General features: G+C 48.5%; 2 protein-coding genes across 2 annotated transcripts in view; both read left to right on the plus strand.

Annotated features, from left to right (window-relative positions):
* Positions 1–2571, plus strand: part of LOC128948622 (cell division cycle protein 20 homolog) — a 5188-nt gene extending 2617 nt beyond the window's left edge. The window contains 8 exon segments of the mRNA XM_054293391.1: positions 1–30; positions 386–582; positions 894–970; positions 1311–1564; positions 1670–1794; positions 1966–2083; positions 2392–2516; positions 2518–2571. The exon segment at positions 1–30 is cut by the window's left edge and continues 99 nt beyond it. Of these exon segments, the coding sequence (XP_054149366.1) occupies positions 1–30; positions 386–582; positions 894–970; positions 1311–1564; positions 1670–1794; positions 1966–2083; positions 2392–2516; positions 2518–2571 (980 nt within the window).
* A 7720-nt stretch (positions 2572–10291) lies between these two features.
* Positions 10292–54934, plus strand: LOC128948613 (serine/threonine-protein kinase pim-1-like; the record flags this gene model as incomplete). The annotated part of the gene is made up of 5 exons (XM_054293385.1): positions 10292–10357; positions 53358–53438; positions 53565–53615; positions 53813–54179; positions 54822–54934. Coding segments are annotated over exons 1-5 (678 nt in total), but the record flags the coding sequence as incomplete, so codon positions are not given.
* Positions 54935–71384: the final 16450 nt, after the last annotated feature.

Raw genomic sequence — 71384 nt, forward strand, 5'->3', positions numbered from 1 at the left:
TGGATGCACCAGAGATGTTCAATGACTACTGTAAGTAGGCTACAGGGTTGAGTGCTGGGCATCCAGAACATTCTGCATTGGATTGCTGTTCCTAGGACAGTGTGACTGGGCTGTCTGTATTATTTTGTGTACCCAGGCTAGCACAGACCACTTCTGGAGTGTCCCTGTGTGGCCTTACAGGGACAGTGGTCTAGGGCACTGTGTAGGTGCCTTGGAGCAGGGTACCTGGCCCCAGCAGCTGGGCATAGTGACACTCAGAAGGCTGCCCCTCACCTGTACGTGTGTGTGTGCACATGTGCACCCGCGCCTGCTGCATCAGCACGGGTGAAGGGCAGGGCTCTCTAGCCAAGCATGGTGTGACCTGCACTGCTCTTTCAAATTGTAGATCTGAATCTCACAGACTGGAGCTCCCAGAACTTCCTTGCAGTGGCTCTGGACAACGCTGTTTATCTGTGGAATTACGGTACTAGGGAGATTATCCCCCTACTGCAGACGGAGCATCCATATCCTTACATTTCCTCTGTGTCATGGATTAAAGATGGAGACTATCTTGCTGTTGGCACAAGTAGTGCTGAGGTTCAAGTGAATGCAGGACTAAAACTAGAGGTGTTTTCTAGGGATTGACAGAACTGTGGGGCCTTGGCTGGCAGAGGAAGGATGCCATGCACCTGACTTGTCTTCCCTGGTGTGGGGTGGAACTGCCCAGTGTGCAAGGCAGGGCTTGGTTTGGGGGTTTTCTGATAAGCAGCGTTACCTTCTGTGCTATAGTCATGAGATAAACATTTTCTCTGTTCCCTTACTGAGTAAGCTGAGAGAGCCTGTGCAGTGAGGTTCCTAGGGCATAGAAACAGGATTGGGTTTCTTCTGAAGAACTTTTTGCTTTGCCTCTCCAGCTATGGGACGTTGAGCAACAGAAATGTCTCCGAACCATGACCAGCCATTGTGGCCGTGTGGGAACCCTCAGCTGGAAAGCTGCATCCTCTCCAGGTAAAGCAGTGGGTCAAGGGCAGTTTCCAGTTGTTGCAAACTCCTATCCCTCAATCTACGTGTGGCATGGGTTAGGGATGGCAGAGAGAAGTTTGTCCTGGCTTGGGATTCTTATTTAGCCTTATCTGTTGGGGCTGTGAGGAGAAGACCTCTTTCCTGTATTGCAATTTGTGCTGAAGTTGTGAAGAGCTTGTGTGGGTGTTTCACTCACACCAACAGACCTGTGTTGCTGGTAACACTGGTTGAAACCCAGTGGCAGGTATAGCAGTCTTGCAACAACAAAAATGGATTTGGGTGAAAATGTGCAGCCTGACTCTGTAAGCCTTCTCTTCTCTCTGCAGTGGTGCACAGACTGGGCAGATCCATCACCACGATGTCCGAGTGGCTGAGCATCACGTGGCCACCCTTGCTGGCCACACAGAGGAGGTGTGCGGACTCAAATGGTCTCTGGATGGCCACTACCTGGCCAGTGGTGGCAGTGACAGTCTGGCGAACGTCTGGCCATGCACCCAAGGTGGGGGTGGAGACTTTGCTCCTGTACAGACCTTCACTCAGCACCAGGGTGCTGTCAAGGTGAGCACAGAGCTGCCACAGGCGGATATGTGTGTGCAAGGCAGGCATGCAGCACTGGCTGGGCGCAGGTTGCCTCTTGTATGTTTTAAAATGAACTCTCCTTGCTCAGGACTGGCGTGGTGCCCATGCCAGATGAATGTTCTAGCCACTGGAGGTGGCACTAGAGACAGACATATCTGCATCTGGAACGTGTGTTCTGGCGCCTGCCTCAGTGCTGTTGATACCCATTCCCAGGTGAGATATGAACATCAGCTTGGAGACAAACACCTTCTGGCAGCACACCTACACAGAGCTGCTGGCTCCTCAGGCCCAAAGGCACAGGGAAGGAGGGGGACCATGCTCACCTCCGAGTGGTGAGCATCAGCGCAAGGACCCTGTATCACCTGTGTTACTGCCTCTGTGCAGGTCTCTTCTATCCTATGGTCAACAAACTACAAGGAGCTCATTTCAGCCTATGGCTTTGCGCAGAATGAGCTGATTATATGGAACTATCCAACTATGACCAAGGTTGCAGAGCTGCAAGGTAGGTGGACAGGGCCTGGGTGTGGGGGGGGTGTTAGAGGTTGAAGACAGCTGCACTCCTTGGTTTGAGCCTGCAGCATCACTGATACAGGACAGTATCCGGGGCCATGCTGCTAGGAGTAAAGCATGCCCACGGGGCTGTGGAAGAGATACCACTGATCCAAGTGTGTGCTTGGGATCTGAAATCACACTGCCACAGCCACTGGGGGGACAGCTATGCAAGCTGGCAGGGCTCATGGGAGCATACAGGAGTAAATGTGCATGTGCTGATCAGCTCAGCCCGGATTGCACATTCCTTCTCCTCCTCAGGTCATACTGATAGAATCTTGAACCTGACCATGAGTCCTGATGGTACAACAGTGGCCTCAGCAGCTGCTAATGAAACAGTGCAGGTCTGGAGCTGTTTTGAGATGGATCCCATAAAGAAGAAGGAGAAAAGAGAAGGCAAACAGTGCCAAAAGTGGGATTCTTCACCAGAGCATCCGCTGAGAGCACGAGATTGTTGTGGGGAGGGGGATATTTGGTTTTACACACTGTACAGTATTTTAAATGTCAATGAACTGCTTAACTTGACTTTTTCTTAATGGAGTCTTATGGAAAAAGAGCCGTGGCTCCTAAACCCAAGTCCTCCCTGAGGCTAGGGATCTGGGCAAGGAGTGGAGACCTAGGTCTTAAGGGCCAGTTTAGAGGCCCCTGAGCTTAGCACAGCCTAGCAGAAGGATGCTGTGCAAGGGCTGTACTTCTGTTTCTGTCCCAGATAAGACAGATATGTCACCTGCCCCATCTGGATGCTGACTACAAGCATAGCAGCTCCACCACAGGCTCAACTGAAAGCACAGCATGGCTGTGGCCTCAGTTTGTGTTGTCCTGGCCTGTCTCACAAGCCCAGAGACACCTTATCATGGCTCTGCAGGCAGATCTCAGTTTGTCTTGTTAGCTACAGGCAGCCATCACTGCCTGCCTATGGTGCTGGAGTAGAATAGCTGTTGGAAAACAAAGAAGGGAGAGAAATATAGAGCAACAGCTGTAATCACCCCAAAGGCTGGAAAGGGGCTGGCTCTGGCATGAAGCCTGATGCAAAACAAAAGGTTAGCTTACACTGCCACAGCCAGCCTGGATGTCATGCAAGAGCCACGCAAAGCACCACCAACCCTGTGCTCAGCCTTCAGTCACGTATTCTTCCAACAACTCTGATCTCCCTTCCCCTCCTGCTGACAGGAGGCCCTAGTGCCTCACTGAGGCTTCATGCAGGGGAGCAGGCACCAGGGCTCAGCTGACATTTATTGGGGCTTGACTCCCCTACACTTGTAAAAATGCCTTTTTTCCAGGCTGAACTGTGCTGGAGCAAGTTGCAGAAAATATATTTGAGCCCTTACCCGACCAACAACCAGCTCAGCCATGCTGCTTTGCACGGTGGAGCCGCAGTGTCTGAGGTTGCGGGGCTGCACCAGACCCATCAAGCCTGTCCTTCAGCTGCACCAGCATTGCCAGGGGCTGCTGGGGACACTGCACAGCTGATAAGCACCTTGGCCTGTACAAAGCAGCTCCACCAAGCCTGTGCCTCCCATCAGCCCTCAGTGATTAGCTGAGGGTGGATTATTAACTGTTTTCACCTTTCCCTCAGCACAGTGCCACACTGTGCCTAGCACCAGCTCTGCCTCCTGAGCCTTACAGCAGCTGGAACCTTCCAAGGTTCCGACTTGTGCTCTGCCAAGGCCAGTGAGTGTGTAACCACACCCACCAGAGCACCCCCCCCCCACACATAAAGCTGATATGGGGGGCACAGTCTCAAAAACAGCCACTGAGCCAGCACCTTCCCAGCAGTGCTGCTGGTGCATCCCCATTTGGCCACTTGGGAAAGATCAGGAGGTCCAAGGATGGAGCTCTCCCTCAGACACAAATCCTCAGGCCACAGCTGTCTCTAAAGGGGAAGCAGGCAGGAACCCAGATGCAAGGCTGGGCTCCTCCACAGAGCTGTGCTGTTGTTGTAGGAGCCCTGCCCCACACCCCTGCACTTGGTGCTGGGAGTTAGCACAGACTTGCTTTGTGGGGCCACAGCTGATTAGGCCTTCCCTGGTCCGTGACCTGGAAGGAAAGCTTTATATGCCAAAAAGTTCCTGTCATTTTTGCAGTCCCATGTAAGAGCAGCTCAGCTTTCTCACAGACTCTTTCTTTCTCCTTAGCACATGCCCCACACCCCGATGCTGTGCATTACATAGCCCTTAGAAGACCTCTGAGCATTACTACAGAATAATGATACTGCAGGGTCTTTGACCCCATGCTGGTCTCTTACAGTCCTGGAGTGAGGAGGAGCAGAGGAAGGAAGTGGGCACTGATCCAGCAGGCCCAGTAAACACAGCCCTGTAAGGTGTGAATTCAGTTCACAGCATGACAGCATATTAATTACAAAGTACCATGGCCAGCCCATAGAAGAGCACAGCTAACAGTGTTATGAATCAGAAGCCTGACTAGGCCAATATTCAAGCAGCAATCAATTTATTATTTATTATGGCAAAGTATGAGCAATACAGCGCTGGGTACAGTGGGGGAAGTTTTCCCTCCAACTGCACACTGATAATTGAGGATTACAGGTATTTATAGGGGTACTCATCAGTTTTTTTCAGCAGTTTCTATTTCCAATCTTTTACTCATCAGCAATTTTTGTTCGAAATTTTTACATCACAATTCTATACACTACTGTGATTTTAATTTCTCAGGATGTATCTCAAAGGAGTATCCCCAGATGGTGACGGTCCAGTTTCCAAAAGAAGAAAGATGAATCACATCTGGTGGGGTCCAGCTCCCCAGATGTGTGTCCACCTTTTAATTGCAGAGAATCCAAATCTCATAACAGTGATGTCCAGCTTCCCTTTGGTCAAAACCATAAACCCTTGAGGTGATGTTCATCTTTTTTTCTCAAACTGTTTTTCTCTGCTTCAATAAGGTGTGAGATAGGCATATTTCCTTTATATATATTCCAAAGCTACAGTTTCAATAATACAAGTAATATTCTAAAATTATACTTCAAAAGGTTATTATTGCAGAACTCTTTATGGATTAAATGCAAGCAAAAAGCAACATCTATAACACTTTAATTCAAATGCTCCTAAATCAACTAGGGTTGATTTGCAAACAAAAGATAGGTTCAAAAGCCTTTTTCCATGCTTTATTTTCCTCAGTTATTATTAGAATTAACAGCTCTCCCATTGTTGGGGTCCACGCATTTTGCATTCACAAATACACACATCGCCTGTTTGTGCCTGACACGAAACACAGCTTTGCATCTCACAGCCAAGAAAATGCACTCCTTGCTCTTCTGACACAGCTCTCTCTGTTCATGATGTGGGACAGCGAGAGCTGATGATGTGCAGGAGCTGATGCAAGGGACAGGGATGAGGATGCAGCAGGCACAGTGCCAAGCTGACAGAGGGATGATCTCTGGCAGTGGCACTGAAGGAGAAGAGTTTGCAGGCAGGACAGAAAATGGCTCTTTGTTTCACCTCTTCTTTCAGTGCTGCTAAGAATGTAGCCTGGAGCAAGCTGGGAACACCAGAGCCTGGAGCCCTTTCCAGGCAGGGCTGCATCAGACACAAACCAGCAGGGGACTGAGGAGCCCCTGGGGTAGCAGTGAGCAGCCTCGGGCTCTGCTCACTGCTGCTGGCATTTTCTATTGACCCATCTCCAAGGACTTCTGTTGTGCTCTGTATTTCTAAGGGTTTCCCCCCTTGGTTTTTTTTTGTTGTCTCCTGCACCTTTTTTTCTCCAAATTTTCCTACCCTGTCAGCAGCAGCTCCTGTCCAGAACTGGCTCTAAAATATCAGCAAAGTAGCTAGGAACAACAATGGGTGGAATCCTGCGGCTCAGGAATTCGTATGCCAGAGCCCTGCCTCTGCGTTATGCTTTGTCAGGACCTCCTTCTCTGTGCAAAACAAGGGACTAGTGGAGTCTTTTGCCAAAGAGCTCCTGAGAAGCAAATGTTGTGCTCGGTTTCTCAGGAGTGTATCCGTTAAGTTCATTGCCGGCAAACAGTAAGTAAGGCCAGGGTAGCAGAGCAGCTGGGAGCTGGTCACTCCCTGCAAAGGGCTGGTGCAGGATGTGGGAACACCACGTTCCAGGATGGGCGAGCAGGGTCAATGTGCTCAAGGTGCTGCCAATGAGGTTTGGGTTCACTTAGAGAGTAGTCAGGAGCAGTGAGCACTGCAAGATCCAGCTGCAGTCCCCATCCATGTCCCTTTCAGTGCTGGCTTTAGGGTGTCTGCAGCCTGGATCCAGAGCTCCCTGGGGTGCTCCTGAGGCTGCCTTTGCACTCAGGGTGAGGATGCCCAGGAGCCCCTGAGGCCGGCAGTGGGCACCAGGGCTGGGGCTTGTGGCCTGGCAGGTGTGGCTCTGGGGGCTGTGACATGCCAGGCCATGGGTCACTGTCACTGCCCTCCGCAGCCCTGGCTAGCTCTGTGATGCTCCAGGAACAATGGCAAGAGGGGGGAACTGGCTAGGATAGGGTTTTGCCTGAGCCAGAACCTCTAGGCCAAATGCCGAGCAGTAGAAACCCCTGGAGGACCGAGTGAAGGAAGCAAAGGAAGCAAAGGAGGCTCTTCTGCGTTGTAAAGGGCAGCAATTTCATCAGGAGAAATAGGGGGAAGGTTCACAGCTGAGAATTCCCAAAGGAACAGATGTTGCAAAAACCCCCAACATCCCTGTGACCGGATTTTTAAAATCTTTCAAAACACGGAGTGGACACCATACAGTAACCAATAAGTGACTCTTGGGGTGCGGTTTTGAGGGCTACAACAAATCAGAACAAGGGGAGGAGAGAGCGTTGGGATAGGGATTGGATCTTAGGGTGAGGGACAGGGAACTTTCTGGAGCAAAGGGTAGGGTTTGGGCTGATGGATGGGGCAAAGGGGCGGGGTTGTCTTGACAGACAGGGAAAAATCTGGTGAGGAGGGAGGGGATTCCTTGAGGGACACTTGGTTAAGAGAGCATAACATAGAGGAGAAGCTAACTGTAATAACTCGGGGAGCACTTGAACATACCACTATATAACAGAACATTTGGCTCAATAAACTAACTCACTGCAACACAGAAATTCAGGCTTTCGGCAGCTGTGAGGTGGCACTATTAGAACCCGCAGCAGCTGGTGAAAGCCATCTCTCTCCTTCAGGTTCTTGCTATGTGGGAAGGTGCTGCGAGTTGTGGTGGCTGCACTCCCCCTTTGCTAGGAGGATGATCTGTACCAGGGCAGAGCAGAAAGCTGCCATGGTGAGCAGAACATGCTCAGAGCATTGCAGTTCAGAGAATGGCACTGCCCCTGAAGGGCAAACAGCTTGAAAGCATAGAATTCTGTGCAGAACTGTTGCACAGATTTTCTCTTCTAGAACATGCCCATTTTTGTATACTGTAGATGAATACTCTGGGTTTTATAGAATACATGGGGTTTTTTCTTAAGTTTTTTGGGAGAACTCTCAAGTTTATTTCTGTTTGTATTTTACATCCCGCCTGCATACAGTTTTTTTTTTATTATGATTATTTTTCTTCAGTAAATACTTAGGGAAAAATACCTAAGCATTTTTTAATCCTTTGGGGTATTGTGATTAATATTCTTAGAAAGAAAACCTTGTTGAACAAGTGTGAAAACACAGAGAGAGGGAAAACAGTATAAAAGTCTTTTAGAACAGGGCATGTAATAAGGACTGCAGAACTGAGTAATTCCTCCAAGTGCAGAATTAGCAAGATATATCCCCAAGAGTAACTGCCAAGATACTTCCTTAAACCAAGGGAAATGTGACCTGCAGCCATACAAAGCACAGCCAAAGCAATTGAAAACCTTTGGAAAAGAGGGAATTTTGCCAGTGACATCAGTCTGTCTGGATAACTGAGGGATGCCCATCAATATTGCCCTACATTCCTCAATATTTGAAATGTCTTTTCTCCCAATTTCTGCAAAATGAATAAGCTGCAGTTGTTTACCATTAACTTAAGCTCTTAGGGGAATTACCAAGCACCATGTATGTTTTTCTGTAGCTGAGCAGGACTTGAGTTTCCCAAATCTTCTACAAAGCGGAAGGGAATCACACAGTTACTTGTGCTAATGTCAATGAAGGATTTAATGAAAGCAGGTGAATGAGAGCATTGCATTGTAAAACTTCCACATGCAAGAAAACAGGAGTCCACTTAGAATAAAACATAGAAGGCTAGCATAACATCAGAACAGGATAAAATGAAATTGCTAGACAGGAACTGATGCGTCAGAAATTAGGTGTATCATTTCTGATACATCTGCATGCATTTGCAAGCTAAAACAGAAAAGGAAGGGCAGAGATAATAAGGAACGAAGATTTTAAAATTGCACTGTGCAGAAGAGACACACAAACCACCAGTGTGAACACAGCTGGGAGATTCAGCTTGGAGATGGATTAGAGTGGAATCCATTCACTGAAGGTCTCTGGTGCACATGAGTGCAAAGACTGAGGAAAAAAGGAGAAAAGTTTAATTTCTGAAAGCTATTTAGATTCCTGGAAGCATTGTCTAGAGATCTAAAAATCTAAAGCCTCAGAGAATCTGAACCTAAACCATCCCCAAATGGATTGATCAGGTATGATGTGCACATCTCTGCTGTTTTCAGAGTCAATGAAATTGTCAGTTAGTGTCTGGAAATTAGGAATGCCCACCCAGATTTTATCTCCCTTACTTTAAGAACACCTTAATAAGGCACTTCAGGAACTGAACACTGGCATTCTCACCCTGCTCTATTTACTTTACATTTGAATACAGGCTGGTAGAAGGAGAAATCGGGCTTTAATTTCTCCCCAAATTACCTGTTGCGCTTTCAGGTTAGGAGTAGATGTAAAATTCAGCTAATCACTCTGTCTATCCATGAATATTCCACTAGTGAACTGACCTACAGAACATCCTTTTTCTCTTTTGTACCTTCCTAAATGGTGCCCAATGAACAGAACACTCGCATAAATTGAGATGGACAAAACCTCTTGTTCGTTACACAATAGGCAACCATGTGATTGGAAAATACATGGTTGGTTATCCGTATGATAGTGATTCAGAGATACATGGTCAACCATATGATTAAGAAATACATAACCGCATAACCTAAAAATATATATATATATATCAAGTTACTATTGTTTGCTAAATTCAATCATGTATTGCGCAAATACTAACCATGTGAAAGGCTGAGGTTTTAGGAACTAAGAAGAGCTAGCCGAGAAACAGAAACTAGCCAAACACCACCCCATAAAAGGAAGGCAAGTACTCCGAGGTCAAGAGTACAGGCCTGAGGAAGACCTCAAGCCTTCATCCAGTGACCACCAAAGGGAAGAAGACGACCCCCTAGCAACAACTGGAGCATGCGCCAAGGGAAGGACACGTCTACGGAAATGGACTAGTATAAAAAGGGGACTTGTGAGATACCGGGTGCGGCAGTTGGTGGAGCGGGGACTCCCCTGTCGCCCAGCGCTGAATCTTTTGCTTATGCTGTATGCAATGAATTAATAAATTCAAATTGGAAATATATATTGCTCCTTTTTGAGTCCGTCTATAACAATTTGGTGCCGTGACTCGGATGGTGAGGGAGCGACGGTGTTTGGGAGGCGCCCCACCCCATCTCCGGGTGGCCCAACATCCGACCTTCCTACCTCACGACCACCGACAAACCTAAAACTATACTCATAAGCGAAAGGGAGACACCGGTGAACCCCTTAATCTTCTGTGCACAGAGTCCGGACGAAGACGCAGGACACGTAAGTCACGTAAGCCGTAAGTTTGGGTCCCGGGGTATAAAGGCACTCCGGAAGAAATGAGATCCGTCCAATTGGGGTTGAGATCCTGGGGCAAGGATCCTGAAGTGCAAAGGGCACTCCGAAGGGATGGAACAGGGGAAGAAGTCTCCTGCATGCTCCAGATGAGCCCTTGGAGGGCGAGAGATCCTCGAGTGCAAGCAAGTGAGGTGTACATGAGAGGGGAACCGACAGTCGGATTCCCCAAGTGAGTGTGGACCCTCAGTAGTGCGGTTCCCATTGGTCCGCGAGGACGCGGGCCACGAACAAGGGGAAGCGAGTGGTGATTTGTGTGTGAGAGGCACTCCAAAAGAATGGGACAGGGGAAAAGCAAGCCCCCTATTTCTATTAAATTTTCTCCGGCACCAAAAGATAGTCTGTTGGAGTTTATGCTAGAAAATTGGAGACATTTTCCGGAGATGATTCAGTATGATGTTGAGTTTGAGAAGAAGAAGAAACTTTTAAGAGTGTATATCGGCCCATCAGTAAAAATCCCTTTCTTTAGTCAGGAAGAAAGTGATTATGTAATAATATGGGTCAAGCAACCAGGTACATTGATGCTTAAGTTGGCAGAACGAAAGGAGTATGAGAAGAAGAGGGAATCTCCTGAGGAGGACCCCCTGATACCTCCACTCCCCCAAGATCCCTCACTCCCACTATACCCAGACTCACCGCTCGGGCAGGCACTGCTACGATCGCATTCTGTAACACAGGCATGGGAAAACATTAGACAAAGGCTGGAGAAAGTAGATAATTGGCAAGGCAGAGGTCGAGATGAATTGCTGCAGGAGATACAGCGCGTGTTTGCATGGAAAGATGTCGCCCAGGAGTTAGGGGGAAATGGGTTTGGAAAGCGAAGGCAGGGAAATAGTCAGGATACTGAAAGGAAAGGGAATGGTCAGGACACTGGGATGAAGGAGCCTAAAGCCTGCTTTTATTGCGGAAGGAAGGGACACTTCAAACGAGAGTGTAGGGTCAGGATCCGGGATGAGAAAACCTTTCAGGAGAATCAGAGAGGGCGGGAGCTAACGAAGAGGACCGAAGAAAGGGCCTTGATAATAAATCTAAGAGTAGGTCCTCAAGACGAAGAACTTGCATTTTTGGTAAATACAGGAATTTCTCGGTCAACAGTGGCAAAATTACCCCAGGGATGTGAGATACGTAGTGAGCAAGTTCCAGTAATTGGAATTACGGGAGAGGCTTTCCCTGTTCCTGTAATAAAAGGAGTACAAATTGAAGCAGGTAACAAATTTAAAGTAAATGATTTGCTGTTGCTGCCAGAGGCCGAGAATAATATGTTAGGCAGAGACCTAATAATAGCCTTAAAATTACAGATAACACCCTGTGAAGGAAAACTCAAAATTCATTCTTTAACTGAAGAAGATAATCTAGAAATCAATGACACAGGAGGGCATTCAGGTGAAGTGGGAGAAGTTTAGGATAAGGGAGTCTGGTCCCCTTAGTCCCTCCTGGTCAGCACAAACCTGAGAATTTTATAAAATCGGAAGGGGACTTAATAAACATTCAAAAGAAAGGGTTAATATAATTGATAATTCAGATATTGGAAGCTTTAAAAGGGTTCAAAGAAAGTAGCAGTAGTTCATGCAAAAGAACATCAGAAAGGGAGGGATATTAGAGTTAGAGAAATAATTTGGCTAATAAAAGAAGTAAAAAGAGCAGCCCTAATTGGCAGTTATAGGAAAATGAAGAACAACATTTAAGGAGGAAGAGTGAGTTTTTCCTGATGATGATGCCAAAAACCAATGGCACATTAGATTTTAGATAACTGGTATAAACAGACACACTGGGAAACTAGAGCCTTTTTGTGATCACTCTTTAAAATTTTATGGGTGTATAGGGATATTTGAAATTGGAAAATAAATTACCCAGGGGTGTCTTACCTGTTAAACGGTAAATAAGAAGGTGTTAAGATTAGAGAGGTCAGGGGCTCTATTTAATAGGGACTCGGAAACAACATAATGAGCCCTTGATAAAACTTAAGGTGGGTCCCCAACACTAGGAAATATCTTTCCTGGTAGACACCGGGGCTGAGAGATCAACTATTCAGTTTTTACCAAAAGAATGTAACTTATCTAAATAGCAATAGGGGATTTTCATTGGTTCCAGGATTTTTAGAACCCTGTATGTCTCCTTTTAATACGCCCATTCTTCCTGTTCGGAAACCAAATGGTACCTATCATCTGGTACACGATTTAAGAGAAATAAACAAACGCACAGTGGCCCGATTTCCAGTAGTGACTAACCCATGCACTCTCTTGAGAAAAGTGGGGCCAGACAATTTGTGGTATAGTGTAAGTAGACCTGAAGGATGCCTTTGGGGCATATCCTCTAGCAGAAGACAGTCGGAACTATTTTGCCTTTGAACGGGAAAGATCCAGATACTGGATGGAGACAATAATTGAGGTGAACTGTGTTACCACAGGGATTCACGGAATCTCCTAATTTTATTTGGGCAAGCTTTAGAACAATTAACCATTAAAACTACAGCTCTGCAAAACCCTGCTGAATTCATAAATGGAAAATGGGGCGCAGAACCATTAGAGCGCGATTGTATAATCACCATAGAAGAACAAGTAAAAATAAGACCAGATGTGGAGGAGGAAGAATTAGACACCGGAGAAAAGTTATTAAATACTAGAGTCAGGGCCATTAGATAAATCTTAGTCAGCCCAGGCGTGTGAATTATAATCCGTACTGCGTGCTTTACAGATTCCAAATATTGTTATGGAGTAATACATACATACGAAAAAAATTATGGGAAGAGAAGGGGCTGATAAGTTCTCAAGGAAAGGATTTGGTTCACAAAAATCTTATCTCAGAAGTATTAACTCATGGTGGAAAATAACCAAGGGAAGAGAGACAATTAATTTGCTTGTCTTGTTATGATTATGTATTTAGCTAGCTAATTATGGAACATATTGCTAGGATTTATGTTTGGGGATATCTTTGAGATTGGGAGACAGGACCCTTCCGGCCGCAACTGGATCGATAGGGAACCTAAAGCAATTGGTTCCTGAATAAAATTCAGGAGAGCCCTATGGGGGAAAGGGAATGATTGCTCAAAGATCTCTTTTGGATCTTGCATTACATCAGGTAGAGCGTGGAGATTGGGTCCTGGTCCACAGCTGGAAGGAGAGCCCCCTCACACTAAAGTGGGAGGGATCCTATCAAGCCTTACTAACTACGTCAAGCTTTACTAACAACGGACACCGTAATCAAAAACCACAGAAAAAGGCTGGATCCATGCGAGCCGAATAAAAGGACCAATAGAACAATCACCTCGACCAGGGGGCCAAACTACAAAGAACTCTAAATGGGAAGTAAGCGAAGTACCAGGAAACTTCAAGGTGAAACTGAAAAAGAAACAGACCTTGAATGCTAGGACTGGGCAAAGATAAGTGGGACGGTTTGCACCACTACTACCAGGGTAGTGATGGCTGTTATTATATGTGGGAAGGAGGAATACCTGTAACAAATCTAGATGTAATAAGTGACCTTGGGGGTATGTATGAATGTTGGGATTGGGTATATTGTACCTTTTTACTGGTGGACAGGAAATCAGGAAAAATAATTGAAGAAGGAAAAGGATTACAGAGCTCAAGAATAAGGGTTACATGTAATGCTCGGGGATGTTGGGGAAGCTGTAATCCATTTGTTTGCTTCGAGTGCATAATATGTAATGAAAGGTGGTGGACCCATTGTCGTAACGGTTATCCTCCTAGGGGAGCCTGCCATAATTGTTACAGAGAACAACGAAAACTAACCGAACAGACATTGGTAACTCGAGTAGCATCTGAAACCCTTAAAGTGGGCTCCAAAAATTGGTGGAACATCTATACTAAGGGAGTAAACCCCCAGTACTACTGTTACCATTCAAACGAACCAACACTGTTCATTACAAAAATTGTTGCAGGAGTTTGCCGGGGGTGGATCCCTGACCCGAGCTGTCTAGCTCCTCAGGTGAAAGAAGCAAAGTGGTATCAATATCTTCAACGAGCCAGGAAAAAGGGGCGAAAAACTCCTCCTGAAGACTACCCTTGCTGCCGAGAAGATGGATCACCCCATAGCTCAAACCAACCAAGTTGATGGGCAAGGCAGAGGGGCTGATAACTGTGGGGGAGAGGGCCCTAAAATTAGACCTGGACAAAATTGGGACCACTCTAAGCAAAAGCAACAGTATCAAAAACGACAAAATTTGGAACAAGGAAACTATGGCAGCCGCTATGACAATTGGAAAAACTACCTTAAGACTTTTAGAATACTCTTAATAATGTTAATGATTGGGAACTGTAAATCTCAAACACATGAGCCCTTTAAATGGTCATTAATTAGGTGGGAAGTCCAAGTTGTAATCAGTAGCATTACCCAAGCGGGACCCCCTTCATTTAAAGTATATCTGACACAATTAGTCACCTTTTGGGGAGGTCAAGACAACCCCACAGATCATTGGAATACAGGAAAGAGGTATAAAGCTTTCTACATGTGCCCAGCGTCAAACCCTGGGAAAACTTACTGCAACTACCCGGGGTATAACTATTGTAGGTATTGGGGCTGTGAAATGATAGCTTTGGGATTTACCCCAGGGGGAGGACCTGACAAATTTTTGCAGGTTGGGAGAGGCCCTCCAGGATGTACACCTCCACAATATGCAGCTGGTGGAAAAATTATAGGAGAGACTCGAGTAGAACGCCCAGGATGGTGCCAATATCTGTATTTCAATGTCACTCAGCCAGACGATATAGGTTGGCTAATAGGGAAAACTTGGGGGATTCAATTATGGGGACCAGGAACAAATAGGGGAGGTATGATACTCATTAAAAAGGAAATTGTTCCACATGACCCCAAACCTGTTGGACCCAACCATGTGATAGCAAACCTAGGTAATAGCTTAGGAGGACCCAACTCTGTGATAGCAGATTCAGGTAATAGTCTAGGAGAGATGAGGAATGAAACTGAAATCAACAAGACGCAGGTAGAACAGATAGAAGCGACTTCGACTGATGAGGGAGATAACATACTTTGGAGAATCTTACACACTACATTCGAGGTACTAAACAGTACCTATCCTAACTTAACAAAGGAATGCTGGTTATGCTACAGTGCTAAACCTCCTTTCTACGAAGCCATAGGGAACACTGCGAGGCCCAAAAGAATAAATGGGACTAATCCTGCACAATGTTTGTGGAAAAAAGGACAGGATAGAACTCCGGGAATTACCCTATCACAAGTAACTGGGAAAGGGAGATGTATTGGAACTGTTCCAGAGAATAAGAAACATTTGTGTCAAATAACTAAATCAGTGCAGGATACCTTAAGACCAGCTGAGTGGTTAATTCCGGCAGCTAATACCAAATGGGTATGTAATACCCTAGGCGTGACCCCCTGTATCTCTATAACAGCCTTTGATGAAAGTCATGAATTTTGCATACAGGTAGTAGTAGTCCCCCGGATTATCTATCATCCTAAGGAATACGTATACTCTCAAAGCCATATTTCAAAACATCATTTGCAGAAACAGGAACCCTTTACAGCCCTCAGGGTTGCGGCATTACTAACCATCGGGGGAGCCGGAATAGGAACAGGCACGGTGGCGCTTGTACATCAGCAACAGGGGTTTAAAGCTTTAAGAGCTGCTGTAGATGAGGATCTTAAGAAAATTGACAAATCTATTAATGAATTGGTAAACTCACTCCGATCACTTTCGGAAGTAGTTTTACAAAATCGAAGGGGGTTAGACTTATTGTTTTTGCAGCAAGGTGGCCTTTGTGTAGCCCTTCGGGAGGAATGCTGCACGTATGTTGATAGTACTGGAATAGCAGTAGATACCATGGCCGAGTTACGTAAACAAATAGAGAAAAGAGAGAAAGAGAGAGAATCCCAACAAAACTGGTATGAATCTTTATTTAACTATTCCCCATGGCTTACCACCTTGTTGTCCACCATCGCCGGACCGGTAATCTTGCTGTTGTTAGGGTTGACCTTTGGGCCATGTATATTCAATAAAATAGTTAGCTTAGTGAACTCCCGATCTGAAGCAGTCCATTTAATGATGATGAAAGCAGAGTATAAATCTCTAGATACCATAGAAGTAGAGGACTATTTGGACTTGAGTAGAAAAGAACTTCAAAGGTTTAGTGAACAGAATGATAAATAAAGGAAATACTTGGAACTAAGTCGATTCGAATTAACTAGATTTGACGAACAAGAGGATAAAAAGAAAAAGGGGGGATTGAGATGGACAAAACCTCTTGTTCGTTACACAATAGGCAACCATGTGATTGGAAAATACATGGTTGGTTATCCGTATGATAGTGATTCAGAGATACGTGGTCAACCATATGATTAAGAAATACATAACCGCATAACCTAAAAATATATATATATATATCGTTACTATTGTTTGCTAAATTCAATCATGTATTGTGCAAATACTAACCATGTGAAAGGCTGAGGTTTTAGGAACTAAGAAGAGCTAGCCGAGAAACAGAAACTAGCCAAACACCACCCCATATAAGGAAGGCAAGAGCTCCGAGATCAAGAGTACAGGCCCGAGGAAGACCTCAAGCCTTCATCCAGCGACCACCAAAGGGAAGAAGACGACCCCCTAGCAACAACTGGAGCATGTGCCAAGGGAAGGGCACGTCTACGGAAATGGACTAGTATAAAAAGGGGACTTGTGAGATACCGGGTGCGGCAGTTGGTGGAGCGGGGACTCCCCTGTCGCCCAGCGCTGAATCTTTTGCTTATGCTGTATGCAATGAATTAATAAATTCAAATTGGAAATATATATTGCTCCTTTTTGAGTCCGTCTATAACATAAATCTCACAGAAAATCCCCAAAATTGCTGAAATTAACACACAATTCCATGATAAAAGCTTCTGAGAAAAGGCTTGACAGGATCACTGAACAAACTGAAACTTGGAAGAGAAACACACATTTCTGCACTGATCAAGGGGAAAGAAAAAGAAATGCTGTAAAAATTCCAAGTGGAAGGTAAGGAGAAACACAGGAAGCACAGAAAGAACAAGGCCCTGTCAGATGACCTGTGCAAGGTAACTTTGTGCCCCAGCATTGTTAGAGGTCATTCCCTGTCATTGGTGCAAGCAGCTGGAGACATAAATGCTGATTGATTTGGGGGCCACAGTCTTGATAAGTGCAGAGGTGGTTCAATAACGTGACATGAGGGAGTTCCCTCAGAGCAACTGGGATGCCAGAAAGAAGTGAACAGCTCACCACAGCCCGGCCCGCTCGGCTGCTTTTCCTTCTGACCCCCCTGGGGAGGCTCTGACATTTCCTCTTCCCTGATGGAAGCGCAGCTGCTGCCAAGGGAAACGTCCCCACACTCACTCAGTGTTCCCTTTGCTTGCCAGATGTCCCATCTGCTGTCCCTGTCCAGGAGAGCTGCTCTGCTCGGGAGGAGGAGCCCGAGTGAGAGCCTGGGAACATCGGCGGCTGCAATCCCTCCTGATCTAGCGCTGTTTATGGATGTGTAGTTAGATTTGGATAGTTACAGGTATAGGGATATTTACATACACGGGCTGCTATTTGCATAGGGATAGTATGTGTGTATATTGTTATATTGATGCGTGTATATTCATCTGTTTACATACTTGTACAGCTCTGTAGCTGTGCATTTCTATTGCTGGGGTTGTATTGATATTTTTATTGGTCCATTGACATTTGTGTATTTATAGACAGCTTTGTTATGTTTGTATTATATTGTCATGTTATATGTCATGAAATATGTAATGCATGTTTACATCTCTATATTATTATGCCTATATATGTATTTACTTCTATTTATTATGTATGGAGTTGTATAGTTCTAAAATTCTATTTATTTAGTTCTGGATCTGAGATTCTTTAGAGAGGGATATTGATGTTTCTGTATTTGTATATGGGCTGTATGGTTGTAGTAATATGTAATAAATTTAATTGCTAAACTTCAATTCAGTAACTTCAATATTTGTGTACAGTGAGTTGTTGCAGAGGGTTGCAGTAATTTTTTTTTCACTGAAGTTGATATTTGCATATATTTACATAGCACAGTTCTCAGAATAAATTAGATTTTAATCATAAATTGATATGTCAGTGTTTCTATATTGGTAACACAGGTGTTGTAATTTAAAATAAATTTCATTTTTAAACATAAGTTAATGTTTGTGTATTTGTACATTAGTAGTGCGGGTGTAACTGTCTGCAATAAATGCAATGTTTCAATGAAAGTAAGCGTAGATTTGTGCTACCCAAAGCCATGGGCAGGTGTAAATGCTGGAGGATTCTGGCCATGCCAATCTCCGGCCATGCCCGGCACATGCCCGACCTGCACTCAGGCTGGGCAGGGGAAGCGCAGATTTGGGCTGGCAGCAGAGCCCCACGTTGGCTCAGAACTCGCTGCAGAGGCTGCTGAGAAAACTCCGGGGCTCCATGAGCACAGAATCCAAGCAGGAGCCACCCGGGGAGGACAAACCCCTCATCCCACAGGCAGCTCTTTAGGAAAGTGCTCCAAGTGTGCCCCTGAAGCTCATCCCAGAGACCAGAAGCCAGCAGGGATCCTGAGCCAGCTCTGCTGCCTTTGGCAGCACTTTGGCAAATGAGCTGCAGCAAGGGGGAGGCAGCAGCGACTGTGACTGCTGCAGGCTGGGGATGAAGGAAGGGCCATGGACACAAGTGCTGAGATGCTCCAAAATCCAGAAGGAGGCTGGAGAGCTGGGAATCAACTTGGCATTTCAGCGCCAAGCTCTCACAGGCACTGAAATGATGGAATCCCTTTGTGTGAAGTGACCTGGAAGAACTGACAGGGAGTTGCTGCTAGGATCAGCAGTAGCAGAAAGCAAAAATGTACAAACACTAGGAGATAATCTAATATGCCCCACAAGCAATGGCTTCAAAAATGACCTCATACATTCATCATATTATATTAATTATATTTTATTATAATATATTACATTACATTACATTACATTATATTAATAAAATATATAATACATAATATACATAATATTCATGAAATTTAATGCACATGTATTTTTGGACAATTTTATTTTTTGATATATATTTTCATTTAAGATACATATTTGAAATAGCCTTTCAGCTTGGGAGAGTGAAGATTTACAACAGTGCAAAACCATCTGCACACACAGCAGTCAGCCTCCGGGTGTGTGCATGCACACCCACCCACTGTGCTTGCTCTTCTCAGCATCTCGGGGCTGCTGTTTGCACAGAATTGGGATGAATTTCACTCGACAGAGACACGAGTGGGCTGTCCAGCTTGTCATGAACACTCATGTGGCAATGAACAACAGAGAGCTCTCAAATCCCATTATCACATGTCATTTCATTCCTGCTGGGCAATGCGGAACTCTAAAAAAGACAGAGAAAAGGGGTGGAAAACATTGGCATCATGCTACTGCTGGTGTCCTCCTGGAGGAAAATCTGTTGGGTTTCTTAAGGTGGTAGCTTTCCAAAACCTAGGAAAACTGCTCAGCACTGGTAGCCCAATTGTGAATGGTTTTCTTGACTTGGCAAAGCTGTGGTGTTAACAATGGACTCTGTCCTTGGTTCAAATCACCTGCCCTCACCTGCAGACGAAAGTACCATCACCACCACCAGCAGCAGCTACATCAGTCAATTTTCTCAAAAAGCTGTGTTAAATTTGGGAGAGGAAAGGAAAACACATCAGACACTGTGGATTAATGACAAGACTCAGAGGAACAGTTCCAAAGCAAAGGGCAGCAGCTTCTCTCTGGGCCACTCCTTGTGCCCCAAGGCAGCCGGGCTGCCCTGGCTGCCCAGGACCCTGCGCCCCGCGGGCTCTGCAGAGCTGCACAGCGGGGAGGCAGCTTCGGGCACCTCAGCCCCTGGGCAGGAGGGGCTGCTTGCTCTGCAGGGCTGCCTGTGGGCAAAAGCAGGGTGCTGGCCTTCTGCTCTTGGCCCCAGCCTGGCCTTGCAGGGCTAATGCTGTTCCCTGTCTCAAATGTGCTAAAGACAGACTTGTTTGTTTGCAGCTCTGCACAGGTGTGATTTGCACCACAAAGTACTGAAGGACTAAGGCCTGAACAACAGACCCTGACTGAAGCCTCAACAACAGGACCTGAGCCAAAGCTGCCCTCTAGATGACCTTTCCAACCCAATGTTCTATGTACCTGCTCCTTAACCAAGTGTTATTATCAAAAGGATCATTGCATCCATTCACTGGTGAAACATGTCTTCACCTTTCTGCATGAGGAAAATGGACAAGGCCACACCTGGCCTTGGTTCCTCCTTGAGCCCTGGCCAGCCCTGGGGAGAAAACCAAGAGGAGAATGACACCAGCTGTGCCTCAGCAGAAGCTCTGGCACATTGCTCATCCAGCACTGTCAGAGCCGGGCTACTCTCACAGCGCACTCGGGAGCCTCGTGGCCGCCAAAGGTGGAGGCACCGCAGCATTTCCCGGTTCCCGGCCGTGGCTCTGCAGGGCTGGGCTGGGACAGCTTCCCCCAGCTGATGTGCAGCTGTGGATGAAGGGGAAACCATTGGGCTACCTGGTGATGGATCTTCCTAAATCACCAGAGGCACCCTTTTGTAATAATGCTGAGGTGCATTGCTTAGATTATCCTTTCCTGACTCTTTTTTGCACTTCTGCATTACAGTAAATTACACTGTTCCTTCAGCTGGTGTCTGTGTCTGCATCTCTGACCTTCCCCACCATCAAAACAAACACACAGCCAGTTTAGCACGTGACCTGCCTCTCTGCCAGCCCATCTCTTGGCAAACACCCCTGGTGGCCATCTCCAAAAATGAAATTCCTACTTTGCAACTTCCTTTTCTGCAGGCAGGTGAGAAATGAGCCACTCCCAGCTCTGGACACCTCGAGAAACCAGCTGCTTTCAGCAGTCACAACCTGGAAATATCAACCTCCTTCCTTAACCTGCCACTGGGAGCTCCCAGCAAGAGGCCTTTTGTCCAAGGATACCCACAGAAGAGCTGGAGAAGGGAGCAGTTTGAAACACAGCTGCTTCAGAGTTTAAACCTGCCTTTATCAAATGAGCACACACCAACCTGTCCCAAAGGGAAAGCAGGCAGGAGAGAGAAGCTCCACTGCCACAACAGCAAACTCTGTGCTTCCTTCTGTTTCAGCTGGAGAGTGGAGGGCATGGGCTGCAGCTCACTTTGGGAAGGAGCCCTGGGAATTGGGCTGATCTGGGAGGGCAGCAAAAGGAATTCCCCAAAAAGTAGGAAAAGATTCTCTGGAAGGAATACATGATGACAACATTTCTGCAGAAAAGCAAAAAAAAAGAATAATTGAAGCATTTCATGAAGTGCCCAGACTGAAATTTGTTTGCCAATACGACAACCCCAAAGTCTCTGTGGTGTGTCAGCAAGCTCAGGAATGAACCTGCAAGGCTTGGATAAACATCATTGGTGTACGTCCTCCAGAGCATCAGCAGCTTCCCAACAAGATTTCAAGACTAAGGGACAAAGCTTCCCCCTTCAGCTCTCCACAGCAGCTCCAGGGAGTCTCTCCCCACTGCAAGATCTCCTTTGTCAGTCTACAGTGACAAGAGTTGGCTGCAGGAGACATTTGCATGGGAACTCTCCCCAGATTGGGGGGAAGAAAAAGAAGAGGTGATTCCTGAGGAAAGAAAAAGGCAACGCCCTTTGGGAAGACACCAATGTGAGTTTGCTATAACTCTAGGCCCGAAATCCCCTGAAGAAAGCACCATCCATCCATGGGGCAGCACTTTGGCTTTGATATCAATGCTGACAAAATTGCTGCCCATTCCTGCTGCCGTAGCTGACTCCAATTCATGAGCAATGTGCCAACTCTGCCAAAGACAGGCAGACACGGTGAGATAAAACCAGCTAGTCTGCTGAAAAGGAGTCCACATGAATGTTTTCTAACTCCCCCTTTTCATCCTTTCTGCAGCCAAGACAGAGCAATGTCCTTCCTCTCTGCCCCCAATGGTGACCCAGGCATGGGGTGCAGCGTGGGGACAGAGCCTGTCCCTGCTCCCAGTGCCCTGCCCTGCCCTTCCGTGCCTGCCTTGCCCTTCCCTGTCCTGCGGGATCCTGCTGTGCTGTGCCGAGCCTGGCCAGCGGTCACGCATTTCGGGAATGACCCTCCCCTGTGCCGCCCACCGGCGTAATGAACACACCACTTTCTGACTTTGACTAGTTAGAGAGGCTTTGTCCCTGATTTTCAGTTTTAACAATTCAGGGAGCTTTTGTTTTCCCTGACAGTACAGTTGCTGCCAAGGGAAACACACCCTAAGACCAATAGTGACCCAGCCTTCCCTTTGCTTCCCTTTTCCTTCCCTCACTGCTACACAGCGCTCTCATACCAGGACCTCAGTGCTGCCTCACCTGAGGATTCAGAGCTGCCTCCATGCCCTTCCAGGCTAAGTGCAGGTGCTCAGGACTCTGAGGTTTTCCTGGCTTCTTGGGAGAAGGTGTTTGCTTCATCTGGACTTCTTGGGGTTTCCTCGGAGGAGCCAGGCACAGGCAAATTTCATCTCCACTGTGAGCTCTTCATTCTGCTTGTTCCCATGAAGCTTAAATGCCAACCTGAGCTCATCATTCCTCTGGTTCCCGTAGACCATCACAGCCCTTCCATGGCCTCTCCAGAGAGAAGCAGCTGCACATCTTCAGAGCAGCAGTTGCCAGCCCGCATCCCATCAGGGAGGGAAAGAGCTTCTACCCTTGCTTTCCAAGCAGGTCCTGGTTAATGACCCTTTAAAATGTTTTCCTGCTGTGCTCTATCATGAGTAGATCTCAAGTGAGAATCAGGTAGAAAGGGTCAAGTCGCCTAGGAAGGGGGACCTTGAAAACAGAAAGATTCTCTGCCTGCTTTTCCTGTCCTTGCTGCAGATTTGGATGGTGTTCTGGGCATTTTGCAGACAGCCTCTCTGTAGGGGTACAAGGGCAAGGTGGAAGATATTGCCTAACAAGTGGTCAGTGTTAGGTGCACTCTCCTCTTTCTTTGAATGAAGCCATACTAGGACTCTGATAGGATATTGCAGATGTTTAAGACTGCCTGCCCTGCAAATCAAGCCGTGCCATTTGACGCTGGCAGGGGCTATGTAGAAATCACGAATGGGCCGGGACTGCTGAGGAACACGCCTTGAGCAGTTTTATTTTCCAGCATCAGTCTCATTACATGGGTATGACAATGGGAAGATGCCAGCAGCTCACATCCCAGGCAGCAGACAAAGAACTTAATGTTACAACTTACTTTATAAATTTTTTGACCAATCACACAAAGCAAAAGCACATTGACAGTAGTTCTATCCAATCACTATAAGCACATGTTCCTTTGGTTAAAACAATGCTTGCTTATTTCGAATACAATACCTACGTGTAAGCCTTAAAACACAACACACTGAGCTCCATTATTAAGCTTCAACCTTCCCAATATCTTGCTAGATAAACTTTTCTGTAGCTTAGAGAGTTATTCTAGACCAGCGTTAATACACAGACCATTGTTCTATTTGTCCTTGCTTTTCTACAGTTTAAATAATTTTTCTGCTGACCTATCTCATGGCTGCTGCTTGGCTCTAATCACAGTTCTACTGTATCTGAGACCTGCCTATTTCAGCTTTCCCAAAACCCTCTAATTTTGTGGATTCCCTCAGAGGACTCAGTGTCAGAGCCTCTGGAGAAGCGTGGAGGGCAGGGCTCAGGCAGGTTGTGCCAGTGCAGGATTTGAACTCAAGGCACCAGGAAGCACCAAGCCTGCAGAGAGGAACTCAACCCTTCTCATCTCCCTCACTGCCAGAGGCAGGCTCAGAGCAGCCATCTCACCCCTCTCTAAACCAGTGGGGGCTCTGTCCTTACCAGGCTCCTCAGGCTCCTGGGAATTGTTCCCACAGCTCTCGGTGCCAAGCGAAGCTCCCTCTGCTGCAGCTCTGTCCACAGGCTCCCCTCCTGAGGACTCAGGGGCAACATTAATATTCCCCTTGAAAGAGAAACAGAAAGGAAGAAACCCTTCTCACCACTTACACAAAACACTTGGTCCAACAACTCCATGGCTCACACACTTAATCCCTTGTTCCTAACAAGAACTCTGGGCCCCAAAGCCCTTCAACAGTCAGAAAAATTTGACTTCTCAAACACAGTCCAAAAGCTGTCAAAGCTGACAGTGACAGTGTGGAACATGGGGGTGACACTGAACACATGGAATGGCTGCTAAGGAAATCCATTGCTGCTCTGTTCTGTAAGGCTGCATGTCTGACAGCACTAACATCAGTCATCATGTCACTAATTGCAATGGAAGTCGCACTGTCTTCTTTCTTCAGCCAACACCCCAATCGGTGTAATGGTTTCAATGCCTTGCCCGAGGCAAGTTGATGTAGAAATAAATTCGATGTACCTCATTTTGCAGGGCCCTAGGGTCTGAAATTGCTATTACAGTTTTCTTTTTAATGATGGGCACATCTTTTTTCTCTGTGTTTTCTCTTGATGGCTTTTTTAACGATAGGTGCTATCACAGTGAGTTGTCTGATGCTACATGGGCCACATTTAATTTCTGAGGGAATGTCCTGCCAGGCTCTATCTCCACAAATGAGCCAATATTCTGTTGCTCATTGTCATGGGGACTCATCTAGGTCATCTACTCGTCAGCAGTTTCACCCTCAGGGGGCACTGGGGTAGTACAATTGCACCACAAACTTGAGTATCTGTCCTCAGGATGATGGGGTATAACATTTAACTGTGGATCTCCCTGGTACTGAAACTCAGCACAAATTCCATCACCAATGAACCAGGAATTCCAATTCTTGAGATTCAGAAGGTGCTTTAAGAAGATCAGGGGCCCAATGATGCCAGCTGGTTATGGGATTGGTCTCGTTGGCAGCCTCGCACCAATATTTGTCACCATTGGGTATTGGCTACTCCTTGGCTGGCACAGGCACACCAACCAAACACGTTGCAAAGGGTTTGTCTGGGCTCAAATTGGTCAAACACATGGTGTCTGAGCCTGCTGACTTGGCTAAAGCAAGGCAAGCATTCATTTTTGGTTCATCTACAGGCATGTATGCACAGCAAAAGCGAGCAAGAAAAACCAACAAGTGCCAGTACATCATTTGATCAAGCTCCATGTTCCTGCTCAGCTGTTTTTTGGCAGAAGCTTCCCCATCTATTTCAGTTCTCAAGCAAATCTTTTAGCACTTGTTCAGGGACTGGCCAACTATAGGGCACTAAACTGTCCCTCTAACCTTCAATTTTTACAAATTTGGCTATCTTAGAATTCTTTTGAACACAATGGACACCACGCTTTTGATGAAAGAGATCTATGATACAAACCATTTTCGCAGTCCAAAAATGAACATCAAACTCAAGATTTGTAGCTTTCACAGGCTGAACAGGGAACGTCTGGCATGAACCGTCGCTTCTCCGTGCGGCTCACGTCTGCGTGCTCATTTCCCTGCTGGTGGAATTGTCGGTGCACTCTTGTGTATGAGACAGTTTCACGTCCTTCGCGGGGAGCCAGTTAAGTCTGGCACCTGTGCAAATACAAGCCTACCCTTTGCCCCGAATGATTAGCGAAAATGGTCCTTCAATTTGCCCTAACTCAAGGTTTCTGATCAAAACTGAAGGATTTTCTTTCAATTTTTCCTGTGTGCTGTTTGAAAAGTGCCTCAAAATTAGAGGATTAGGTCCTGCAAATGAGCTATTCAAAACATAAAGACATATAAAGCTTTGCTCAACCTTATCAGAGGTGTTGCTTGGGCCACTTCCCCTTTTGTTGACCTAGAATGGGTTTTAGAGTGTGGTGCATCCTTTCAACAATTGCCTGACCTGTATGGGAATAGGGAATTCCAAAAGTGTGGCAAACGCTACAGTCCATCAAAAATGTGGCCAATTTCTGAGCTGTGTATATGGGACCATTTGTTGTTTTTCATCTCGTGGGGGATCAGTTTGGTGAGCTCTGGACCCAGTGACACTGACAAGAACAAAAGCAAAAAACAAGAGGCGCTCTCTCTTCCCAGGACCAAAGTCCCACAGCTTTAATGGAGAACAGCTCCAGGAGAGAAAGGGAGTGTCCAGGAGAGGAAAGAGGATGTCCAGTGGAGGAAAGAGAGTGTCCACCTTGTGGCAGGAGATTTTAAACCCTCGGGGAAGGGGGTGGTAGAAAGGAACTACCATAGTTCAACATAATAAATCACCACACTGTAGTTTTCTGCATAAATTGCTGCACTTGTTGCAAACAAAATCCTAAAATCTCCCCAAACACAACCGTGCAGTCCCAAATGACCACAGTGTGGGAGAAAAACCACTCAACCCCCTTGTATACCCAGGCACCAGGTGTCACAGGGAGCACCAACCCCTGCAATTAGAAAGTCCACACACACAGGCTCACTGGGAAAGGAGTATCTCGTTACGAGGGGACAGAGTGCTCACTTTTCTCAACACAACACACACCATAAATCACAACAGATCCATCCACATCATCTTCCTCAAACATTCACACACTGAAAACACAACCACAATTACGACACACAGGAAAGAATGCAGCAATAAAACAGGATTTGCTCCATTCACCCCCAGAATTGCTAGCAGGTCCTTATTGACACAGAAAATCCTTTCTGCCAGCAGCCAGACCCAAACCCAGACTGTACAGGCGTGCGTTGTGTGCAGGACGTCTCTGTGTGACTTATGAACAGCCCTTCCCCTGTGTACGCCTTACGGGTTACTTTATACAGAGTTAAACGTTCCCTTGCTCCACAGTCCCAGCAGTCTTGTCTGTTGCCCACGAGGAACAGCCGAGAGCGGAGGTGCCTCCAGGAAAGGAATGTCCTGGCAGCGCCCAGAGACGTCCAGAGCCCGGTTGTTCTCACTGGAGCAGAGAAGCGTTCCTGCTGCGGTCACCAAATGAGGTGTGGAATAGAACTCGCCACAGTTAAAGGTAGAAGGTGGTATGTTTATTACAGCCCGGCACAGGAGGAGTTGTCTCCTAAAGACATGTGTGAAGAATCACTGGCTCTCTCTCTCATCTCTACTCATCTAAAATATCTTACACATTCATATAATTCCCAAAAAACCTAACACATATTCATTAGATAACACTGCCTACCCTCCTTTGAATTAAAATGTATTATAATTGAGTCCAAAGTTCCTTCACATTTCTGCAGTCTTTCACTTCAAATGGGTTGGTGGGTTTCAAAGTGGGGAATGGTCTCCTTCTGATGAAGGCCAAGACGTCTTCCTCAATTTGACCTCTTTCCTTATGACCTGTTGGCAGGCTTTCGCACCGCTTAGCTATAGCTGAAGTTTCAGAGCCCAGATGCAGGCTACGGTCCTCTTCTTTGTCACAGAGAAATCCGCATCCCATCCTGCTTCTTTAAACATAGTAAAGACAGACAAGTGATATATTACCCTAGCCTTAACTACCTTACCTGCAAAAAATTAACTATCCCTTATTATTTCTACTCTTCTTCCTATACTCTTTCCCCATAACTAAATCTTGCTAAAATTTTAACTCTTCCAGTTCTTTTAAATCCTGGATTCATTGGCCTCATCTCACTTGTCAGCCATGTGTGAGCCGATGCTATAACTGGGAAATTCCACTCCTGAGCAGGAGATACAAGGCCTGGTTCTGAGCTGGAAGGGTGAGAAGGATGAGATGCACAGCGTTTTGATCCAGGGGATGTCCTGAAAGTGCACTGCCTACCTGCCCCTGCTGCTGAGCACCACGCTCCACCTCCTTCTCCTGCTCAGCAGATTTTTAGGAATCCAGTGGTTGCTGTGCATTATTTGCTATTGCAACAAATAGAATGAATTTTCTTTTCAAGCCCCGTTTTGTCCTGGGTTATTTTGGGCATGGGTCTCCTCCTGAACCTGTGACAAAGGCCAGCAGGGACCTACAGGACACTCCTATACTCATGTCAGTAAATATGTCAGATACTTAAAGCACTGAGAAGTGCTTTAAGTATCAATAAGGCAAAAGGTATCAATGAGTTAATAAAAAAATTTGGGGGAATATTTAGCCTGTGAGTTTCAGCAAAGTATTGAATATGTCTTAGATCCATGGATACAAAGTAGCAAGTGAGATTGCTGGGTGTGCACGTGTTAGGGATGTGATTCCCCACACACCCAGTGCTGGGATCAAGGATTGTCTCTCTTCTAACCCTGAGCTGGCAGCAGGGATCAGGCTCTGCTTGGTAACATTCATTTTGAAGACTTCTGTTGAGCAGGTAAGAATGGTCAAAATGAAATCTTGTCCAGCTGTTTCCCTTTGGTTTACCTGTTTGAGGGTTAAAATTCTGTGCTGCAGGTGTGCTGGGTGTGTGCAGAGCAGTGCAGCCCCAGAAACTCCTTGGCTTGCCCACAAGTTGTCATGCCTTGTTGCCAGGTGTGCCCAGCTGTGGCAGGAGAAGGAGCCCGCAGCACAGTGGGCACCATGCCCTGCCCAGCCGGGGCTCTGTGGCACAGAGCAGCAGCAGCGCCAGCACCGTTCAGCCTGCTCCTGCCTTGGCTTCCCCTGGCACACAGAAGCCTCTGGAAATCAGCACCGCCAGTGGCGTTCCCAGCTTGGAGCAGCTGCTGCTGGCGGGAAGATGCTGCCAGTCCGACTGCTGCCAAAGGGGAAGAAAGGCAGAGATGTACCCGCACTGGAGCCCTGGGCATGTCCAATAAAGGTGCAAATATGTGGGGAGATTTGTTAGGAAGCATTTCAGCTGTGATGCCAACAGTGGCTTCTCTCCTGGTTCTGTGTGTTCTAGACAAGTAATGCAATGGTTGGCTCTGACAATTAAAGAAGCAGATGTTATGTGGATGTTCAAATGTGCAGTGATGGTATTGTAATATATCCTCCCATAGTCCTCTTTCCCGTCCCCCTTGTAATAGCCTTGGTAGTCAGGGCATTTGGGGAGGGCTGGCTTGTGACCAGCAGGCAGGGTGTAACAACACCTGACCTCCAGTCAGGATGCAAGAAAGTAATCTCCACCAATGGACAGCAGAGAAAGAGTTGACTGACAAAACTTTTGGAGGGGCTATGGGTATAAAAGGCAGAGCATCCTTTTTGTAGATGAGCATATGGCTGCTAGTCACAGAGACTCCCAATGCTGCAATTTTTCCTTATTCAGTCCTTTGTTAAGGTTTAGTAAACCATTAAAATTTTGAAAGTGAGAGTCATTTCTCACATCTGTAATGCTGTGGGCCATTTTCTTGGTCTGGTTTCCTTTGCTTGTGTCCCATCTGAGTGCTCAGCTGGGGTACAGGCAGTAGGTGCTTGGGGCACCCTTGGTATTCCTCTTGGATCCCTGAACAACAGGGTTTGGCCCATGAGGGGAGTTTGTGCTGCTTTGTGACAGAGAAGAACTTCCCAGGCTCGTTTGTGTTTGCTGTAGGGAAGGTTGATGATTGCTTTGCATAAATTCACAGACTAACATGCTTTGTGATGCTTTGCTTTGTCATACTTTACTTTGTGATATCAGGGCATGGTTGCCGCATTTTCATGGTGACATCAGAAGGTTGCCTTGGTGCACGGAAGGTCTCAGTGCCAGAGCAGCCCTAGGGCTTGCTGAGATCAGGCGCATCTTCCTGATTGTGGCCTTTGTCAGCGTGTAGCTGCACTCTGACAGGAGTCTTGGTTTTTGTAGTGTTGGAGTAGACTTGAACAACAGTGCTACAATGATTGAGCAACTCGCTGCTGCAGTTTGCACTGTGTATGGCACTGTTTATTCTGCCTATTTCATTACCAGCCTGGCAAGTAAGTAGAGGTTTCAACTCTGTTTAGATTAGGGTGTAACCTAACCTGGCTTTTGTATGTCTTCCTGTTCTTTCTTGGTGGCCGAGTTTCTGATTTTGAAACAGAAAGAGCATTAGGATGCCACCGGTTTGGTAAAGCTCCTGTCAAGGCATTCAGCTAAAAAGGGGGTGTCTGTAGCCACAGGGGCAGCATTTGCAGGGGAACCTGCAGGGCTTCCGTTCCCTCCACGGGAGAGTCTGTGGCAGCAGAGTCTGTCATTTCCTCAGTTTGCTGCGACAAGCAGGACAACTTACAAAATGCAGACTGGGAGGCCTTCTCAGAAGGCCTTCTAAAGACTTTGTAGTTCTCTCCAGAACTCAGGGAAAGCTTCTTTTATTCCAAATTTTGTAATGAAAGGATTTGACTGTCCATTTTGACCCTTGGCTGAGTGCTAAAAGAGTGATTCCCTTTGCAGTGAAGTGCAAACACCAAAGCAGTGAGTGTCTGCTCCTGAGCCTGGAGCTGCTGCTGTGCTGTTTCACAATAGAACTGCCACAGCTCAGGGGGATTTGGGGCAAGCTTTTCTGGGTGACTGTTTTCAGCAACTTAATGGGAATTAGTGCATGCAACTTCTTTTTTTTTAAAAAAAAAGTACCTGAAAGACAAGAGAACAAAAGCTGCTTTATCTGTTGGACAGAACAGAATAGAAGCATTGAGTGTTAAAGAACAATTTGCATTTTCTTGATCATATTTGTATTCATTTACTGGCTGAACAGGCTGAAGTGTAGGCACAACCAAGATTATTGTCCTGATCTCTTGCTGGCTGTGTGAAAGAACTATGTCACGTGGAGGGATGTCGATCAAGAAAAATACTCTCTGTTTGGGTTGACTTCTTCTCTTCTGTGAGATTCAGCAGCCCAGGCAGTTTTCTCACAGCACTTGTTCATTTTCCGTTGCCCACTACAAGTCACCTGAAGCGTGTATTCAGAGGTGCTGATCCTGAGGTGAGTGAGAAAGGAACATTTCATGTTCCTGGTGCTTAAGAATTGTAGAGCAAGCTGTGAGCTTGGCCTGTGGCAGTAGAGTGTAGAGGGCCAGCTAGGAAGGCTGAAAGAAAATCCATTTCCATGTCTGCAGCAGCAATAACAAAGGCATCCATGGCTATTTCCTAATTTTTCATGTCAGAACTTTCAAAGAATGAAAAGCTATGTTGCAGAGAGAATGTTGCTTCTCGATAGTAGCCAGGGCGTAATGTCTAATTCAGAACTATTAGCAATTCTGTTGAATTAGCCCATTTAAATTTAGCCACAGTGACTTAGAATCCCATTGTTATCAAAGTTTCTGATTTGTCCTTAGTAGAGCTGGTTGTAGAAATAGAGCTGAATAGAATAAAGTGCTGAATAGAAATAAGGTTATAAATTATAGGTAACTTTCTGTCCCCCACACTGCTGTCTGTCCACAGATCACAGAACCAACAGCAGTCTCTCCTCTGGCCCCCTCTGCTCATGGAGAGGAGGCCGAAGAGGAGGCAAATGAGGTGGATGAGCACCAGCCTCCATCAGTGCTCACACCACAGCCTGAACATTCTGAGCCAGTAAGTGCCAGCTGTGTGTGCTGCTGCCTTTAGTGCAGGGCAGAGCTGCAAGTTTCTGACCAGCCAGCACTTTACTGTTGCTAGCAGGGCTGAGGATGCTGAGTGCTGGAGTCCTGCCAGGACCCAGTGATTGCCCCCAGCCTGTGACAGCTGGACAATGGGCTTTGGTCTGTCATGTTTAGGCACCAGCTTCTTGGCATTTTGATAGGGGCCAGCCTGAAGCACGAAGGCTCCCTGTTCCCAGAGCAGGGAGCATGTCACAGACACTGTGCTCAGCCTTGTTGGATACACAGGGGACACTGTGGCTTGGAGAGACCTGTCCCCCTGCACAAACTGGCCAAGTAGCTGCAGGCACAAAAAAATGTTGATCTGACCACACAAGTTCTTTGCAGTACTTTGTCCCCACAAACTTCTTGGGTGTGCTTACTTGGGAGTATTTCAGAGACACACTGGGGATGTAGAGTTGCTGCTTGAAGTCAGGGATTTTGGTGCCTTTGTTGCCAGGTTGCTCTTTTGCCTCTTCAGACAGAGCAGCCAGTAGCAGAGCAGATAGGTGCTCTGAGTCTGCCTGTTTCTTGGTCCTTGATAAGCACCAAGGAGATGACTGTGTTGTCCATGAAGCTGTGGGGGGCCATTCTTGTCTAGTGTGGCAAAAGAAACAAAGTGAGTAGTTCTGAATACTTCTTCTGAGGCAAAAACCAGACGCTGACTTTGTCTGTTGATACTTTCTATTGTGTAGTCTGCTTTGAAAACTGTATTGGAGCCCAGAATGGGAGCAAAGCTGCAAGTCCTTGACTGCTTTCTTGTAATGCTAAACCCAGGATGTACACCTTGCAATGGTGCCTGCTGGATCTGAAGTGAAATGGGCACCTTTGTGGCTGGGGAGCTGCGTGGGCCAAAAGGACGCAGGGCTGGCGGCCTTGAGCAGCTGAAGATGAGGCAGCGTGGGGCCAGGGGGCCAAGAAGGCCAAGGGCACGGTGGCTGTGCCAGCAGCAGTGGGGCAGCAGGAGCAGGGCAGTGAGCGTGGCCTGTGCTGGGCAGCGCTGCGGCCACAGCTGGAGTGCTGTGTGCAGCTGTGGGCCCTGGGAAGCAGAAAGTCATGGAGGGGCTGCAGCGTGTGCACAGAAGGACAGGGGAGCTGGGCAAGGGGGTGCAGCACAAGGCCAGGGAGGAGGTGCTGAGGGAGCTTTAGCCTGGACAATGGGGGCTCCTGAGGGACCTTCAGGCAGACTTCCATAGATCCCTGCCTTAGATCCATAGATCCAATGCTCAGCACAAGGGCTGTTTCAGTGCCAAACATCCCTTCACTGCATCCAAGTGCTTTAGACACTGGAGTAGGTAACACTTTCATATTTTGTTTGTTTGTTTGCTAGAAGGGGAAGCCTTGTGTAATTTCTCCTTCTGCAGGGAGCAAGGGAGCTTTTTCTCAGTTTTCCTGCCCTTTTCCAGCACTGGCAGAAACACATCACTTTCAGAGTAATGGCTCCCGTGTCTTTTGGCAGCCCAGGGAATCAGTGTGTATTGTGTTTGAGAATTGAGCAGGAAATCAATGCCCTTGCATTCCAGCTGGTGCTCAGAGATTAGAGGAGCTGGGAGGGGCTGGGCTGCATTTCTGATTCCAGCCACTTCAGCACCACCAGTGTGATCGAGTCCAAGAGAGGAACTTGCCCGAGAACAGAACACAAAGAGTGCAGTTCCCAGTGCAATGCTCTGGGTCTGGTTGCATTCCATAGGGACCCACATGCTCCAGATTCCCCAAGAGTGTGCTTTTTTGAAGCAACAGGAGAGCAATCTCAGGATTGTAGTTGAGTGGGGCACTGGCTACCAAGTTCTGATGTGTGTAGCAACAGAGAGGACAGTAAAGAGAGATTTCAGTCATGAGATCTGTCTGTCTATCTACCTATCTATCTATCTATCTATCTATCTATCAAACTATCTATCTATTTATCTATCTATCTATGTAACATTTACATAATTGAACCTTCCTGGCTCGGGTCCAAGGCAGCTGGAGGTGCAAAGGTCACCTAAAGCATCCCTTTCAGGAGAGGATTAGAGACATGCTCCCTCGACCAATTCTGAGCAGGTGGAGATGTTTTCCCCTCCAGATATGGTGGGTTTTTTTCCCCTCAGAGTTGTTTTCCTCCTCCGGCCTCTTCTGCCCTCAAGTCCCCAGTTAATTCTTTCAATTTCTGCCTGTCCTAGAGAGGTGCAACAATTCCATGTTTAGGTGGTGTTTGGTGACTCTGGTCACACATGCATTATGTGACACATGGTTTCCTTCACTGTCATCCCCAGGGCTGTGTAAGTGCATTTGTTCATGGGGCCTTAGGAGGATCTTCTTTCCCTCAGCAGCAGCAGCAGCAGCAGCAGCAGCAGCAGCAGCAGCAGCAGCAGCAGGGAGCGGTGGCAGGGCCAGGACGAGGAGGAGGTGGCTGCCCTGGCCCTTTGCTCCCGGGCCCCAGGCCAGGAGGGCTCTGGCTGCAGCAGGGCGCTCTTCGGGCAGCCCCTGGCAGCCTCTGCACGGAGCACGGCACGGAGCTGCCCCGTCCTGCTGGTGCCACTTTTCTTCAGCAATACCCTAGCTCCTCCTCACAAGGAAAAAACTCCAGCAATCTAAAAAGAGATCATTCAAGTACAGTTCTACCTGCCTTTGCATTGTAGTTCAGGGCATGTGTTTTTTTGTCTATAATTTCATTATTTTTATGAAAACATGCATTCACATCTTCACATTTTTGTGGTTTTAATTATTCATATACCTAAACACTCCGTTTTAAACTCTTGATTTGCTGCAGTTGGTAATTTTGAGGTAGTATATTTTAAAATGTCACAAAACAACAGCTTTTGGGTAGTTTTTCTCACTCTTAAAAAAACCCCATAAGCCATTTTAGTCTCTGTCTCTCCAAGTTGGTTCATATCTGCCTATTTTAAATCAGGGCTACAATATTTTTATAGGATTTAGAGAGGTCCAATGAAATGCACACCAGTGATTCCTCTTGTGGAACATCACGGCCCTACCATAAAGCCTCTATTTACTTTTTTTTTTCTCTCATTAGCTCAACTGCAAACACATGTTTAGTTGAAAACTTACACAAGAAGAGCAAAATCAAAATGATGTGATGGGCCGTTGGGAGCTCCTTGCTGATCTTTCTGCTTCTTCAGCTGAGCAAGGCTCCGATCCAGGCAGAGATTGCACTTAGTGCTACACAACCATTTGGCTTGAACTCTGCTGATTTCTAGGAACAGCTGGAGGCCTCTATCTCCCCAGGATGTTTTGGCTGAGCCAAGCTTTGCTGGGTTTTGGCTGCAAATACCTTTTGCCCTTGCTTTCTTATATGCACAAGTACCATGGCTGGGCAAAAACTGCCACATGGGCCATCTTCCAAAGGCACTTTGGTCTGGAGTTTGTGAATGAACGAGAGCCTCATCCACTTCCAAACCACATGAAAAAAATTATGAAAGAGAACTTCGCATCCTTAACAAACAACTGACAATTCACAAGTGGATCTAGAGCTTCTTTACGCAATGAAAAGGAAGGCAATCTTCCAATGGAGCTGTGCTTTCGCGAGTTTTTCTTCTGACTCCCACTCCCAGCTGGCACTGGAAAAAGTCACGTCTCTGCAAGCGTCAGTGTCTTCTGTCTGCCTTGAGTTTTTTTGCTGCAACAATCAGAACAGGCATCAGGCTGGAGAGAGGCTCAGCTGATGCTAGCAACAGGAGCTGCCCCAAGGAGAAAAAAGACATGAACTTTTACCTCCCAAACCCATCTCCCCAGAGGCTCAAGCAGGATTCCTCTGGTTCCCAGAAATACAAAGAAATAGGGCTGAGAAGACCCTTTGCAGCTATGTGTTCATGCCCAAGACTTTGCTGATGGCATTTGAGTTTTGCCTTTTTTCTTTTCTGTCTTTTCTGTATTCCCTGCACATCAATTTAGAGCTCTGTAGGCTACTCGATTAGTGACTACTTTTCCAGGTCCTTTTCCATGGCCTTTGCCTAAGCAGAAAGACAAACTTCCAGAGCTCCAAGCGCCAGGGGGTAGAAGGCCCCAGTGTTATCTTGATTCTTCCTGGGACAGACCCCTCCAGGGAGCTGGTGGACTCACCATCCCTGCAAGCCTTTGAAGGAAGACTGGATGTGGCACTCGGTGCTGTGCTTTAGTTGAGGTATTAGGCCATAGGTTGGACTCCATCATCTTGAAAGTTTCCTCCAAGCCAGTGATTCTGTGATTCTGTGACTGAGGCAGCTTTTCCTGCAGCCCTGGAAAGGGCTGCGGGGGCCCTTGGCCAAGGACGGGGATCAGGGCTCATGGAAAAGAAGCAAAGGGCTCAAGGCAAAGGCTGACAGGGCAGAGCTGCCCCAGCGCGGCGCAGAGCGAGCCTCACGTCCTCCTCCTCACCCTGCGCTCTCTGCGCTGCCCTTTGCGGCGCCGGCGGCTCCTCTCGCTGCGGGGCTCCAGGGCGTGCTGGGGGCTGGGCCCCTCGTCTTCGGGAAGCGCCGGAGCCTCGGAGGCGAGCGGCTGCTGCTGTGGCCAGCAGGGGAGAGCTGCGGCTGCGGCCCCGGGCACGGCGAGCTGCCGCTGTGGCCGGCTCCTGTCGCGGCTCCTGCCTCTGCTGCGGGCTCTGCTCCTGCCCTGTGCGCACAGACACGGCCGAGGGCTGCCCGGCAGCTCCATCCCGCTCCGCAGCGGGCCCGGCTGCTCTCTGCGGCTTCTGCCCGCCGCTGCCGGCCCCGCCGCGCTCCCGCCTGCCTCTGCCGCAGCCGGGCCAACACAGGAGGCAGCACATTGCGGCCGGCTCGGAAAAGCCCTGCCCGCAAACCGCCCGCCATGGCCTCGGCCTCAGGGCACAGGCTGCCGGCGTCCTCGCAGCTGCGAGCCAGCCCAGGCCGCCTGCCGGCCTCGGCCACAGCTCCCGCCTGTGTCTCCATGGCCGTGGCTGCTCGGCACAGCGGGCCGAGCACAGCCAGGGCCAGCAGCAGCTCCTCACGGGCCCAGGCCCTGGGCGCTCCGAGCCCACCCAACCCCGAATTCCAGCCCTGAGGGGCTTTGCGTCCCAATGCATCCCCTGGGGACAGCAGAGTCGGCCACTGAGCTCAGCCCATGGTGACACCACCAAGTGACCAATGGAAAATTCACCAAATCCTCATCAGAGACAAGACAAAACTCCCATGGTGCCTGACAGCCTGAAGCAACTGCCAATTCCAGATCATTCCATCCATGTAGGAAAAGAGGCTTTTGCATTAAAGCAGAAAAGAGTTATCAAAAAGGAGGGCAGGAACAAACAACAAAGTTATTTGGACTCATGCTTCTTGTGTCTGTTAGAAAGGCCAAGAAAATGCACTCCTTGCTCTTCTGACACAGCTCTCTCTGTTCATGATGTGGGACAGCGAGTGCTGATGATGTGCAGGAGCTGATGCAAGGGACAAGGACGAGGATGCAGCAGGCACAGTGCCAAGCTGACAGAGGGATGATCTCTGGCAGTGGCACCGAAGGAGAAGAGTTTGCAGGCAGGACAGAAAATGGCTCTTTGTTTCACCTCTTCTTTCAGTGCTGCCAAGAATGTAGCCTGGAGCAAGCTGGGAACACCAGAGCCTGGAGCCCTCTCCAGGCAGGGCTGCATCAGACACAAACCAGCAGGGGACTGAGGAGCCCCTGGGGTGGCAGTGAGCAACCTCGGGCTCTGCTCACTGCTGGTGGCATTTTCTATTGAACCATCTCCAAGGACTTCTGTTGTGCTCTGTATTTCTAAGGGTTTTCCCCCTTGGTTTTTTTTTTTGTTGTTGTTGTCTCCTGCACCTTTTTTTCTCCACGTTTTCCTATCCTGTCAGCAGCAGCCCTTGTCCAGAACTGGCTCTAAAATATCAACAAAGTAGCTAGAACAACAATGGGTGGAATCCTGCCGCTCAGGAATTCATATGCCAGAGCCCTGCCTGTGCCTCATGCTTTGTCAGGACCTCCTTCTCTGTGCAAAAACTAGGGATTAGTGGAGTCTTTTTGCCAAAGAGCTCCTGAGAAGCAAATGTTGTGCTAGGTTTCTCAGGAGTGTATCCGTTAAGTTCATTGCTGGCAAACAGAAAGTAAGGCCAGGGTAGCAGAGCAGCTGGGAGCTGGTCACTCCCTGCAAAGGGCTGGTGCAGGATGTGGGAACACCACGTTCCAGGATGGGCGAGCAGGGTCAATGTGCTCAAGGTGCTGCCAATGAGGTTTGGGTTCACTTAGAGAGTAGTCAGGAGCAGTGAGCACTGCAAGATCCAGCTGCAGTCCCCATCCATGTCCCTTTCAGTGCTGGCTTTAGGGTGTCTGCAGCCTGGATCCAGAGCGCCCTGGGGGCTCCTGAGGCTGCCTTTGCACTCAGGGTGAGGGTGCCCAGGAGCCCCTGAGGCCGGCAGTGGGCACCAGGGCTGGGGCTTGTGGCCTGGCAGGTGTGGCTCTGGGGGCTGTGACATGCCAGGCCATGGGTCACTGTCACTGCCCTCCGCAGCCCTGGCTAGCTCTGTGATGCTCCAGGGACAACAGCAAGAGGGGGGAATTGGCTAGGTTGGGGTTTTGCCTGAGCCAGAACCTCTAGGCCAAATGCCGAGCAGTAGAGATCCCTGGAGGACCGAGTGAAGGAAGCAGAGGAGGCTCTTCTGCGGCATTAAGTGCAGCAAATTCATCAGGAGAGGCGGGGGGAAGGTCGTGCAGGCAAGAATTCCCAAAGGGAACAGATGTTGCAAAAACCCCCAACATCCCTGTGACCGGATTTTTAAAATCTTTCAAAACAGGGAGTGGACACCATACAGTAACCAATAAGCGACTCTTGGGGTGCGGTTTTGAGGGCTACAACAAATCAGAACAAGGGGAGGAGAGAGCGTTGGGATAGGGATTGGATCTTAGGGTGAGGGACAGGGAACTTTCTGGAACAAAGGGTAGGGTTTGGGCTGATGGATGGGGCAAAGGGGCTGGGTTGTCTTGACAGACAGGGAAAAATCTGGTGAGGAGGGAGGGGATTCCTCGAGGGACACTTGGGTAGGAGGGCATAACATAGGGGAGAAGCTAACTGTAATAACTCGGGGAACACTTGTACGTACCACTATATAACAGAACATTTGACTCAGGAAACTAACACAGTGCAACACAGAAATTCAGGCTTTCGGCAGCTGAGAGGTGGCACTATTAGAACCCGCAGCAGCTGGTGAAAGCCATCTCTCTCCTTCAGGTTCTTGCTGTGTGGGAAGGTGCTGCGAGTTGTGGTGGCTGCACTCCCCCTTTGCTAGGAGCATGATCTGTACCAGGGCAAAGCAGAAAGCTGCCATGGTGAGCAGAACATGCTCAGAGCATTACAGTTCAGAGAATGGCACTGCCCCTGAAGGGCAAAAAGCTTGAAAGCATAGAATTCTGTGCAGAACCGTTGCACAAATTTTCTCTTCTAGAACATGCCCATTTTTGTATACTGTAGATGAATGCTCTGGGTTTTATAGAATACATGGGGTTTTTTTTCCTAAGGTTTTTGGGAGAACTTTCAAGTTTATTTCTTTTTGTATTTTACATCCAGCATGCATACAGGGTTTTTATTATTAATTTTCTTTAGTAAATACTTAGGGAAAAAATACCTAAGCATTTTTTAATCCTTTGGGATATTGTGATTAATATTCTTAGAAAGAAAACCTTGTTGAACAAGTGTGAAAACACAGAGAGAGGGAAAATAGTATAAAAGTCTTTTAGAACAGGGTGTGTAATAAAGACTGCAGACCTGAGTAATTCCTCCAAGTGCAGAATTAGCAAGATATATTACTGTGATAAATAGGTATGATTTGTGCTGATAAAGATTGAAACAGTAATCAATAATGATAACAGTAATTATTATTTGAGAATAATAAAATAGTTAAAAGTTGTGATGCCAAGGAGGAGAGGGAGAGGAGGGGCTCCACCCCCCCCGAAATGAGCCTTGCTTGGTCTTATCCTAGGCAAGCTATTACAGCTCCAGAGCTCAGTCTCCAAGGGGACTGGGTGCCAGAAGCCAGCTCGCTCTCAGACCAAGGCCGCAGGACAGCCCTAGCAAGCAGGGAATATTCAGCTCTTAGTGATTAGGCAGCTCTTGTGATTTCAGCATTGCTTGCTAGGTAGCTTTTCCCTTGGCCTAAGGCTCCAGCAGACAGTAGAGAGAGAAGAAGACGCCGGCTGTTCCACGTGTATGGCTTTATTGGAGGGTCCATGAAGGGTCTCAGCTCTTCTTCTTCCGAGTTAGTAGGGGTACAGTATGCTACTTTTATACCCTTGGCCTGGAATCAATCCTGACCAATGGCAAAGGTGTTAGAGTGACCATAAGTGACCAATAGTAGGGTTAACAACATATTGCCTTACATGGCTATAGGGATAAGGTACAAGGCGGATGTCCCTGGAGACAGGAAACTTCTTTGCTGCTGTGTCAGCATTCTATTCTCCAAGGGGCCCTGGCTAAAGCTGAGGGGTTTACTACACCTCCCCCCCCCCCCCCCCCCCCTTCCCAGCAGGTGTTCTCAAGGACCACAGGAAAGAAGCTGAAGATACAGTTGCTAAAAATTACCAAGAACCTGGTTGGGTACCAGAAAATGCTAATTATATGGGATTTATTGCCTTGATATGTAGATGCAGTGATACGTTAGTCTTGGCTTACATTGTACTGGCTTGATGCGCATGTGTAACCCAAAGGTGAATTAAAAGACAAAGAGGAAGAGGAGAGGTCTTCATCCAAAAGGACCCCCAAAGACTTGTGTGAACACCAAACCGAGTGGTGGCGCATGCGTGATAAGGGTGGTAATGAGGGCGGAAATAGAGATACGATGAACCGAAAATGAGAAGAGATGGTATTGACACATGACATATAAGGGGTGATTTTCATTTGGCAAGCTTGTACGTGAGGTGGCAAGAGTCCCAGAACTCTGCCCTCCGTACCCCGCGGTTATCGTTTGCTTATGCGCTATTATTGGAACCAAATTATCTCTTATTTTTATCAAATTATATTGTATCAAATTTTAATTTTTTTTATTTTAACTATTGAATTAAAATTGTTACTACTTTTAATACTTTTTGGCTTTTTTATGATGGGATAATTGAGCAAACGTAACAATTTTGGTGCCGATACCCGGGACTCTTTTAAATCCAGGGAGGTGGATAGCTTCTGGGAAGGAGCTCCCCACCAGACTTTTAAGTGGTCCCAAGGCTAGACCACTCTCCCTTGGGAAAAGAGGGTCTTTTTTACAATAATGCATAAGCAAATCAGTTTTTAAGAGCGCGCAAGAAAGGCTCCCATCAGAGTGCCGGCTTGTAGGAGAGAGAGTACCCATAGAAAACTGCTTTGTGCATGAAGACCCTTGTGAGAAAAGGAGGCTGTGAGTATCATGAGGTTTTGGGTCGGGGGGCGGCTGTATGCATGTGTGAGTGTGTGTGGAGTGTCTGAGATGGGGGCTGGGCAGTCCCGGACCCCCGAAGTGAGTGGGACCTCCCAGTACCGCGTTTTCGTGCTGTCCGAGAGGAGGCCGGCCGGGAAAGGAGGGAAATGAAAGAAAAGTGAATGAGTGGGGACCCCGGGAGGGTTTGACCCAGGGGGAAGGAGGGGATCCCTGGTCCAGGCACCTGTGGGAAGGTCCTTGGGCAGGAGGGATTGACTCAGTGGGGAGACTGAGAGAGTGAATGAAGAGGTTCAATTTCTTTGGATGGGTTGGTAGCAGGCAATTTAGTATGTGATTAGATGGTGAGAGGACGGGGCTAATAGATTGAGAAAGAGGAAGAGATAGGAGTGGAACAAGTAGATTGCAGAGGGAGAGATAGGAGTGGAACAGGTAGATTAAAAAGGCAGTGTGGCAGAGTAGTAAGTGAGGAAGTTGAGTCATGAGGTGAGTGTGGGAAACTAAGACTCTCCTGGTACCGGGAATTTCTTAGTTTGTTGCTGCCAGAAATGGGTCAGGGAAAAAGTTCCTTGACCCAGGGGCTGCGAATTGTAGGAAAAATTCGCAGTGGTTTGAGGTATCTGGGAACCGTGAGGGGGGTTCTCGGGGGGGGGCATTCCTCAGGACAGCCCACTGGGGATGATGATACGGTTTTGGGATGAATGAGAATCCCAAAGGAGAAAAAGTAAACAGAAAATAGTTAAGTATTACATGTTTAAATGGACAAAAGAAATGATCCGGAAAGATAATTTATATTGGCCCAAGTTCAGATCATTTGAGGATTGGATTTGCCAGGCTCTAAATATGTATGTGAGTTCAAAAGTCCCTGTTAATCAGGAAGAGAGTAAGTATGCTGCCTTTTGGAGTCCTGAGGGGCGGCATCAGGAAGAAGCTGGAAAAATTAGAACACTGGCAGGACAGGGGACTTCAGGAGTTACTGAGAGAAGCACAAAGGGTGTGTGTGAACAGAGATGAGGAAAAGCAGAAAGCAGATGCCAGAATTTTGGTGGTGGCAGTTAGAGAAATGCAGGCAGCTTTGAATACAGAAAAAAAGAAAAAAAAGAAAAAAAATCCGCAGGGAAAAACAAACTGCAGATGTCAGGATCTATTTTTAAGAACACAGGACCTGTGTGTTTTTTCCCGCCACAAGAATGGGCACTTACAAAATTCTTGCCCTGCCTTGAGGGGTGCAGGACCCACCTGTTTTTACTATTATAAAAAGGAGCACCTACAAAAAAAGTTGCAGGAAGAAACAGCATGATGAGGAAACTTTTCCGGGAGGTCAGGGGCTCTGTTTAATGAAGGCGACAGAAACGCCACCAGAAGAGCCCTTGATAAGTTATATTTTTAGTAAATATAGGAGTTTCTCAGTCGACAGTGACAAATTTACCCCAGGGATGTGAGATAAGTCGTGAGCGAGTTTCAGTAATCGGAATTACGAGAGAAGCTTTCCCTGTTCCTGTAATAAAAGGAGTGCAAATTAAAACAGATGATAAATTTGGAGTAAATGATTTATTGTTGATATCAGAGGCCGAGAATAATTTGTTAGGCAGAGATCTAATAATAGCCTTAAATTTACAGATAAAACCCTGTGAAGGAAAACTTAAAATTTATTCTTTAACTGAAGAAGATAATCTAGAAATTAATGACACGGGTTGGCATTCAGGTGTAGTGGGAAAAAGTTGAGGGTAAAGGAGTCTGGTCCCCTTAGTCCCTCCTGGTCAGCACAAGCCTGTGAATTGTATGCATTACTCTGTGCATTATTAATACTAAAAGGGCAAGAAGGGACTATTTTTACAGACTCCAAATATGCTTTTAGTGTAGTACATACTTTTAGAAAAATTTGGAAAGAAAGGGGACTTATAAACACTCAAGGGAAAGGGTTAGTACACGGGGAATTGATAATTCAGATACTTGAAGCTTTAAAAGGCTCAAAGAAAATAGCAGTAGTTCATGTAAAGGAACACCAGAGAGGGAGGGATATTAGGGTCAGAGAAATAATTTGGCTAATGAAGAAGCAAAAAGAGTGACCTTAAGAAAAAGAGATACTGAAATAATGATCTTACAAAAACTAGAAATTCAGCAGGAGACACTTTCCCTTCCACTAGCAGAACTGGCAACTATAAAGAAATTAGGAGCAACATTTAAGGAGGGAAAGTGAGTTTTTCCTGATGGCAGGATTATGATGCCAAAACCAGTGGCACATTAGATCTTAGATAACTTGCATAGACGGACACACTGGGGAACAAGAGCCTTTTGTGATCACTTTTTAAAATTTTATGGGTGTATAAGGATATTTGAAATTGGAAAGCAAATTACCCAGAGGTGTCTCACCTGTCAAAAAGTAAAAACGAAAGTGTTAAAAACCCCTCCCTCTGGAGGATGCAAAACAGCCTACAAGCTATTTGAAAAGATCTAGGTTGATTTTATAGAATTGCCTAAAGTGGGTCGGTGGAAATATTTGTTAGTTATAATAGATGAATTAACTCAGTGGGTTAAAGCATTTCCAGCAGCTCGGGCTACAGTTCAAACTGTAGCTAAAATATTGTTGGAACATGAAATTCCAAGAATGTGATAATATGGTGGGATTTAAGTTGATTTATATTAACCCTGATTTATTAAGAATGAACTAGGCATCCTGGATGGCTGCTAACCGCAATTCCCTTGAGCTCAGAGGCAGAAGAACGCCGGTGGAAAAAGAATAAAAGACTTTCTGAACCAGTGGGAACGGCCTAAAAAGATTGAAGATCTCCTTCAGGGTCATGCACCAGCAACATTATTAGAATTGATTACAGAACTGCAATTCCAGAAACTGCGATTGATAACAGCTGTTGTTGAAAGAGAGCAGAGACAAGTAAAACATTGGGAATGCAGTAAACATGGTTTAAAGTGTCATCCCTGAATATGTATTGTTTGCACACTTTGCTTTAACTCATGGTGGAAAGTAAGAGAGAAGAAAAGAAGAGACAATTTATTTGCTTGCTTTGCTATGGTTATGTATTTAGCCCGCTAACTATAGAATGTATTGTTAATAATTTTTTTTGAGATACCTTTGAGACTGGGAGATGAGACCCTTCCAGCAGCAATTAGATTAATAGAAAACTTAGATCAATTGGTTCTTGCTATATTTGCTATAGCACAAATAAGAGAACGAGCAACTTATAATATTATAGACCAGTGTCTCAAAATTGATAGTTGTGGCGGAGAAGAAGTCTATACACCACATCATAGGCGCATTCCAGGGGCACATTGGCGCCGCGAGTGTGCCTATTGGAGATGGTGACTTAATGCATTCCCCGCCCCTGAAGCACAAAATAATTAGAAAAATCTTCTTGTAGCTGGCACATCCCTGAAATTTTGGAAAATACAGGTTTATGGTATTCTGGCCTAATCTTTTCCCTGTTCTTTTTGTTTTAATTATTGCTTCTTAACCAGCTAGAACTGGGAAACGGCATTTAAAAAGAGACAAGCAAACTCTGTGGGGCTATGGGTACCAAAAATACTAAAAGCACCGGTGACTAGATGCCGGGATATTACCTTTGCTACCGAGAAGACTGGCATCTCGGCCCTTGGCTGCAACCCAAGGGGCCTTGAGAAAGGTAAAATGGTAGATTTCCTGAGGATTATTTTCACTGTGATCATTCTGGTACCCTGGGCAGTTGGCCAAAGCCAGAAAGCCACACTGGACAGAGTTTCAGCAATGAAAAAGCAAACAAGGCAAAAACCAAGTCCCAGCAATTTCAACATTTGTGACTATTGTAATCAACCTGTGTGGATTAAGGACAAGGTGGAATCTGTGTTTGTAACACACCCATATGCTAGTTCTGCCTGCTACAATCGCAGCAGTGTTATAGATGTTTGTATTAAGGAAGGAAAGATGTATTGAGTAGAAAAAAAGTTGGGATATAATGGACGAGCTCCTTATCCCCCTAGTAATCAGATTGGCCCTCAATATGAAAGGTTTTTTTGTTTTGAAAGAAATCATAATAAAGATGATCCAAGTATAAGAATAGGAGGCCGGGCACTAAAAGAAAAATTGAAAAAGAAAATAAAAGAAAAAAAAAGAAACAAAGGGGAATAGAAGAAAGAACAAGAGAAAAGAGTCAACAGAATTAGCTAAATTATATAAACAGCTAAAACAGTACTACAAAGATTGGAATTTGCCAGCCTTGAATAAGAATCGGTTTGTAGGATTGATGCAAAGGATTGCTACAGAATTGGAATTATCCAAATGTGAGATTTGTAGAAGTCTAAAAAATGGCTAAAAGATGGCCGTAGAAAAGTGAGAGCTTAGCTCCAGAGCAATTTTTAAAGTAGAACCACACCCAAATTTCTGGAACATTGAAGAGACCTGAAGGATGGATTTTAAGCCATCAAGTAATTGGAACCATTTGTATAACTTGAGAAGGAAGGAAATTTAATAAAATAGTAGGGCATACTCCTTGTCAATCCACGTTGGTGGTTAATATGGATAATCATTCAAAAATTTGGCGACCTGAAAACCCCATCGGATATTGGGGACCAATAAAAGAAATAAATTGTGAATAAGATTAACAGACTAATTTATGCTGGTACAGAAGTCCTGGAGCTAACCCCTACCAGTCCATCAACAGCCTGAGGTCTTATTGGGAACAACCTGAGAAAACTGATAAGAAATGGAAAGCCCCAGATGGGATATATTAAATTTGTGGGCAACGAGCATACAGTGAGTTATCTCAAAAATGGGGAGGAACTTGTACTTTGGGAGTAATACAACCCTCCTTCTTTGTTTTACTGAGGTCTAGGAGCAATGTGCTAGGAACTCCACTGTATGAAACCATGCAGTGGAATAAAGGAGATTTGAATTTAAATTTTCCAACAGCAGGAGGGAATCAAAACTGGGGGGAGGACAAATAGCCTTCAGAACGAATTATAGCATATTATGACCCAGCAACATGAGCTCAGGATGGGTCATGGAGATATAGGACCCCAGTTTATCTGTTGAATCGATTAATAAGGCTCCAAGCAGTAGTAGAGGTGGTCTCAAATCGCACCTCCGATGCTTTAAAAATGTTGGCCAGGCAATATACACGAATGTGGGTGTTTGTGTACCAAAACAGGATCACCCCAGACTATCTGTTAGCAAAAGAAGGAGGAGTTTGTAGGAGTTTTAATGAATCTGAGTGCTATGTAGAAATTAATAATTATGGAGAAGCTATCACAGAACTTGCAAAAAAGATTAAAAGAGTAGCTCATGTGCCGGTACAAAAGTGGAATTCAATCTTGAAAACTGATTGGTGGGGTAACCTCTTTAGAAGTGTTTGGAGGAAACTGTTAGAGTTCATGTTGTTATGCTCAATTCTAGGACTTATGTTTCTGCCTTGTATGATTTTGTATTTTATTAGGCTAATTCACTCAGTGATTCAAAAGATGCAAATTTCAACAATGTCTCTAGATTCAGAATCAGCAGAAAAAGTAAAACCAAGATCTATAATGGTATTAAAAGCTAAATCGACCCCTGTTAAAGACAAAAAGGACTTAAAAAGATTGAAATAGACCAGGACATGCTAACTAAACTTGAAAGTGTGAAAGACTAGAAGCAGTAATAGAAATGCTAGAAAAGTTTGAAGCTGAAAAGAGACAACAAGAAAACCAAAATTCTGAAAAATATAAAAGACATCAGGGCACAGCTTTTTAAATGCAGCATGAATCATAATGATCAAAAAGAGAAATGAGAGATTTGTGATAAATAGGTATGATTTGTGCTGATAAAGATTGAAACAGTAATCAATAATGATACAGTAATTATTATTTGAGAATAATAAAATAGTTAAATGCCAAAGAAGAGAGGGAGAGGAGGGGCTCCACTCCCCCGCCCCCCAGCAGATGTTCTCAAGGACCACAGGAAATGAGCTGAAGATACAGTTGCTAAAAATTACCAAGAACCTGGTTGGGTACCAGAAAATGCTAATTATATGGGATTTATTGCCTTGATATGTAGATGCAGTGATACGTTAGTCTTGGCTTACATTGTACTGGCTTGATGCGCATGTGTAACCCAAAGGTGAATTAAAAGACAAAGAGGAAGAGGAGAGGTCTTCATTCAAAACGACCCCCAAAGACTTGTGTGAACACCAAACCGAGTGGTGGCGCATGCGTGATAAGGGTGGTAATGAGGGCGGAGATAGAGATATGATGAACCGAAAATGAGAAGAGATGGTATTGACACATGACATATATGGGGTGATTTTCACTTGGCAAGCTTGTACGTGAGGTAGCAAGAGTCCCAGAACTCTGCCCTCCGTACCCCGCGGTTATCGTTTGCTTATGCGCTATTATTGGAACCAAATTATCTCTTATTTTTATCAAATTATATTGTATCAAATTTTAATTTTTTTTTATTTTAACTATTCAATTAAAATTGCTATTACTTTTAATATTATTGGGTTTTTTTATGATGAGATAATTGGACAAACATAACACTTTCCATTTTCATTTCACCTGTGGAAAGCTGTTTCACTTCCCCAGGAATCTTCTCCACGCTCCTGTCTGCCCTTTTCAAGAACCTTTCCTGGAGAACGAGGTGCAGCTTCTGTCACAAGATGTGCCACCAACTGCAGCTTCTCTTGACTTTCCACACCGTGAGCAGCACGACTTCTGCAGCAAAGCAAGACAAATGTTTGGATTCCTTGACAACTTGTCCTTTCTTTTCCTTGTGGGCTGGACAGTTGTGCCATTGCTGAGTTTTTCATTGTGCCTGTTCTAACCCAAGAAAACAGGAGGTTTTGTTGGGGACTTGCTGGGGAATGCAAGCCTGATCGAATGCAGAAAGAATCTCCAGGACACTCTGGGAGCTCCCCGGGCTGGGCTCAGGTTCCCGCTGGGACTCTGCAGAGGGCAGGGCTCCAACTGGGATCAGCAGCAGTGCAAGATACCTCTGGGCATCTCCATTTTCTGCTGCTCCGAGGAAGCAATGAAGGCAGCCAACTTCAGTATTTTCGTTCTCCTGGTGGATTTTTTCATTTGATTTGCCACTCCAGAGGCAATTTCTGTGATGGTCTCTGTAGGTTGATTCTATTTCAACAGCACCAGCAGCAGGGCTGTGTTTGAGTGCTGCAAAAGTGGTCTGTGATGCTTTCATTCCCCTCGACTTGGTGCTCAAGGACTTGTGAGCATTTCAGTCTCTGCTAATCATGATGCCTGTGACAAAAACACTGAGTTCACCATCACAAAAGCACAGTGGGCAGCAGTGATTGAAAGAGGCAAGTGCAGTTGTACTGATAAAATTCAGGTGGCAAGCAGAAGAGGGCCAAGAGCAACCGTGATCTGGAATTCCCAAGGCAAAGGCACCAGCAGCCTCCTGCTGTCAGCTCAGGGTGAGTAAAAGAGCCTTGAAAACAGCGCTGGAGCCAGATCCTTTCTTCCTCTGAGGGCTGGCTCAGGGCAGCACAGGTGGGCCCTGAGCAGTCAGGGCTGTGTGTGGGTGCTGGCTGCTCTGCTCCAGAATTGAGCTCTTAAAAGCCCTTGGGAGCCGAGGCAGGAGCAGGCGGGAAGGGGCCGGCGCTGCTGCTGCTCCTGGCCGGGAGCCCCGGCTGGGCCGGGCCGGCGCCCCCTGCGCTGCGGCTGCTGCTGCTGCCAGAGCCAGGCGGGACTCGGGGACAGGGAACGGACACGGGGGGACAGCAAAGGCCTGGCGGCTGCAGGGATGGTGGCGCTGGGGCCAGCGCCAGCACAGAGCTTCAGCCCGCAGTTAACCCCGAGGGAAATGCTGGGGAAACGCTCCATTTCAGCTTTCTTTTCTTGTTGCTGTAATGAAGGGACTGAAATGAAAGGCGAACAAGCAGGGCCCGACCCCTCCTCTGGGAGGGGCCCCGGGACTGGGTCTGTGAGGGGCCGTGAGGGGCTGTGAGGGGCCGTGAGGGTGTTATGAATCAAAAGCTTGACTAGTCCAATATTCAAGCAGCAATCAATTTATTATTTAATATGGTAAAGTATGAGCAATACAGTGCCAGGTACAGTGGGGGAAGTTTTCCCTCCAACTGCACACCGATAATTGATGGTTACAGGTATTTACAGGGGTACCCATCAGTTTTTTTCAGCAGTTTCTATTTCCAATCTTTTACTCATCAGCAATTTTTATTCCAAATTATTACATCACAATTCTAAAAACTATTGTGATTTTAATTTCTCAGGATGTATCTCAAAGGAGAATTCCCAGATGGTGACGGTCCAGTTTCCAAAAGAAGAAAGACTAATTCCATCTGGTGGAGTCCAGCTCCCCAGATGTGTGTCCACCTTTTAATTGCAGAGACTCTAAATCTCATAACAGTGATGTCCAGCGTCCCTTTGGTCGAAACCATAAACCCTTGAGGTGATGTTCATCTTCCTTTTTCAAGCTGTTTTTCTCTGCTTCAATAAGGCATGAGATAAGCATATTTCCTTTATATATATTCCAAAGCTACAGTTTCAATAATACAAGTAATATTCTAAAATTATACTTCAAAAGGTTATTATTGCAGAACTCTTTATGGATTAAATGCACGCAAAAAGCAACATCTATAACACTTTAATTCAAATGCTCCTAAATCAACTAGGGTTAATTTGCAAACAAAAGATAGGTTCAAAAGTCTTTTTCCATGCTTTATTTTCCTCAGTTATTACTAGAATTCACAACTATCCCATTGTCGGTATCCACACATTTCTCATTCACAAGTACACACATTGCCTGTTTGTACCTGACACGAAACACAGCTTTGCATCTCACAAGGGGTTGTGAGGGGCCGTGAGGGGCTGTGAGGAGCCATGTGGGGCTGTAAGGGACCATGAGCAGCTGTGAGGGGCCCTTGCCCCTCTATGGAGAACTGTCATTCCTGTCCAGGAACCCATGGCTGAAATGGAATTCCACCCCAAAACTCCCCATATATCCAAGGGTTGCTTTCAGACAAAAGCTGCAAGGACAGACAGGTCTGGCTTGCCTTGGCCTCTGGGGACTGCTTCTCATGTGCTTTCAAAACCCTGGAGTTCTGTGATTTCCTTCCTATAGGAAAGAACTGTCCCCATTGTCCAGGTGCTCCTGGCCTCAAGCACTTGACCACTATACAGGGATGCAGTTTGACAAGAAAGTCTCACAGATGTGTATGCTTGGCTGAAAGATTTTTGAATGTAATGTCTGAAGACGAATATAAATGAAAGCAAGTTTTGATATAAAAGAAAAGAATTGATGAGCCAGTCTTTTTGGATAGCTAAGAAGGTAAAGTGTTAGTTAGAAGGGGTTTTTCTGACTTAGAGCAAAGGATAAGCCCACCTCAAACAAGAAGATTTTACCAAGCAGAAAGATAGCACAGGCAAACAAGTCAGCAAATTTTGCAAGTAGAAAAAAGGTCTCAGAATTTTCCACTGCAAGAAAACTGGAAAACAACTTTTAGCTTAAACTGTAATGTACTAACTTTTAGTGATTGGAGAATAGTAACATGAATATGGTAATGATAGTAGCTATGATTGGCTATAGGTAAAAATTAATGTATAGATTGGTTCTATTGTGTGAAGATGCTCAGCAAAGAAAAGTATATAATGCATTTGTAACCTAAACTAAGGGTCTCCAGGCCTGCAGCTGGAGCTGACAGCTGTAGCACAGCTCTGTCACCCATGACTCTGGACTGCTGTATCACCTTGGATACAATAAACTGCACTTTGAAGAGCCGCCTGGAGTCCCACATCCCTCATTTCAGCTCTCACAAACTGGTGTTGCCCGGAACTGCCATTGCCCAGATGCAGAAATTTCCCAGTGCTTGCAAAGCCCAAGTGCAGCAATTTGCTGGCACAGAAATACAAAACCTGGAAAATACCTGGGGCCGGCACCACCCAGATCTGGTGTTTTCCAGCACTGCCAGTGTCCAAACATGGCAATTTCCTGGTGCTGGCACAGCCCAATTCCAGCAAATTGCTGGCAAAGAAAGCCTAAATCAAGCAAATTCCTGGATTTAAAAGGGATTTAAAGCAACCCAATCTCATGTTTGCTGACACCGCCAGTGCCCAGATCCGGAATTTTTCAGATGCCTGCACAGCATAATTCCAGCAATTTGCTGGCAGAGAAGGTTCGCATTTGGCAATTTCCCGGTGCCAGCACATTCCCCACCCAGATCTGGTGTGCACTGGCACTGCCAGTGCCCACATCTGGCAATTTCCTGATGCCAGCAAAACCCAAAGGCAGCAATTTTCTGGCAAAGAAAGCCCAAACTTGGCAGCACCCAGATCTGCTGTGTTTGGGTTGGTTTAAAAGAAGGAGACCTCGGCTTAAGGCTTTGGGAAAACCCTCTTTAGGGTGAGCAGGAGCTCCCGCCCATAATCCTCTTGTTCAGGTATGCAGATTGTTACTAGAAAGTTCTGAGTTCTCTTTGCTACCATTGGTTACTTTTTGCCCCAAAATTGTAATATTCTTAATCATTCCTTCCTCTTGGATCCTTCCCTCAGATCCCACCTTAACCCCTCCCCATAAATAAATGTATAAATATCCCTGCTAGATCCTGGACCCAGGCTTTTTTCTGCTTCGCTCTCTGTACTGTGCACGCCATCCTGTTTGTTGTGTTTGCCTTCAGTAAAGTTCTGTTTCCACACAACCAGGTGAAAGCAGTCTCTGTCTGTAAAGTGGCCAGAGCTGGTTCTCAGGGAAACCACTGGCCAACGGTCCGGACGAGGACCAGAAGGTTTCACTGGTGTTTGCTGGCACTGCCAGTGCCCCGATCTGGAAATTTCCCTGTTCCAGCACCACCCATGTCCAGCAATTTGCTGGCACAGAAAGCTAAAACCTGTGGCAGCTTCCTGCTACTGGGTCTGGCACCACCCACATCTTGTGTTTGCTGCACCAGTGCCCAGATTTGGAAATTTCCCGGTGCCAGCAGAGCCCAAATCTGGCAGATTTCTGTCACTGGCAATGACACCACCCAGATCTAGTGTTTGCTGGCAGCGCCAGCACCCAGATCTGAAAACTTCCTGGTGCTGGCACAGCCCAAGTCCAGGGATTTGCTGGCACAGAAAGCCAAACTTTGGATATTTCCAGGTTCTGGCATCAGCATCATCCAGATCTGGTGTTTGCTGGGACCGCCAGTGCCCAGACTTGGAAATTTCCTGATGCCTTCACAGCCCAGGTCTAGCAATTTGGTTTTAGCTAGCTGGGGCAGAGAAGTTCCTCGGACTGTGACTTTCCTTTTTCTTGGAATTGTTTAAACCCGCTCTGGAGGGAAGTCTTTTCCTCAGCTAGTAGGGGGAGGGGCCACTGGAACTTGCTTTCTAGACTGACCCCTTTTGGAGGTTTCCTTCCAAAATTTGCCTGAAACCAGCACAAACAGTCACAATGAAAACTTCACCAGTGGCACAACTCCCCAGCCCAGCAGGAAAAGAACGGACATGTAAAGTTCTCCTAACATTTGTCCTGCTTTGCTGCAGAAGTCCTGCTGCACACACTGTACACTGTGGAAAGCTAAGAGAAGCTGCAGCTGGTGGCAAATCTTGTGACAGAGGCTCAACCTTGTTCTCCATGAGAGATTCTTGAGAAGAGCAGACAGCAGATGATTCCTGGAAAACTGAAACAGCTTTCCAGAAGGGAAATGAAAATGAAAGAAACAATCCAAGATGTTTTCCTCTATTTATTTCTATGCTCCTCTTTTCCATGTTGCACTGCTTCTCCATCCCATTCATTCCAAATGCACCTCACCTCTAAAATCTGTGACTTGGCAAGTTTTAGACACTCTAAAATCCCATGAGCTACACACAGTTTTCCTTTCCACACAGGAAAGCAACACTGGAGGTGTAAGTGCAGTGTTTGGGTCAGGTAGGAATCCTACCCCAAGGGAAGGTGGCCCGGCAGTGTCTGACCCTCAGCAAGGACAATGCTCAGCAGCAAGCGAGGGGATCGCTGTGCCAGTGTGCAGGAGTCAGGGCTCTGCATCTGGGCTCAAGGCTGCAAAGTTCCCGTGTTTGGGCAGACGGAGGGGCTGTCCCCGGGGCGCGCGGGGCTCGAACGTGGGGCTCGTGGGGCGAATGGGGAACAGACACGGGGACGAACGGCCCCGGTGCTTCAGTTGCAGCAGCGGCAGCAGCGGCGGCAGCAGCAGCGGCGGCAGCAGTAGCGGCAGCAGCAGCAAAACAGATAATTTTGAATAGTCTTTCTCTCTCTCTCTCTCTCTCTCTTTCTCTCCCTTTCCCGCTGTTGGGCACCCTACTCTCGGGGTCCCTTGCCCAGCGTCCCTCTCCTCTCCCCGCCTCCCTCTCCCCTGCCGGGCTCGGCCATGGCCCCGGCCCGCCCCCGGCCCCGGGCGGGGCTGCCCCGTGCCCGGCCCCGGCCGTCCCGCCGCGGTCTCGCCTCCGCCCGGCTCAGGCTGTACTGGCGGTGGCGCTGCTGGGCGGGCATCAGTGCCTGGGGCCGGGGCGGCATCGCCGCCCTTTGCCTCCGCCTGGCCCGAGCCCGGCCCCGGACCCGACGCAGGGTCAAGTCCCGACCCCGGCCCCGGCCCCAGCCCCAGCCCCGCCCCCGGCCCCGCCCCCGGCCCCGGCCCCGGCCCCGGCTCCTCCCGCGGCCCGCGGAGGACACAGGCGGCGCGGCCGCTCCCGCCGCCTCCCCTGCGGCTTCCCCGGCCCGAGCTCCGCCGCTCGGCAGCGCGGCCGCCAGCCCCGAGCCTCCCGTGCCGCGTTCCGAAGATGGAACGCCTGGGCATGGCCGGCCCGGGGCGGGTGAGGAGCGCTCGGGGGCCGTTGCTGGCCCCGGGCCGAGCGCTGACAGCCGCGTCCCGCCCGCAGGGACGGCGCAGGAGGCCCTGCAGGAGCGGTACAGGCTGGGATCGCTGCTGGGGCGCGGCGGATTCGGCAGAGTCTTCGCGGCCACGCGGCTCTCGGACGGCGCCCCGGTGAGCGGCGGGGCCGGCGGCGGGCGCAGGAGGAGGGGATGGAGGAGGAGGAGGAGGGCGGAGGGCGGAGGATGGGGCTGGCAGTGCGGGCGGCGAGCTCACCCCGCTGCTGCCCTTGGCTTGCAGGTGGCCATCAAAAGGGTGCCACGGAACCGCGTCCGGCACTGGGGCGAGCTGGTGAGTGAGCGGGGCCAGCAGCCGGGGCTGCCGGCCGGGGATGAGCCGGCGCCCGGCACGGTGGGAGCCACCAGGACGCCCCGAGAGAGAGCGGGCGTGGGGCCAGCGCAGGGCGCAGAGCATCCCGGCCTGGCTGAGGGCTTCCCCAGGCCTGGCACGGCACCGGCCCCACTGACGGCATCGTGCTCCTCCCGCAGCCCGACGGCACCAGTGCCCCGCTGGAGATTGTTCTGCTGGCCAGGGTGTCCACTGGCTTCCCCGGTGTGGTCCAGCTGCTGGAGTGGCTCGAGCTCCCCAACTGCATCGTGATGGTGCTGGAGCGGCCAGAGCAGTGTCAGGACCTGCATCGTTTCATTCGGGCACGGCGGTTCCTGCCTGAGGAGGTGGCACGGGAGCTGTTCCGCCAGGTGCTGGAGGCCGTGCGGCACTGCACCAGCTGTGGGGTCCTGCACCGCGACATCAAACCAGAGAACATCCTGGTTGACCTGGACACCGGGCAGGCCAAACTCATTGACTTTGGCTGTGGCACCTACCTGCAGGACACAGTCTACACTCACTTTGCAGGTGAGCCTGCAGAGGGCTGTGCTCCCGCTGCTGACATCTCATGGCCCAACATCTCCCAGCCCAAGCTGGCTGTGGCAGTGGGGATTCTCCCTTTTGCTGCCAGTCAGGACACTGAATCTTCAGCTGGGTTGCTTTAGAGCAGGGCTGGGTGGGCAGCCATCTTCCAGCCCTGCTGGCAGCCTTTGCCAGCCACTCTGCCCAGGACTAGGGCTGGGCCGGGGCAGCCAGCCCAACCAAAAGCCCCGTGGGTTGGGGTAGCAGAGAGGGAGGGCGGAACCTTTGCCCCAGCCACTTTGGTATGCAGATGACAGGAAGGGCTTGGGCTGCTTCACTCGCCCTGTTTCCCTTGGCTTCATATTATTTTTGGGGAAATGCAGGCAGGGAGGATAAGGGCATGTTTTTTCCCCAGCATGGAGTGGGTTTTTCCTTTGCATGTCATGGTCAGGCCTAGCCAGGGCTGCCCTCTTCCAACACCAGAGGCTTCTTTTCCAACCCTAACTTTGTGCACAAGTCCCAGATGCTGGCGAGAGGGCAGTGGTCACGCTGTGTGCCCCTGATGCAGCCCCCGCACACCCAGGGATGCTGGGGCCAGGCTCTGGGAGCAGCAGCATCCCCCTGATGAACTCCATCTGTATTCCATAGGAACACTGTCCTACAGCCCCCCGGAATGGAACGACTTTGGCTGGTACCATGGCGAGGCAGCAACAGTCTGGTCCCTGGGCATCCTACTGCATCAGATGGTCTGCGGGGAGCACCCTTTCAGAAGGGGCCAGAACCTCAGCTGGGGCCAGCTCCCACTGCCACAAGGGCTCTCTCAAGGTGGATCCTCTTCTCTGGGCATGGGGGGAATCCCAGTGCTGGGAGCCAGCAGCGGGCTAGTGGGCATCCTGCTCTGGCAGCTGCTGAGGAGGTGGCACATGTCCTGCTCTCCTCCAAAACAGGGAATTGATGGGAAAGTTTAGGCCCAGCTCTGAGCACATCCAGCATGGCCTGGGCGTGGGAATAGTGGGGCAAAGCAGACAGGAGCCTTCTCTGGCTGACCGACAGTTTCTGCTTTCTCTTCCCAGAGTGCAAAGACCTGATCAGGTGGTGTTTATCCGTGAACTCCTTGGACAGACCCACACTGGAAGACCTGTTCTGTGATCCTTGGATGTGGGATATTCCTCTGCCATAAAAGAAGGGGGAGAGCCACAGGCACACTTTGATCCAGGGCCCTGGTAAGTTCCTGCTCCACATATGCCTTGGCAATGAGAAGCAAAGGAACCCAGAGCTTTTTGTGCTGCCTGTGTCACTGCACCGGGGTCATGGGATGGGAACACACAGCCCTTGTGCTGGAGCTGAGCTGCTCTGCCCAGCACTGGTGGCCGCCATCCCAGCTGGTTTTGCTTGTCCTGGTTCCCTGAAAGCTGGGGCCCTGGGCAGAGCCCTGAGAGTCTGGTCTGCCCCCAGGGAAGGAGAAGGAGCCCCTGGAGAAGCTGTACCGGGTGGGGATGCTGCTGCTGCTGCTGCTGCTGCTGCTGGAGACAAGACATCAAGGATGACAAGCTCTTCCTCAGCGTGGCCACTGGAGGCTGAAGGTGGTGCACTTTGATTCTGGCACCTTCTTCAAAGCCAAACTCCACAGGGAATTTGCAGATGAGTCCCACCCGGGAAATTCTGCCAGATCTGGGCATACCCCAGCGTGGCGAGGAACCAAAGGCTCCCCCTTTGCTGGGGCAGATGCAACTCATTCTTCAGTGGCTGCCCAGCTGCTTTTGGCAGGGTGGGGCATGGGCTGGGGTGGGTACGAAATGGGATTGGGCTCCTGGCCCTGCCAACAGCCCCCAGCACCCACTGTGCCCTGGGCTGGGGCTGGGGCAGCCAGCCCGACACAAACAAAGCCCCATGGTGGGAGCAGAGGTGGGACTCCAGAACCTGTGCAGAGCTGCTTTGCTGTGCAGGCAAGGAAGGGCTTGGGCTGCTCCACTGCCCTTGTTTGCTTTGGGGTCACCGTGATTTTGGGGGGCAGTGCAGAGGGGAAGAGAGAAAGTGTGGGTTTCCCACAGCCATGGCTGGGTTTTTCCCTGGCATGCAGGGGTTGGGCCTTCCTCAAGACCCTGACAGAGATAAGACTTTTTACCAATTTTCTTGTTTTCCCATTTTGTCTCTAAACTCTTTTCAATAATGTGTTGTTTGTTATTCCAGAGGAAGCGTTCCAGGTGGTCCAGTGTGGATGGGGAAGTGCTTGGGAGCAGCTGTGGTGTGGATGGGCCGTGCCCCTGGAGAAGGCTGAGGCCATGGTTTGGGAGCAGCTTTTCTTCCAGCCATGGGTGGTGTGAGGTGGGTTCCCTGTGTGCTTGGCAGGGTGGGATCAGAGCTTTTGGGAGATGGCAGCGAGCACAGGAGTATCCTGCTCCGGGCAGCTGCTGAGGGCTGGATGTGCCGTGGCTGGCTGCAGGCTGGGCACATGTGCTGCCCTCCTGCTCTGTGCCTTTGGCAGCAGGGATGGGCAGCTCTGGGCACAGCTCTGGGTGCAGCCAGCATGGCCTGGGCACCGCAGGCCTTGGCACAAGGGCACAGGAGCCCTCAGCTGATGGGCACTTTCTGCTTTCTCTCCTTGCAGCCGGGCTCTGCGGGTGCTGAGGCTGCTCTGGGCTCTGCCAGGGCTCTGCTGGGCTCAGCCCTGGGCCCAGCTGGGCTGGCTCTGCCCTCACATTGCTCTGACAGCTCTGCATCAGACCAGCCCATTGCGAGCACAGTGCCTGAGCTTTCTGCTTTGGCAGGTGAGTGAGACTCTGCTGCAGGCCCAGAGATTGCAGCTGGGGACACACATGCAACTGGCAAGGACCCAAATTCTCCACAGTCCCAGCTGAACGCCTGGATCTGTACAGGGTGTTTTGTGTGTCCCGTTCTTCCTTCTTGATTGGCTGGAATTGTGCAATTGCACTTTCTTCCTCCTCTAGAAGTGCCACGAGTGGGCCAAAGCTGGCGAGTGGGCCGTGTTCCTGAGGTACTGCAGTCTGGAGCTGATGGATGGAGAATTGCCCTTCTGCACTGCCAAACCAGAGCAAAAAGCTGTCAGTGGGAGTTCGTGTCTCTAAGAAACTCCTGGCAGTTACAACAGGAATGTGCAGCTCATTTGCAGGGTGAGAAGGAAGGTGATCTTCTAAAGGATTTGGGGTTTGACAGAGTTTCCATTCCCAGTCCTGCTTGGAGCTGGAAGGGCACAAAGCAATTTCCTCTTGCTTCGAGCACAATTTCAAATACCAGTGTTGGGAACAAAGCCCAAAATCTTTTAAGAGGCTGCTGAGGTCAGTAAGATGGATCCATGCCATCAGCACATTTACAATGTAAAGAACTGAGTTCTCTTTTGAAAAGATCATTTACCTCTTAATGCAAAGAATGTGTCTTTGCCTTTATGTTTTGTTTTTTTCACTAACATTGTGTTATGTTTTTTCACTAACACTTGGATTTTATTCTTATCTTTTACAATTTACCTAGTTTTTTCCTTTTTCCTTTTTTTCCTTCTAAATAGAAAACATGTCCTACAGAAGAAATGTCCTTTGCTCCTGGTTCCTGTGTGGAGCAGCTCCCTTTCTGCTGGCTGAGCTGCTCAGGCAGAGCCCGGCAGCTCCTGGCCCTGCAGGGCTGAGGCTTTTCCCCGTTGCTGGGCACAGACTGATGGAGCAGCACTGCTGAACACAGGCACACAGAGGGACCAGCAGCAGCTGCCTTTTGCCACCTGAGGCTCCAAGGCCCAAACTCTGATCAGCCAGGGCTGGAAGAGACTGGCAGGATTTGATCCCTCTGGCCTGGGGGTGCACAAATGACCCCACAGCAGCAGCACCAGCAGCAGCAGCAGCAGCAGCAGCAGCAGCAGCAGCAGCACATGGAGCTGACTTTGAGCACAGCCCCTGCCCCTATTCCCTCCCGTGTGCAGCGGTGTCACAGCAGCCTGAGGCACCTGGGAGCCCCCAGTGCCAGCAGGGACTGGAGATGGCAGCCCTGGGCTCCTGGAGGCTTTGCAAGGAACAGAGCTGGGCACTCCCTGTCCATGGGGAGCTTCCAGATGGAAAAGGCTGCTGTACCCAGGCAGCTCCAAGGGCACAGAAAGGAGGCTCTGGAGCACTGGATCTGTGCCAGTGCCACAGTCTTTGGCAGCAGCCAGCGAGCCCTGGGGGAACAGAGGGCACAGCAAGAGGGACAGAACCAGGCAAGGGCTGAGACTGGAGAGAGCCAGGCCTGGGAGCAGGAACAGCTGCTCCATTGCACTCTTGGAGAAAGCTCTTGGCTGGTTCAAAGCGCTGAAAGATGTGAAGGGCAGAGAGGAGGCCACAGCAAACAATGCTCCTGTTTGCACAGCCTCCCCTCTCCGTGTCCCAGAAGGAATTGCATGGACTGTGCTCTTCTCTCCGATTCGTCTCGTTCAGCATGAGCAGCTCAGCACCAGGAGCTGAAGGAGCTGAAGTCTCAGGCCACAGGAGCTGGGCAAGAGGAGACTTTCTGAGCAAAGTAATGCTGCTAAAATAGCCCCAGCGGAATGCAGTGGATATTAGCATGGAGCCACAGAATCCTTTCTGTTGGAAAAGCCCTCTGAGCTCACCCAGTGCAGCCAGTCAGCCAGCAGTGCCAAGCCCAGCACTAAACCACGTCCCTGAAGTGCCAAGGTCTGGACACCAGCCCTGAGTGAGGCCTGGACAGCAGGCCCTGAGCCAAAGATGGCCTCTGGATGAACCTTCCAAGCAAAGGTTATCTTTGTATCTGCTCCCTGATGAAATATGCATGGTCATTAGCACTGAGATAGATGTAGCCACTCATTAGTGAAACATGTATTGACCTTCGTGTATTTAGAAGCCAGACAAGGCCATGAAATCTGACATCTGGCCTTGTTTGGGGCTGTATGGTCAAAGTCAGCTCCCTTGGTTCCTCCTTGAGCCCTGGCCAGGCTTTGGGAGGAACCCAAGAGGAGGATGAAAGCAGATGTTGCCACACTAGCAGTGCTGTCAGTTTGTTCATTCAGCACTGTCAGAGCTGGGCCCTCTCCCAGCGGGGTTGGAGCCTCACCTGGGGCTGGAGGCACCTGCAGGAATGCCCAGTGCCCAGGAGTGGCTCTGCAGCCGTTGGCTGTGACAGCTTCCCCAGCTGCTGTGTGGGTCTGGGGGATGGTAAAGGCTGAGGGTAAATGCTGCTGGATCTTCGTTAATCACTGCTGCAATCTTTGGTGGTGATTGCTGGGTGCATTGCTGAGCTGCTCCTGTTGCGATTCTTTGCTGCTCTGAACTGCAGGAAATGACACTGATTCCTTCAGCTGGAGTCTGTGGCTTTGGTGCTGACCCTGCCCACTGGCAAAACAAAACTGGCACAGTCTGGCCAGATCCCAACAAAATGTCACTTGTTCAGTGTAAATGGGAGGAATCGAGCCCATCAGAAATTCCCAGCTGGGAAGCCCTTTCCTGGAGTTCCCTGGCTCTGGAGTGGGCTGAGGTTGGAGCCCCGTGGGAGCAGTGGGGCAGTCGGGTAAAAGAAGCTGCACCCCTGGATGTCTTCAAATGCAATCCAAAAATTGCACATGGAAAAGGAAAAGACCTTGTGGGTTTGGGCAGACAAAGATGAATTTGTTGAGAGTACATAGGAAACAGCACTTTCAGAAGGAACAATGATTGTTGGAATGCTCCCACATGGAGCAAGAGAAGAAGGTTTTAATCTTGAACTGATATGCATTTGTGCAAGTGAAATATCTATATACATAATAATTATATATGTATTTATAGTATAATAAGACCTCAATGTATCTATTTAGATAAATTTATTTATGTCTGTATCTATCTATATTTCTATATCACTATCTATCTATGAAATTATATAATAACGTGAAATAGTGCTGACAATACTAATTTGGTAGCTTTGGCTGCTCAGGGATGTAACACTAAATACCCTACAGAACAGGACTGGCCAGGACCCTAATGTCAGTGGTCAACTTTTTGATTGTATACAATGAAAAAGGGAGAAAGGGAGAAAATTGGCTATTTTTGCAGGGGTTGCTGATACTGTGGTGCAGGGTGCTTTGTCTGTTCCTGTGAAAAATACTGTGATTTTGCCTGCAGGGTTTTTCATGTACCAGATTATGCACAAGCTGCCGGATTGGTTGCACGGGTGAAGGGGTTGTTAAAAGAGCAGTTGGAAAAATAAGGAGATGGGAACCTTTGTCCATGGAGAACCCATCTCCCAGATGTGCTCCATGCCCTTCACAATGGCCCACTGGGGAAATGGAACCCCCTGGCTGTGCACGGCTGCCCCCAATTTGCAAATCCAACCATGGGCAGTGAGACTTGGGCTGCCTGGGAAATTGTTCTGGCTGTGATGGCCCCTGGCAGGGCCAGCCCAGAGGCTGCAGGGCTGGGCCTTCATGCACTGGAATTAATTAGGAGAAATTCAAAGCCAATGAGAGCTGTCAATTCTGAAACAGGAATTCAGATTCCTCCAGGACATTTTGCTTTGGTTACTGCTCCCTTGGAGCTTGGCCTTGCAAAGTGTTCCTGTCATGGCAGGAGGAAATGATGCAGAATATCAAGGAGAAATTACAGTAATTCTGTAAACAATAGTGCCAGGATTGGATTAGTCAACCCTGTGACAGGGTAGTACAATTATTGATACTGCATTTTTAGGAATGATTGTGAAAAAAGGAGATCCACCTCCAATCACCACTGTTTGTGCAAATAAAGGGTTTGGGTGCAGCAGTCCTAATAATGGAGCCAGAGTGTGGGTCCCGAGGCCAAAAGGCCCTCCCAAGGCAGCTGAAGGAGCAGCTCCTGGGAAAGACAACTCTGAGTCCTGAAACCTGGGCAGGAACAATGGGAATGTGTCCCTGCATCCAAGGATTCTGTGTGAGAACAAGGAGATCTGACAGGATATGGTTTTACACATCCTGCCAGACCAGATCTCCCTGTATGCCCCAAGGGCCCCTTTGGAAAATTTTCTGATCCACAGGGCTCCATGTGAAGGCTGCTGTGACACTGAGGGACTTGCACAGCAATTCCATCCAGGAGCCTGGGTGCCCCTCAGGGACTGGGACCCGGCCCCTTCCAGCCAGAGGGGAAAGGGCTCCCCCCAAGCCTTGTTAGCCACAGACAGCATGGTAAAGCTGAACAGCAAAGGGCCTGGGGGCATTATTCTGGAATTAAAAAGGTGCCAGCTCCATGCAAAACAGAATTCTTGTTCCTAATTGGAATGAGATTGAGAAAAAAGAATGAAGAACGGTGTCACTAAAGTACTGCTGATGTCTGTAAGGTGTACCTTGATAGTCAGCCAGAATCTTTGTCTGCCACAAACACCTCTGGTGTTTCACCAAGGGATTGGTCATCAAAATGTAATGATGGGTTATGATGGATTGCTGAGCTTCTTTTGTAATTCATTGCTAATGATGATGTGCTTTGCTGAGCTTATCCTTTTGTAAATCTTTGCAGCTGTGCATGATATAAATGACACAATTCCTTCAGTTGGTGTCTGTGTCTTTGGTAGTGACCCTGCCCACTGGAGAAACAGGGCCCCCTGTTGCCTAAGTGTTCCCTGGGAAGGCAAAAGCCCTCCCTCCAAAATTCCCCCCTTCCTCCCTGTTCCCCCCTTCATACCCTGAGCATGATGTGCTCTGGTCTGGGCTATGCCCAGGTCAGTTGGGGTCCCCTGTCCTGGCTGTATCCCCTGCCCAGCTCCCCCACAGCCCCAGCCTCTCCCCAGCGTGGCTGGACGAGGGGCAGGACAGGCCTTGGCTGTGCTGCAGCTCAGCAAGAACAAAACCATCTCTGCGTGCTCAGCCCTGTGCTCAGCACCCGGCCCAGCATTGTCTCAGTTCCAGGGGCTGTGCCCTCAGTCCCTGCCAGGGGTTTCCATGGCAACTGCCAGGCCAGGTGACCCAGGTGTCCCCCCCAGTGCCGGTTGCCATGGCAACAGTGCCCAGCCCTGCCCCTTTCTGTCTTGCTGACCTGGCCTTTGGCCCTGGCAGTGCCGTTGGCTGCTGGTTCCTGGTGCCTGAGCGGCCAGCGCGGCACAGGACAGGTGGCCATGGCACAGCCCCCAGCAAGGGATCCCCTCTGGCTCTGGGCACTGACACCAGCCCTGAGCAAGGGCCCAGGGCAGCTTTCCATGGCCACCAACCATCACAACAGCTCCGGCATTGGTTGCCATGGCACCAAACCAAGGAACGGGTCCCCGTGGCCATTTCCATGGCACCTGGTGGCACCAACGAGTGTCACTGCAATTGTACCTGGAACAGCCCTGGCACTGCTTTGTCCCAGGGTTGCCATGGCCGCTGAGGACAGCAACAGCTCTGCAGGCAAGTGGCCATGGAACCTGGCTGCAGAAATGGCTCCTTGGGCTGGTTTCCAAGGAAACCTGAACTGATGGGGGTTGCCATGGCACCCAAACCCAGCAGTGGGGTCATTGCAGTGTCCATGGCAACAGTCCCTTGCAATGGCACCACTGCATGTTGGGATGATGATCCACCCTCACAGCTGGCCCAGGGCAGGTCTGGAGTGCTCCTGGTGGCAGCTTGGGCTTGGCACACACTTGAGGAGGATGTCTGTTTGCAATGGGGAAACTCAGGAGTTTTAGATTGCTTCAAAAATCAAAGAAGGAAAATCCCTCTTTGGCTGTGTGCAGCCAGTTCTTCAAGCAAAGCAGGTTCCAGGTGAGTGAGGAGAGACACAATGGGCTTGGGGAATGTGGAGCAAGGTTGTCTACACTGGCTCAGAGCTCAAGGCACAGCTTCTCTGAGCAGGCCAGGGCTCCTTAGGAGAGTCCCTGGATCAATATCAGTCACTGAATGCTGCAATCACCTCTTGTGTAATAGGAACAGCAAAAAAAGACACCCTTTAAAATAGGACTACATATTTCCTGGAAGCTCTTTGAACTATTTCTCCATAACTGTCAAAGGAAACCGTCCTAATGAACTGCACTGGAGCAGAGGGAAATCAAGGCAGAGCCAGGGTTTGTCAGGACTTGCTTGATCCTCATGAGCCTCACTGTGCATTTGGAGCTGAGCCCTTGAACATCAGGGCCTGGCAGGAGATTGCACAAACCTTGCCAGGAGTCAAAGGCAGAGGAAACACCCCAAGTTTCTCCAGGCATTCATGGCTCCCACTGAGGTCCCTCTCCAACACAGGCTCCTCATGCACTCCTTGCAGGAGAGAATTGGTGACCAGGATGGCACAAAAACCTCTCAGACACTCAGTGTGGAAAGGAAAATCCAAAGCATCTTCAGCACCTTGAGTGTCTCAAAGCATTAATGAGCCCCACTGAGTGTCAGTACAAAGCTCTCCAGGGACTAATTAACTCAGATAATTGGGGCCATGATTGGACAAATATCTCCCAGAGTCTATCCCAAGGGAAACACTAAGTACCTTAAAAGAACTGAAGTACCTTGAAGCATTAATGAGCCCCACTGAGTGGTGTTACTGACAAAGCCTCTCTAAGAACTAACTACAACACATAATTGGAGGCCATGACTGCACAAAGCTCCCAGAGACTCCAAAGCAAAAGCAAAACTCCAAGTCCTTTGAAAAGCCTGAAGTCCCTGCAGGGAGCATTCAGGAGCCCCCAGGGCCATTGCTGAGCAAGGCTCCCCAGGGACTCCTTCCAGCAGATCCTTGAGGCCACTGGGATGTGGGCTAGGGGGATATGCTGAGGACCGGACAAGGGGGTGACAGTGCCCAGCCTGGCTGGGGCTGTGCCAGGAGGCCCCAGTGCCTCAGGACAAGGTGTCTCCTCCCAGCCCTTGGTGACACAGACCCTGCTGCTGTGCCCCAGGGCACCAAGACTTGGCTTCTCTTTGTCCGCAGCTGCCATCAGTGCCTGCAGTTCTCTGCTCTGCCTGGGGCCTGGGGACACTTTCCCTGTCGTGTCCCTTACAGGGATCTCTTCAAAGTACAAGAAACTTCAGTGTTTCAATAGAACTGAGTTCTTGAGGGTTCTTGAAGGTTCTGTGACATCCCAGAGCTGGCTGTGACATCACAGAGTAGGGTCTGAGGCCATAGAACACAGTCTGCCATCATAGAGGGTGGCTCTGTCGCATCAGAGAGTTGGTTGTGACATCACCTGGTGGCTGTGGAACATCATAGAGCAGGCTGTGACATCACAGAACAGATTGTGACATCAGAGGGTGACTTTGTGACATCAGTCTTCGGTGATGTCACAGCACTGCTGTATGACATCACAAGGTGACATCGAGTTGGCTCTGTGACATCAAAGGGGCAGTGTCACATCACAGAGAAGGCTGTGTGACATAACAGGGGCTCTGTGACATCACAGGGGCAGTGTGACATCACGGGGGCTGTGTGACATCACGGGAGCTGTGTGAGGTCACTGGGAAGGTCACTCTGCCCCGGCCCCCCTCACAGCTCCCCCCAGAGCACTCCAACCCTGCTCGTGCACAGCGGGGTCCCCTGTCCTCCCGGGTCCCCCCACCTCTGGCCCCGCAACCTCCCCCAGAGGATGTTCCACGAGATCGACCCCAGAGCCTGACACGGGGACGGGTGACCGGGGCCCTGGGGGTGGCACAGGGGGACAGGGACCTCCCGGCAGGGTCCCTGTGTCCCCCAGAGCCAGAGCCTGGGCCAGGGCTCCTTCACCCTGTTACGAACGAGGGCTTGAGAGCGCTGAAAAAATCCCCAGCAAGGGATCAGCAAAAACCAGATTTAATATTAACCAACAGCAGCACAAAGTTCCTTGGCAAGAGTCGTTCTGCTCCTGACTGGACTCTTCAGGCACACCAGGGAAACAAAGCAACAACAAAACCAAACAGAATCCAGGCAATCAAACCAGAAATTAGAGAACTGAGAACTGAGAACTGTCCCTCTGTGTGTGTATGTGTGACACAAGGACAGCAAGGGCAAGGATAAAAGGAACACGGCCTGAAAGCTTAACAGAGCTCAAACTTAACCGGACATTACTTATACATTAGCCTTAACTGATAGTTTCAACCTCACAATTTAGCAAAAGAGCAGAGCGTAACAGCATGTAACCTAACTTAAACCTATGACTTCCCAATTTAACAGAGGAATAACATTTAACAATATTGAACTTAACATAAAACTTATATTAAAGGTAACCACTTAGCAAAAGAAAAACTCTCAGCAGCATTTAATTTAACTTAGGCCTTGTGATTTAACCTTCCCTACAGGCCTGACTGACTCAGCTATCCAAGGCACAACAACTCCTCAGAGAGCAGCATTTCTGCCACATTTCCCCAGCACAGGCACTCGTGTGTGCACACAGACACCAAGAGTCAGTGCAAGGCACCTGTGAGCAATTCCCCTGAGGGCAGGAAATGCTCACTGTGGATCCTTTGGCATCTCCCTAGTGGGCAAAGGGTTGAGCCTGGAGGAGTGGGGGGATCAGCCCAGGCTCTGTGGTTGTTCAGGATCCTCGAGTGCAGCAAACAGGAGAGTTCCCGGCTGGGAAATGCCCCACCCAGAGGGAGTCGCTGGCCCAGGAGAGCTCCAAGGGCTCCTTTTGGAGCGCTGTGCGCAGGGCCCCAAGAGAGAGGCTTCAGTCCCAGCAATGATTCATCCTGGCCGCACTTGGAATCAACAGCTTTCTTTGGCAGTGTGAGAACAGGGATGTTGTGCCACTGAGGGAACAAAAACAGTTCCCAGGGCTGCTCCTACAGAAACCAGGAGCTGGTTGGGCAGCAGCAGTGGCTGGAGCAGTGTTTGTGATGAGCTGCAGAGGAGCTGAGCCCAGGGGCTGTTGGCCAAGGCCGAGGCCCAAGGAGCATTTCTCAGCTGGCAGGGCGGCCTGAGAAGGGGAGGGGGGAACGCAGCAGCACAGGGCCATGGAACCAAGGGACCATTGTGACACTGTGGGGCCCTGTGAGACCAAGGGACCATTGTGACACTGTGGGGCCCTGTGAGACCAAGGGACCATTTTGGCAATGTGAGGCCTCATGGTGTCATGGAGACCACTTTGACATTGCTGGGCCTCATGGAACCAAGGAGACTGTACTGACGCTGTGTGACTCCATGGCATGTAGGGATCATCATGACATTGAGAGGCCACATCGGGCCAAGGGTCCATTGTGACACCACCGGGCCTCATGGAACCATGGAGACCATTATAACACTTTGTGGTGTCATGGAACCAGGCAGCCATTGTGACACTGTGGGACTCCATGGAACCAAAGGTTCACTGTGACATTGCAAGGCCTCGTGGAACCATGAAAAGACAAATAAGACACTTTACAGCCTCGTGGAACCAAAGGGCTATTGTGACACTGAGGGGCCCATGGAATCACAGAGACCATTGCGACACTCAGGGGACTCATGGAGACCATTGTGATACTATGAGGCCCCATGGAATAAGCAAAGCATTGTGAGACTGTGAAGCCTCATGGAACCAGTGAGACCATTGTGACCCTGGGAGGAGCATTGTGATATTGTGGGGCCACGTGAAACCAAGAGGCCTTTGTGACACTGCAGGGCTGCATGGAACCAAAGCTCCAGGGCAGCACAGAGTGGCCTCCTGTCATCAATGATCCATTGTGACACTGTGGAGCCAGAGGAGACCATTGTGACACAGCAAAGCCCCAGGGTCCAAAGGTCCATTGAGACATTGCAGACTTCATGGAACAGAGGAGTCACATGACATTGTGGGGCCTGGGGAACCATGGAGACCATTGTGACGCTGCAAGGGCTCATGGAATCCTTGGGACCATTGTGACACTGCAAGGGCTCATGGAATCCTTGGGACCATTGTGACACTGCGGGGCCTTATGACACCTGGGGGCCACTGTGACAGTTTGGGACCCCATTGAACCTGGGGGCCAGTGACACTGCAGGTCTTCTTGTAATCAAGGGGCCATTGTGACACTGCTGGAACCCATGGAATCAAGTCACCATTATGACACTGCGGGGCCCCATGGATCCAAGGCACCATTGTGACAATATGGAGCCCCATAAAACCAAGGGAAAACAGAACAGGTCTGGCTGCTTTGGCTTCCCATGGACTGCCTGACTGGTCCAAGTGACCTTTGCATGTTGAGGGTCACTTCTCATCTGCTGCTGAAACACTAGGGCTCTGTGCTTTCCTTCCCAATGGAAAAGAACTATCCTTCTGCTCCAGGCACCCATGGCCAGAATTGGGATTTCACCTCCAAAGTTCCTTATATCCAGAGATTGTTCCCATAGGCATATTGCCAGGATAAGTCTGGCTGGCAGTAGTTTCACAAGGGTCACCTCTCATCTGTCCCCAAAACACTGGGGGAGGCTCCATGCTCTCCTTCCCATGGGAAAGAACTGTCCTGCTTCTCCAGGTGCCCATGGCTGAGATTGGGTTTCCACCTGCAAATTCCCTAAATCCAAAATCTGCAATTACTGACAAGTCTAGCTGGCCTTGGCCTACTGCGGCTCTCACCTGCCTTCCAAATCTTGGGGCTCTGTGCTTTCCTTCCTATGGAAAGAACTGTCCTTCTCAGCCAGGTGCCCATGGGCACAATTGGGATTTCACCTCCAGTATTGCCTGTTGTGATAGACTGGAGGAGATTGTTGGCTCTAAACATTTTGTATGTGGGGGAGGAAGGGGCAGGTCCAGCCTTGCCCTGCCCTGTAAGCACAGCCCTTCCCTGCCCTGTGACCCCAAGGGGCCTCCAGTGGGTTTACGGTTTCTACCTGACCTGCGGCACACTGAACCCCCAGCACCACCGTTCCACCCTGGGCACTGGGGCCCTCTTGGCTCTACTCAGTGCTGCTGCTGTACTCGGGGCACCCCAAACCCTGGTAGGGACCCGTGTCCCCGCACTCCAGGGATTGTGTGCGACTCACACTGCCCCGATCCTCCACGCACCCGGAGCTCCGTTTGGGGTTTGCGTGCTAACTCACAAATTCACCTGCCACCTTTACTCGAGTTTGGTGCACAGGGAAAACACCAGCCAGATATCTGCAAGAGGTCAGGAATTACACAAATTTTTACAGGCAAAGTACAAAAAGCCAAGAAACTTTGGAAGAGGATTTCATGCAACATCCAATTACAAAGAAAACACTTATCATAGCAATAACTTCATTAACTTAGTTCATTTGACATAGAAATCAATGAACACGTAAGCTGTTGAGGTACCCAAAAATGTTCCATATAAAGAGCATTAGAAGGAGAAGAAAGAGAGAGAGACAGACAGAAGCTCTATAGAAAGACACACATATGACTAACAGCTCCTAGGGTTCCAACGTGTGTGAGACACAAACCCCAGGAGAAGGCAGAGTCCATACCAGGGGCTGACCTTGCACTCCATGTTTTTAAGCCTCCAGGCCTTTGTGGGCCTCTCCCCAGGTGGGATTTCTGATCACACAGGCAATCAGGGCTGGGTTAGCACTGTACCCACTGTGAGACTGATTGACAGCTCATCCCAGAGTGTCTCAGGATATTGATCTCATCCATCCTCTGATAGTGACTATGGTGACAGTGGGGAACCTCATGGAACCACGGGTCAGTTGTGACCAGGTGTGTCCAAGGACACCATGGTGACATCAGGGAATCTCGTGGGAACAAGTGGCCATTGTGATGCTGTGGATCCCCATGGAACCAAGGGAACATAGAACAGGCTGATGCCTTCAGTTTTAGCTGTCATATTTCCAGATTCTCTACTGCATTAGTCTGTAACTCTGGACTTCATACACAGGGTTAGCAAGTTCTCTTCACAGTGTAGTCAGACAAAACAATCCTTTTCCAGCCCCAGAACCGGACACTGTTGCAGTTTCAGGCACAAAAAGTGCAAATAACAGCGAATTGAGAAAAGCAAAATGGGAGGATGGGACTGCATAATCTGAGGCTGTAACTGGACAACTAACCCCAATATTTAAATGGACCAAACCTTATAAAAGTGTGAAAACTCCTGACCAGTCATCTATTTTGAGTGTAGCCTCAACTGGGCTTTTGTCCTGCTCAAGGTGAATCCTTTGAAGGCCTTTTAATTAATCCCAGCAAGAGGAAGAAGCCATGAGAAAGCTGACAACTCTTTGTGAGAACCGAGATGTGGAGCAGTGAAAAACAACTTGTTTTTCCTGAGAAAGAGCTCTAGGACTGTGGAAAACAACCTACTCTCCCTGAAAAAGAGCTGTAAGACTGTGATTAACACCAGCCACCTGTATAAACTGTATTTTCCCTCTTAGACAGAAAAATGAAAACTATCTCTCACAAACAACTTTTCTTTCACATACACACCAGGGGTTTGAGTGACCAGTCAATACTGGGTAACAACTTGTTGCTGACCAACTGGGGATAGACAGAAGATGTTCTTAAAAAACCCTACAAAAAGGCCTATAAAAAGACCGTATAAAAATAGCACAGGATCGCTCCTTTCTTTTTGCACCATATAACATGTCCTGCATCCCTCTATATCGGGCGCTGTTGCAGTGCCCTTTTATTTCATAGCTTTTTGGATGGTCTGTTCCAGTTCACCCCCTGTATGTTGTCTTTCCCCAAGCTGGATTATTCCCAGGTTATATCCCTCCCCTTTTACCCTTCAATCATTATAATCCTCACCTTGTATTCCAGTGCCTTCCCTATCCATCCCTGTAAACTCTGCCCCTGTTCTGGACCCTTCCCTGTCAGTCTCCTGTAAACCCCTCCCCTGCAGGTTCCGCCCCTCGGGAATTCCCCTCATGGATGATGCCCCATTGGCCCATGTGACCTGCCCTCTCCACCCCCTTATCCCATTGGTCCCTGAGATGTATTCCCCTCCTTTTGCTCCTCTCTCCCTGATTCCCTATTGGCTCAGCGATCATGCCCACCCACAGTTCTAGTGCTCTATAAAATCCTGAGCACACTGGTGCTTGAGGCTCTTTGGTGCCTGTTCCCTCTGATGAGTAAAGCTTCCTCAGAATCTCACACCAAAGGCCTCCCTCTCCTCTTTAGTCTGCTCCCTGACGCTGACACCATTCCAGCTGTGGAGCAGGTGGCTCCAAGGTTCAGCTCTCCCTGTTTCAGGGGAAGCTGTTCCCCACTCATGGCATGCGGCGCCCCTGAGACAGCTGTGTACTCCAGCGCGGTGTCAGTCCGGGGCTCCTGCTGGGCTGAGTCTGCCCTCAGGCAGGGCTCAGCTCCCCCACAGCATCTCGGTGTCACCTGTGAGCCCCGAGGAGAAGACACCTCTGTGCCCTCTGCTCAGAATTTCACTGCCAGGACAGCAGGAATGCAACCCAAACCTGCCTTCAATCTGCTGAGGTGGGCAACTCCTGCACCAGCGGCTTTCCGGCCATTCTGCTGCTCATGGCCAAGACATTTTCCCTGCCCCTCTGCCAGGGGAATGCCCTGTGCCAGTTCTGCAGTGAGGCTTCCTTGGGGCGATGCTGGCACCAGTGGTTCCTTCAGTATTGGAACTGGAGTCAGCGAACATGACTGGTGAGCTCTCAGGATGGCCGGGGACAACTGATCCACCTGGCCCACCCCAAAATTCACCCAAGTCCTGCTGGAGCTGATGGACCCAGTGGCCAAGAACGACCCAAGAGCCAGGTAGAACCACTCACCCTTTTCCAGGACACTGCGGTGGCTCTACCCCACCGTGGCCAGGCATTACAGGTGACCATGTAGGGCCCCTCACCCAGGAAACCCCAGAGCCCCACAGTGCCCCATAGACAGGTAGACCCAGCAGCCCCATCCCGCCAGGAAACCAAATTTCAAGACCAATAAATAATGTCAACATACTTTTGACATAGGAAGATTTTTTTGGCATTTAAATTCTTTTGAGTAAATCAAGAATTTTGGGGATGTAATATTCTATTTGCAGGGTTGCCCAACGAAGGCAGGAATGATGCATTTAACTCCATGTTCTCAGAAGGCTAATTTATTACTTTATAATACTATCTTATAATAAAGTATACTATACTATACTATACTATACTATACTATACTATACTATAATATACTGAAGAACAGAGAAAGGATTCTTAGTGAATGTTCAAAAGATAATAATGAAAACTCGTGACTCTTTCCAGAGTCTCGACACAGCTTGGCCATAATTGGCCAATGAGTCAAAATAACTCACACCAGAATCCAATCAAACAATCACCTGTGGGTAAACAATCTCCAAACACATTCTGCACATGAGCACAATACAGGAAAAGCAAATGAGATAAGAATTGTTTTCCTTTTTCTCTGAGGCTTCTCAGCTTCCCAGGAGAAAAATCCTGGGCAAAGGGATTTTTTCAGAGAATGTGAATGCCACAGTGTTAGAGATGAGTAATG

Source organism: Melozone crissalis, unplaced genomic scaffold (genome assembly GCF_028551555.1).
Source record: "Melozone crissalis strain CALT ecotype California unplaced genomic scaffold, PUWL_Pcris_2 ptg000139l_1, whole genome shotgun sequence".
Lineage (NCBI taxonomy): Eukaryota > Metazoa > Chordata > Aves > Passeriformes > Passerellidae > Melozone > Melozone crissalis.